Source organism: Colletes latitarsis, chromosome 3, assembly GCF_051014445.1.
Source record: "Colletes latitarsis isolate SP2378_abdomen chromosome 3, iyColLati1, whole genome shotgun sequence".
Lineage (NCBI taxonomy): Eukaryota > Metazoa > Arthropoda > Insecta > Hymenoptera > Colletidae > Colletes > Colletes latitarsis.
Genome location: NC_135136.1, coordinates 37,363,428 through 37,415,704, shown reverse-complemented (window position 1 = coordinate 37,415,704; position 52,277 = coordinate 37,363,428). Strand labels below are relative to the sequence as shown.

General features: G+C 41.7%; 1 protein-coding gene across 1 annotated transcript; it reads left to right on the top strand.

Annotated features, from left to right (window-relative positions):
- Positions 1 to 5,861: 5,861 nt before the first annotated feature.
- On the top strand, positions 5,862 to 27,845 carry Dbx (homeobox protein Dbx). Its single transcript, XM_076762169.1, has 4 exons — positions 5,862 to 6,735; positions 11,072 to 11,281; positions 13,902 to 14,182; positions 27,603 to 27,845. Exons 1-4 carry the CDS (start codon positions 5,862 to 5,864, stop codon positions 27,843 to 27,845), a joined length of 1,608 nt encoding a protein of 535 aa, XP_076618284.1.
- Positions 27,846 to 52,277: the final 24,432 nt, after the last annotated feature.

Below are 52,277 nucleotides of genomic sequence, written 5' to 3'. Positions count from 1 at the left end.
GAAATCCTACGTACTTTCGAGAAAAAAATTCTTTACCGAAAATTTACTATGCAGCTGGAAATGTTTCTATAACTTTTTAACGAAGTCTCAATCAACAAATTAGTATCCTTGATTTTCGTCTTATTTTGGCCTCTAGAATCTCCCATTAAAATTTTTCCCAGGGATGTCCGAACACCCTGTATAATTCTAAGATATGCGATCAATTGTGATTATTACTTAGGATACAAGAGACTTTAAACGATCATCCTTTGGCGAGAAATGCTTTTTCTAGTTGTTTTAAAGGCGTCCGCGAACACGGTACGTTGTAAATAATGCAAAAATCCAATCCCACCGAGAACGTTTTATAAAAGAGTCGGTACCGCGAAAGGTGCACGTTTCGTTCGCGTGGAAGGGGTGATAACTCGCGGGTAGTTGGAAAAAGGTTTCGCAGCAGCGGCGATTCGTACCTTGAATCATGCCCGCGAACGCGCGAATCATTTTTAAGGGGTGCAGCTTTCGAGCAACCGGACGTCAGGCAAAAACGGCGCGAACGTGTCTATGAGCGGAGACGTGCGCCGTTTCGAAGGCCGAGCACGAGCGAGCTGAAAATTGTTTTCTCACCCTTTTGCCCGTCGATTCTTTCGGAACGAGCCAGTAAACGGCGAAACACAGGTCTTTTTCCGTTACATTCGCTTCCGAACGACATACGTGACCGTCGAATACGACAATCCTCCATCGTGGACGTTAAACGTATGTAACAGACGTGCGAGAACCGTGCCAAGGGTTCCTGCGATTTTTAACCCCTTGTGGTCGTATTCACCTGAGATACAATTCCAATCTATCAGTTTTCTAATACGAATTGAAACTAAAATGTAATACATATTTTCGACTGTTATAATAACGCATTTATAATGCCATTGTCTATCGTATCTTCAAAGTTGACGATGTTAAATGGAATCTCAAATCTAGTATTGCCGTATCGAGTCATTAGAACAATAATGGATAAATGGTAAACTGTTAATACACTCGTTTCATTCGCTTTGAAAGGAAACTTTTATTTGATTATATCTTTTTAATCCCGTCCCGTAATAATTCTGCATACGTGTCCCTAGAAAAAACGCAGAGCGAAAGAAGTTGTGAATTCTGTTGAGGATGTGTATAAGAGGGTATATACGATGTATGTACATCGATATAGCGGCGAAGTTCTCATTTCACCGAGATATCGGATTTTCCCCGGCGTCCCCGGTTTCCCTCCACCGCTTTCTTCTTTATTATCCTTCTACACCGACTTCCTCTCCTACCGTTCTTTATCCCAAACAAAGCAATCTCGAGCCCGTAGCGACAGCCCCTACGTGCGACTGCTAGGTGACAATTTATATACCCACCCACCTTTATAACAACTTACTCACTCGATACGTCTTTCTCGCACGAGGCTACAGACGGTTTCACAGTTCTGTGCCTCGTCGTTTGTTACCAAAAACTATCGACTTCGGTACAATTCAGCCGTTGGAAATAGAAGGGAAGTTAAAAGTCGTAGATAGATCATCCGAGACCTAACAATTCGATACACTGCTTTGAACGTAGTGCGTCCAGAATAAAAAATTGATTGCCCACTGTTTTGTTTTTGTCTTTTGTAGTTTCAAAATTATATTTAAAAACTTTTTATCGGGGAATTTATATTTCTGCTTTCGTTTCGCTCCTTATTATTTTAGTCGATAGGCATGACTTGTTACTAAAACTGATCGTGATACAGATAAAGCATAGCAATAACAAGTTATTAGAACGACGCATGGAAGTCGATACGTGTACTTAATGCTCCGTTATTGGGGCGGAATGTATCTAATAAAGCCGATTTCACGGACGATTCTTCGCATCCAATGTGCACAACAATAACGTGACACGCGCGTATGATTGTTGGTTCGACGTGTTGGGAAACGACGATGGAAGATATACACATACGCGCGGGGCGGACTGTTATGGGATAAGAGACGCGAGTCCCTGGCGTCATATGCTTATAACTGCCCCCTATCAGAATAATATTATTACTTAGCCACCCCACGGTTATCCCCCCCCGACTCGAGGCGTTTACTATCCGTCGTGCCCCTTTCTACAATATCCTGGAAAATTGTTGTGTTACGTGAAGAACGTGTCGAATCGAAAGCTATTTTATTCCGTATCTACTTCGGGGCTTTCGTCTTTCCCGCCTCCCTTTTCTCGTTTCAAATAGATTGCCAGCTTCCGTCCCGGGAATATTGGAGTTTCTCCAGTGTACGAGTCAACGGATTATCGCTGGTACTTTACATGTCAAGCGGGAATAATTTGATCTCGGTCGTGCGACTCATCGGTTGTAGAACTTACCGCTTAAATATCAATTTGTAAGAGGCGGTTCCCTTATTAGCATTATCCCGGCGAGGAGTGCAAAGAAGTTTCGGGCACGACTGTAGGAAAGTTCAAAGATGCAAATTAGGGTAATATCGCGGAGACTGTAAGAATAAGAGACCGGTAGTTTCTGTCCCGTTGCCACTCGCCCCTCCCAACTAACTAGTATATTATTCTCGTAGGTTAATCAAGACGCGTTACTTGGGAATTAATAAAAATCATGGAAAGGAAAAGAGAAACAAAAGAGATCGTTCGGGTTTTTTTCTAGGATCGATCGTCGCGCGAATTCATTTAAAATCGGTCTCATAAATGCCTCGGTTACACGCTCAAGAAGCACGAATGAAAGAAATTAACCGGAGGGGGTTAATTAGTTACCCCGGACGAGTCCTGAAAAAGCATTTCGCGCTCGAAAACCTTATTATTCGCCCATTTTGAAACTTTGATATCCCATTCCAGGGCGGTTAGATGAATGAATAATTATCCGGCCGTTGGTACAAAACGAATCTTTTCCCCCGTCGTCGTCCCCCTTCCGGGAGTACGAGCGGAGCACCTTCAGCCCGAATCCGCCCCCAATTTATATAAGCCGAGGCAGCCTCAGCCCCCGGAACTCTTATAATAATTCCACGATTCCCCACCCTTGAAAGCCGCGATGTTCATTTCATTATTTTTTTTCCCTCTCCTCCTTCTCCTTTGGTGCCTTTGGTTCCTCTTCTTCGAGCATCGCCACCGTCTGCCTCCATCCCCTTGGTACGCGGCACTACCACCATCGCCGCGCTGAGAGGGTGATAAGTCGTGACGTCGACGAGGTAGAGGTGATTCCGAAGGGTAGGCGTGGCCGTGGCATCCCACCCTCTGCAAAACGGGGTGCGCGAGGGGTCGAATAGAGAGGAAAGGGTGGCTCGCGGTACGCTCCCGTTGGCTGCACCACCCTCCACCACCACGTGGCGCGGGCAACGTCGCTGGTGGACGCCGCTATAGAGGCTGGAAAATCGTGTAAGAAAAAGTCGGAGAACCACCGTCGATGGATCCATCCTCCCTCCCTCTGTTCTCAACCCTCCTCGCTGCTGGTAGACGATTCTACTTAAGCTCCGAATATGTTCTCGACTACTCTCCCTCCGGTCGTTTTCTTCTTTCTCGCGGCTATTGTTATTTTCCCGTGTTTCGATGACCCGTTACGACCGGGTGGTCTTGCAACGGAGAACATTACCGCGGACTTTCGTCGTGGGTGTCTTCGACACGATCGTTCAAGATTTAGTGCACGATGGTCAACCAGGGAAGCGCGTGTATGTACATAGATGCACCGAGTTCCGGGACCGCGAACGACGGTCGTTAATTTAATTAACCCTACCGACATTTCCGCCGGACGAAACAGTCGATTCGACGCTTTCTGCGTGTCACGTGGTTGGGCGCGTGACCATAGGAGCATCGGATAATCGGATTTCGGAGAACGGCCTTCGAATTTACGAATAAGCATGTTAATTAATTAACATACATCGATACTTGTGGTATTCGTTTCTTTATAAAGTTTTATAGAGTTGTAGCGTGTATTTAAAATGTCAATCGAAACGCGTAGCAGATAAAATATCGTATTAATTTAAAGACGAGTGGTCCGATTGTTCTGTCCATTGTTTCTGGGAACGTATGAGACCGTATAAAATTGATAGAACCCCGATTACCGGCTCGAAGGTTGATCATGGACGATCGCCAAGTACGTTCGTCCCGCGGCTGATTATTAATATTATTATTATTATTATTTTAACGATTATTATCATTTTCGGCGGCGTAATCGTTATAATCGTTATGGCGGCGGTTTAAAGCCGGAGTAAAGTGGCCGGGCGAGCGTTAGCGGTGTAATTATACCTGCAAGAAAATCACATTGCGCGAAACGATCTCGTACGACACGTACGTCGACACACACGCGCGAACACGCACACGTGAGCACACCGGCGTGCCGGCAATAGACGCGCCACGGTACCTAACCACACACACCGATAAAACAATACACGCACGCCGCGCGTAGATGGTAGTGAGAGATAATAATGTTGATAAGGGTGTAGAGAGAACCGCTCGGCAACCCCTACTCGCGACAAGAGAACGAATATAAGAGCGAAAAGGACGTAGCAAGAATGTGGAGGGAAGAGAGGAATAAGGACAGAGAGAGAGAGTGTGAGAACGGGGTAGTAGAAAGAGAGAGAGGGAGAAAACATGCGGTTCAGAGGGGTGAGTAGGCGTGGCCGTGGACTACCCTCCGAAGCAGCCGATTGGACGGTTCGCTGGTCGGTTTCGTCAAATAAAATCCAATCGTTAGGACCAAAGGAATTCGAGTCTCCTAGCTTTTTTCCTCCCTCGATGCTCCGCGAGCCACCCCTTCTACGTTCGAGCTTTTCCGTCCTGCTCTCCTTCTTCGTTCGCCTTCGTCCCTTCCTGCCTCCGTCTCCCTTCCGTTACCTTTAAACGGGGGTGCGCGCAGCGCCGTTTGATGGGAGTATGATTTTATTACGGCATTACCGAGCGAGCCAAACCCCGAATAGCTCGGCTTATAGTCTGTATTATCTCACCTAAGAGGGCGAGGAGGGGGGTGGACGCCCGACTCGAAGGGGTGGAACGCCGTCGAGAGGGGGGAAGGGTACAGAGTAACACACTCCTTCCCCTTCTCTATGTACACATAAGCCGCTGCCTATACGTTGAAAGGGGCTGTTTCGAGAATCCCGGCGAACGGGGAGGGGGCAAGAGAGCTGGCTATATACCTTTGTCGGCTTTCATTCGAGGGTTGCACGCTCTCACGTTGCGCTGCCACACTGAGCACCCCTTCCTCTGTCTCTGTTTCTCTTCCGCGCTCTGTCTGTCTCTCAGTGCTAGCATGCACGTCAGTTGACATTCCGCTGCCGAAATCGCACGTTCCTGCTCGACGTGCCGCTTTGTGATAGTTCCGCAGTAGGTTCTTGCACGCTACGCGAACGATGTCCCGCGTGCCGGACCACTTTGTGACTTGAAGTGATCGGATATTGATCGGGGGATCGATTTTTACCGAATACTCGAGGAAGCGCGTGAACGGAGCAGGGAACACCAGTGAAGTTAACTTAACGTTTCTTGTGACGAAGAAACGCGCGATGTTGGTCTCGAGAGGCATGGAAAGCATCGATGTCGTTTGCAATCGTCGGAACAACGCGGAGAACCTAGCAATTCTCTACGAAGATTGTGTTTCGCTCTTTGTTTCATCGAGTTCGACAGAGAAGAACACGCAACGTGATCTGGTATGAAGCAACTATAGCATAGCAATACGCGTGTAATCGTATCCGTAGACATTGTTAGAAGAATCGAGCTACGATCTCAGTGAACAAGGATAATATCAACAAATGGAAAGATCGATCGGGGCATATTCATCGCTGTATTTTCTTCTACGCTTTCGATAAGTTCCGTCAAGCGTCGGAAGTTCACGCGTACGAAAGAAACAGGGGTCGATCGGGGTCAGCTGAACCGGAAAGAAGCCAACGGACAGTGATATGTTCCCTTCGTCAGCGGCGATGCTGAAGAATCTGCAACAAAGTGCAATGACCTCGCCATTTTTGATGGAGAACCTGCTTCAGAGCAAGGCGTCGCCCGGTGCCGATTTAACCAGCCTGACCTTGAACTGGGCGGCCAGTTTGGTGGCAAGACAACGCGAACGAGAATGCGAGGCGAATCTGAGGATCTCCAGGGAGAAGGTGTCACCGTCGAGCGCGAATCAAGAACAGCTGGATCAGCGGTCCTCCGGAGGTGCACGTGTCACGGATCGACCGAGTCCCATCATCGACTGCAGGGACCATCAGAGACTCTCCGGGAGGATCGATCGTCAGAGCGATCGGATGCAGATTCTGCGTGAGAAGGAGGGCATGGAGAGAGGTCAGATCACGTACGTGGACGTTGACAACGAGAGGATCGACGGGCACGTGATCGTGGATCGTCTATGCGCGATGGAGAGGCTCTGCAACGAGAGGATCGAGAACCGATCGAACTCGGGAATGGATTCGTGCAATTCGAACGCCGACGAGGACCCCGCGGCCATCGAGATGGACGGGGGTCTTCAAGGGGAGAGAGAAAAGGACGACGGGATCCTGAGCGGCGAACGCGTCGCGGCGTTGCAGCAAGACAGGCGATACGACCTTGGATGCAGGAGTGTCATGCACACGTCCGACGAGATGACGATTCAAGGGGAGAGAGAGGTGGCGGTCGAGCGTGTCGTCGACAGGATAGGTGAGAGAACGATCGCCTGTTCCTGCGGCGACGAGCAGTGCTTAGGACCCGCATGCAGGACCATCCAGGAGAAGGAGAAGCCGCAGCTCAAGTTCAGCGTCAACGCTATACTCGGAGGCAATCATGACAGGCGACCGCATTCCGGTAATTGTTCTGACTTGAGGTCCATGTGCGTTTATTTCTCGCGCTCGGTTGTACCGCCGGTTTAAGTAGTCCTATTTTATACCTAATCAGAGATTAGATCCTTCGATGACATATATCGTTCGTTGGAGTGTCATCTTAAGAGGGTGCCGGCGGTTTACTTGTAGAGATTTGGAAGGTAGAATAGAGAGACACAATGATCACAACATTGTAATTTTTCAAACAAATTACTTCAATAGTAGCTATAGAATTTCATCTTTTTAGTGAAGAATTATGAATGAGATAGTACAGACAATTAAAATTTGCTGTATAAATTTTATTCGATGATTCGAATCTATTATGAACGTGCATGGACTTTTCTTTTTAGAATCTTTCTTCCTATTTTAGCTTTCTGTAATTTAAATTACTTTTGACTTTTGGAGAAACTTATACAATGAGACACTGGTAATGGGGTATAAATAGAAATAGAATCTAACTGGCGAATAGATATACAAGCTGCCCACGCTATTATTAGTCAATGAAAAGATGAAAAAGGATAATGTTTTGCATTCTTCTACGATCAATAGGATAGTTTACATTGTTTATTTCTGTAATATTTTTCTAGACCAGAGATCAGAAATGATGAGAATGTTTTGGATATTTTATATCACCGTGTTTATAAAAACTCTTTATTAATAAGGCTACAGAAGACGTTTAATATGGTTTCCTCATTCATGAAAGCACAGAGCAGCTTATGAATTACAATTATTTCGAAAAATATTATAGATATAAAGTATCAAAGTACACTACCATGTTGGTCATAGAAGATTGCAAAATTCTTTTCTCTTCCATTTTTGCCCAACACTTGAACGTGAACACCCTTATATAGGTGTGCAACCTTAGAGCCGCACAGGTTACAGAGGGTAAATCTTTGAATTAACCTTAGGAAAAGCTTGTAATTTTAACCGTTATCGCTACGAGATTAAAAAATAAGATGACTTTGGATTGACGAGCGCATCGGAAGAATCTTAGCCATCCCGTAGCATTTAGAGTGTTGAAACAAAGCTCACCACAAATCAGTGTCGCTAGCAGACTTCTGTCGTCGGTCCCTAAATCTCATCCGCACACCCTCAAGACGAGTCGCAGCGTGCGTGCGGGGTGGAGCAGGACGTCAGCTGGTCCGCCACTTACCTTCACCCCAATATTAAGCCCTTACGATTGGTGCCCATAATATTAGACAAGCGGCAGGATCCAATGATGTATTACCGCGCCTCTTATCGCGTTTCCTTATTCACAGTAATAGCGTCGACGAGGACACGGTACCGGGCGTGCCATCGCCAAACGGTTTGGCATTATAGCCACAATTGAATTAGTCGTGTCGTAAAAAACAGCTTCACCGTACCTATAATCAACGTTATAGTCCAGCGTTTGCTCGACATTTTCATTTTTATTTGCCACGAATGAATCTTCAACGTAACCTCGAGTGGAAAAAGATAAACTCTCCCTCGAGGACGACCCGAACAAAGCTGATCCGGTTCATTCGAAATCTCTTCAACCGCCGGTCACCGTTTTATCAGTTTCCGTGTCGAATAAAACAAAAATCTATCAAAATTCGCTTTTCCTGTGTTCTGTTAAAAAAAAACAAAAAATGCCTCGTATCCGAACCACTTCACTGTACATCAACCGTACAATCTCTTGGCCTCGCATCCCCATCGTTCTTTTTTTCACCGTCCTCTCTCCCTCCCCGCCCAACCCCTCCCACCGTCGTTGTACACCGCTAACGAGTGATTGACACGAGTCGATAAAGTTCATGCACATACGATAAATACATAAACGTAACCCAGACCGCGCGAGAGATGGCGATACAAAGAGAGACGGAAAGCGCGGGAGAGAGCAAACGAGACGGTCCGTCAGGGGATGAAGGTAGATAGGTGGAGAGGCAAATGTTGCATTTAACATTGGTGGATTGCATGCATGCACCGGTAGAAGAGGATGGTAACGGGAGGGCGGGAGAGAGTGGTCGGGGAAATTTGGTGCGCTCGAAATACGTGGGTGGATGAACGTAGAGGGGGGGAGGGAGGAGGAGGTTTCATGCATTTGTCGGATAGCGGATGCATTGACCGTGCCACGTGCATGTGTTACATCCCTTCCCCCCTCCCCCGCCTCTTGTGTGAATCCATCGCCTCCGATAGACCCTCCAGCGTCCATGAGCTGTCCCCTCTCCCCAAACACCCCTCCTCCCCCCGAACCACCCCCTCAACACGCTCACCCCCTCGCACTGTCGTTCGCTCCGGTCGGTTTGTACGTCATGTCGAAATGTTGTGAAATAATTGCGCGAAAAAGTGATTGGCAACAAACTCGAAATTCATCGACGAACGCGAGCGAACGCCGCGGCAACCGGCGGGGGTGGCGCGGCACAGGGCCTGGAGTGGATGGGCGTTTGACGGGAGAGCGACGTTAAATTTCGAATAGCATTTTCGCCAATCGTTGTGCGATTTACCAGGCCCTCGCACTCTTTCTCTTCTTCGCTCTCCTGTATTTCTCCCTCGCTCGCGCTCTCATTCGTCTCCGTTGTTTCTCGTTGTTTGTCGCTATTATTGATATTTTTTTATATCGAGCGCGACACGACGGCGGGACTTGTGTAAATGGATGGCGAAACGCCTGTATCGCGCGTTTATTTTACTTCCCTGGACGTTATTTGTTTGTTTATTCGTTTATTATACGGGAAAATCTAAATGAAGCGAGAACACGCGTGTATACGTGGACAGGAGTGGAAGGATAGACCTGATAGCAAAAGGAAAAGATGGTCCCACGGCTCTGGAGGCCTCAGGCTTGAAAATAGTTAAAAAATCTACTAATCTATAACGATCTTGCTACAGTAGACGGTATCGGAGATTGAACGATCGCGTTTCCCGAGGTCTCGATCGAGTTAGCACGTCAGACGTAATATAAATTGCCACGGAACGTCAGCACCGCCAACCACGCGCTAAGACAAACATCGTCCTCTATCACGAGTACCGCGTCGAGACGCGTCGTTTCCTGCCGTGCATAAATCGTTGAACTCCCCATTCATCGGGAAACCTGCAGCGGTGTCTACTTAATAATGCATCAAATACCCTAATCCCAAAGAATAACCACCGATATGTTGTACCACGACCGCGTTTGGATCCAGCCGGAAAAAAGGGAGGGTCTTTAAGCCCGGGATGAAAAAACGCAGAGCTCTACAACTGTAACAACACGCGGTCTGTGTTCTGGGTATCCACGACAGACTGTAGTTTAATCTTTCGTTTCGATGCTCGTGGGGTAAGAGCGAGACAGAGTGAAAGAGAGTCGCGAAAAGGGAGTCGAAGGAGGTGGAGCAGCTTAAAAAACGATTCCCATTCAGTGTTTCCGTTGGAGGTTAAGCCGTTATTAGTCGGCCAGGGCTCGCGATCCAAGCAGGACGCTCCTCTTATTGGCTGGCTACGAAAACAACGATAAAAGGCGATGAGTATTTTATGGGGTACACCGGCACAATAGGACGTCGTGTATGGGCCATTGTTAGAGCATTGTCTGGCTGAACGCAAGGCAAACCTCTCTTTCTCCTCTTCTCTGTTCGATTCTGGCTTCTTGGTCGTCGGGAAACGGGGACCGTGGCTCTATTATTTTATTATTTTCAAACACGTCACTTTTTTTTTACCGTCGGCCAAGATGGGCGTGGCGGCATGACTGGGGGAAAAAGTATGTTAAAAATTGTCGAACCAACGACCCTCTTGGGTGCTGTTGATGCGTGTGTAAACGATCGTCTGATATGTCCATGACAATGGTTCGAGTTCATGATTTAAGAGAGCGAACGTGACTTGGTCGACATAGCGTGTTCCTATCTGTACAACGGGGTGTTAAAATGAAACGCAACATTTCTGAGGATTCACTTTGTGTCATGCGTATCTATCGTTTGAATCTATGGAGGATTAAATATCACTAAGGTGTTCTCGCTTACCGAATATCCGAGTATTTACTTTGGAGGTGTTGAAGCGTGCGTCAACAAGCGGTCGGGCTCCGCCTGGAGCTGTTGAGGAGGGTTTAGTCGGGGGTGTCAGCTCGAATTATGCATCGCAAGGAATACAACGACTTGAGCGTTCTGTCGTGCGAAAATCCAGAACCTTAGGCGTTTCACGGGGAATTCGTCCGTACAAAACGCGCTGTATTTACTTCCACGCTGTATTAAACGTTTCGTTACATAATCTCGTCCCGTTTGTGTCACGAATTGAAAGTTATATATTTCGCCAAAAATATTGCAAAATTACTTTGAATACTTTGCACCCGAAATTAATGAAACTTTGTTTCTTTCTAACCGATGAAACGTATGATTCTTTTGCAGAGAATTTTCAAGGACTTCCGCCGGAAGCGATACCGGCATTCCTGCAAAATTTACAGAACTCAGCGAACTACAATATAGCGAAACCCATTGCTAGACCAGCTGCTTATCACCCATACCATAGGCCGAGTCATCAACCGCCTCAGCGTCACCTGCCCCCGAATGCGCATCACACGTTGCAACAATTGTTCTACAGAGGACCTTACTTGACTGGTGAGTACGCGAAAATTTTGTCACCTTTACTCAAAGGTCTCGACCCAGTTTAATTTTGTTTTACGACATTTGTTTGTATCTCAAACCGTTTTAAAGATACAGCTTTTCCCAGTTGCGTGAGACACCCTCTACTATATTTAATTCTCTAATTTATATTGCACGCGATCCCGTTGCAACGAAGACACGTTACAGTTGTTCGTATCACGTTGAAGAGTACAATACGAGTGTCAACTGCAAGCAATCGACATTTGTCTATCCACGGAGAAAAATCGTACGTTATTTGGTCGCGAACGGGCGTTAAAATAAATACATTGAAACAGCGGAAAAGGGGGGCCATATTTTTCGTCAGAATTTCGTCATTATTATTTTTGTTCTGGGCCAGAGGGAAAAGTTAATAAACAAGCTGGACGCGACGCGGAAACACGGTCTCGATGAACATTTAAAACCGAAACTTCCGCACATGGCGCCAAAGCGTATAAACGCGGGCACGTGCACGGGCACGGGTTTATCGAATATCTTGTTATAGGTAGGCTCGTATGGGACATGGAGTGCATATGAAGTGCAGTGAAAGCACTACCATATTATGTACATGCACCGCCACAAGCAAAATGCACGCATGCAACAAGTGCGTGCAAATATCATCGGCGCAGATAATACTGTCATGCTCAGCTTGGCAATATTGTACAGATACGATCTAGAGATTCAATTGCCCGTTCGTTATTAGATGACTTTGATTCAATTACTGGCCGCGTCCGGGTCTTTGATGTACGAGCAATAAATTTTGGATATCGGCAGTTTTCCATGTGCTGATAGAGTGGTTGGCCACTATCAAAAAACTGTACGCGATAAATCGCGGTTCTACGTACATACAATTTTTTCACGGACTAATTATACCTACAGGGTGTTCGGACACCCATGGGAAAAATTTTAATGGGAGATTCTAGAGGCCAAAATAAAACGAAAATCATGATCAATCAATTTGTTGATTTTGAGGCTTCGTTATTAAAAAATTAAATTACAGAATTTTAAATCATTTACGGAAAAATTATTTTCGTTTGTGGGAGTCAATTAAAATTATTTTTGGTCAATAGATATACCCCCGAAATCCTACCCACTTTCGAGAAAAAAATTCAAACAGGTGTAAAATTCTTCGGCAAAAAAAAAAAATTTCAAATCGTTATAAAAAAATTATTTTTAGTTACAGGTGTCAATTACAAGCATTTTCGGTGAATACACATACCCCCGAAATCCTACACACTTTCGAGAAAAAAATTACTTACCGAAAATATAATGTCTGACCATCCGTTGATTTATTCCCCTGAAATATCATACGAATCTTTAAAACACCATAACTTCTGAACGGATTGGACGATTTTAATGTTTAAAAAAGCAAACTACGCATATTTTAGTGTAGAATATGTATAAATTCCAAAAATATTCGAGAAGTTGATCCTTGACCCCGCAAAATGAGAAAAACCCCATAGAAATTGTCCAATTTTCAAACAGCCATAACTCCTATAATAGTGAATATATTTGAATGAAACTGTTTTCTGAAGTAGAGCTCATAGGTACCTACAAAAAAGTATTAGACAACTTTTCTGTCGGACGTCAAACAAAATTACTAAAAATGAAAAACTAATTTTTAAGCAAAATCGACAGGGAGTAGGTGCCTAAATTTTTCGCCAAAAAAAAAAATTTCAAATCGTTCTGAAAAAATTATTTTCGGTTGCGGGGGTCAATTACAATCATTTTTGGTGAATAAACATACCCCCGAAATCCTACGTACTTTCGAGAAAAAAATTCTTTACCGAAAATGTACTATGCGGCCGGAAATGTTTCTATAATTTTTTAACAAAGCCTCAATCAACAAATTAGTATCCTTGATTTTCGTTTTATTTTGGTCTCTAGAATCTCCCATTAAAATTTTTCCCAGGGGTGGCCGAACACCCTGTATATTAGGTCAATCCATAAATCGTGTCTTTTTTTACGCTAACTTCAGTCATAAAATAATAATATTACTTTACTCATTCTTCCACTCTAACTTTTCTTTATTTCAGCCTGCGATATTTTATTTGTGCATTTATTATCTTTTGTTTCTTCTCTTTCTTGAACGAATTAAAATATGAATTTACGTTTAGATTTAATAAGTGAAATCTCGTTCTGAACACGTGTCGTGGAATGCAATTAAGAAAAATTTCACACACATGTATTTACGTCTCTGAAGTTCCTTTTTACTTATTATTTAACTAATATTATGATCAATACTGCGGACTGTTGAAACGTAAATACATTTTGTGCAGTTTTTATTGCAGCCAATATCTTTAGATTAATTTTAGATTTTCTATTGGAATTATTTATAAGGAACAATGTTTCTCGGTTATATTACTTCGCCTCTACCCTTTCGTTTTTTTATGTGTACACATTTCTCTGTTATTCTACTTGCTTTCTTTCTCTATACACTGGTTTATATTACGTTTATAATGTTTATTATGTAATTATGTAAATGTAATCTGATTATATTTTGTTGCTACTGTGTAGAGCGTCAGGATTTGGTCAAAACGACTTCGTAGCTATGACACTGACGTGAATTATAAGAACATGAAATGTTTATGATCTGTAGTTGCTAGTTCCGGAACCGGAGGTCATCATCCCGCTGCTCCAGGTGGAGGAACAGCGTTTCCAGGTGCGATTCAAGGCAGTCTGGGTGATTTCGCTGGCACTGGCTTGGTATTTCCGTGGGCGACGAACGCGCGCGGAAAACCGCGCAGAGGGATGATGCGAAGGGCAGTTTTCTCGGACCTTCAAAGGCGTGGTCTCGAGAAAAGGTTTCAAATACAAAAGTACATCAGCAAGCCGGATCGTAAGAAACTCGCCGAGAAGCTGGGCCTCAAAGATTCTCAGGTAAGAAATTCTATGTTACTCCAAAACAACAAACTCAAAAGACTCTTCAAACCTTTACAAAAAACCATTTCTTTTACAAATTTGTTACTCAATCACTATTATATAATACGAAAAGTTAATTTGATCGCAATTTGTGTACAAAACTCGTACGAGTCAACGTATTAGGCGACGCAAATTGAATGCTTCCCAGGTATAATGGTTATACGAGATAATGGCATCGAATAAGCGACATTCGGGCAATCTTGCTCGCATTATAATATGTACTGGCGTGTCATGATCAAGCGATTGCCTCGTAGCTTGCATGAAAAGGCGAGGCGATGCTTAATACCGCGTTTAACGGTCTTAATAGTGGATTAATTTCGAATTTAGCTCGCGAGCGAGTATACTCTTCTTTGCCATCGAGTTTCAAGCTAATCAATTATCAGCAAATTAAAGCGTTAATTTATTCGTAGACGTAGAAACGTCGTGTCTTCAGACTTTCAGAACTGGATTTCGGTGGCCTCGGTAATTAACAGCCAAGAGTGCCCCGATTCGAACGTTTTATTTTCACTTTTCTATTTAATTAACGCCGTGTACGATGTTACTCGATTCACGCTAATAGCCGCGCATAATCGGGGTATTAATACGTACGAGGAGGGAAGGAAGGTTGCCGCAGAATATATGGTGCTTAATGACCTTATTAGGGCACTAATTGTCGCTTTAACGAAGTACGAAACCCTCTGTTCCCAACGGAGCGTTTAATTCAGCGACGGAGCCGTTGCTCTCTCGCTACTCCATTCAGCGAATTGATAGAGACTAATGCTCAGGTCTCAGTGAACCGACACGAGCCAACTTAATAAGTGTAGACCTCCACATATGCGCGTGTACGTGAGATTCAATAGCGTCGACGAGGTGACTGTTGCGAAACATCCACTATCTTAAATAGAGCGTGCAATCAGAAACGAAGAGTCGCTATTAATTTCCCTCGTCATTGTCAGCATAGATAATGCACGTGTAATCGGCTGTTCAATTGGTCTCGAACCCGTCAGATCCGTACTTCTTCATTATCAAGCAGAAATATTTCTACTAACTGTAACTCACTGCTAGAATTAATTCATACGTTACGAGGTCATAACGATTATAACAAATTTCAGTAATTCATTGCTCTGTTTTATTCTTAATCGCTGTTAACGATAGTGGAAATTGATCGTTCCGTCTTGGTAATTGCTCGCAACGATGTTCTCTTAAAAACACCGAACAGCGAGTTTTAAGCGACGAGGATGGACAGGCTCGACCGCGAGAGATATCGTTGTATCACGTGGATGTATATAGGAGAAAGAGCCGCGGCGTAGGTGTACATGAAGTTAGAAGCATATAATACCCCCGGTTTGGGGTTAATCGGGCGATGCCAGTTCATTAGCTGCACACGTGTACTCACACGTTCGTGCGTGTATACACCGACGTTCCGACGCCGTCGCTACCAGACCGGCTCCGCTGTGGCGACGCTAATGAAACTAAACGATGCCCAGAAAATGGCACTGTAAGTTAGTTTCATTTGATTTCATGAGCGTAGTTTGCCGATTCCGCCGAATACGCGGCGAACGGAGTTGCGTGCGAAAATGTTTTTGCGGCTGTTACGGTCGTACCTCCGGACTTGCGTTTTAATTGGCGTCGAAGCAGCCGACGTAGATCGAAAAATAAAAGAACTAAATCGACGTATCTATTTAAATTTTAATAATACTTGAACGATTAATCTTTACGCGACGTATCGTCACACGTTCATTAAAAGATCGATTTCATTGCGACTAATAATCAGTTCGCCATTTTAGTGTACAGTTTCGTTATGAGCAGCGCGATTAAGCTTTTCCATTTGCCGGCGTTTCCAGTAAATACAGTTTATTTCATTGTAATGGTCACTGCATTGGCTTCGAAATTATCCTTTCGAATTTCGTTTGTTGCTTCATTGCGGCGATTCGCCGTAAATGGTACAATCAAGCTCCTTTGTTTCTCGCTATTTCCGGGCAAATGCAATCTCCTGCTTTGCAACAGCGATTCTCTTGATCTCAAAATTGCGTATCCGTTTATCTAAAATGCAGTTTATTGTGTTGCGATTCATCATCGCGGTTCGTTGTTTCGTGAAAATTTATAGTAAACGCTGCACCTAAACTCCTTCCATTCGACTATTCGAATCCAATTATCACGATTCGTTTTTTCACCGCGTGGAACTGCCGTGAATATTACAATTAAGCTCTTCTGTTTCGCGCTGTTCCCGGCGAAAGCAATTTACCCTTTTGCGCCCTTCTCTTAATCAAGAAAACGTGCATTTGTTTTCTCTAAAAGGAAATTTATCCTGTTGCGATCCATCCTCGGTGTTCGTTGTTTTATCCAGTAAATTTCTTATAAATGGTACAATTAAGTTTTGTTTTCCGTTCGCCACTGTTCCCTGCAACGACAGTTGTTTCCAGTCTTGATTTTCTTGGTCCCGAATTTATTCATTAGTTCCCTCTGGGAAGTAATTTACCTTGTTATAGCATATCAGTAGTTTATTCGTTTTCTAAAATCTCGAATTAAGAACTTTGCGTACATTCTTAATTGTTTCCACTTGGTGAGTTTTCTCGTGAAATATTTATGTTCAGTACGATGCAATAGACAATCTATCGAGATTAAAAAATTTCCACGGAGAAGTGCCACGCGATCAGCTGAGAAAATACGTTCTGGTTCGGTCCTTCCAGGAGCAACGTCGTCGAAAAATGCCCCCCTTTGTAGTCCCTGCATACCGACGATACGATGATACATTTTGCATGGCTACGAGCATATGGCCATATGCAAACGAGGCGCAAATAAGGGTAAGAGATAACCATTGGTTAGCAAAGGGCCGAATAGAGGGAGATGAGTCGGGAAACAGAGAAAGAGGGAGCAACCGAGGGGAAAGGAGACAGGGTACGGGAAGGATATATTCTCATGTATAATTCACACCTCGAGCGCCATGCCTCCACTGCCATTGGTTGAGGCCCACTCCGGTCGTGGTTTTACGAGAAAATCCAAGAACCGCGGGTACATACAGACAGGGACATGCACACACGCGTACCAGGGACCAACCGGTACTTTCGACTTCGAGTAAATTGACGGTTCTTGCGTATCCGCCATCCGCATACAAAAGGTTCCCTCTCTTTCTCGGCTGCTTCTTCAGTCTCGTCTCTTCCTCCCTCGATCGCGGGAACAATTGGTAGCACCACCATGGGAGTTCAAGGAGCTCTTCTTCCTTTACGAGTGGCGGATCGCGCATGCCGAACGCGGGTTCACGAGCTGACGTAATAAAACGGTTAAGATGAAATGTCATCAGTCAGCTAGATTTTTTGATGATTCTCCCAACCGCCATCGAATCGTCAAAGAACGTGAGAATACGTTTATCGCTCCACGTATTTTGAAATTAAAAAGAAAAATTAATTTTGTCCTTTCGTTCTGAAATTTCAAATAAGTGCAGCTAGTTTTAGATCAGTACTGTCCAAACTAAGAAAACGCGTAGATAACTTAACGTTTATATTCTCATTAATACTGTAGATGCATATTTTTAAAATTGTAACTTATATTGATCCATACAATTATCAATTAATTATGAATATTCACAATTGCAGTGAACATGCTAGTATCCAGTATACCCCAGATATCGTTTTCGAAGAAGTTTGAAAGTCACTGTTTTGGACAGTAATGTTCCATCGATAGATATTAACTGAGTTCTGAAAAGTATTGGTCACGTTCTAAGCGCATCACCGTTTCGACCCAGACGTGGCGTTAATATTATTTTGTCTGTCCTTCTCGCGTAGAAACGAAAGAGGAAAAAGAACAATTTCCAAGTTGGAGGGTATGTTGAGTGTTGTACGATTTGAGGACCGTGGTTCTTGCGCACTTGGCTGCTATCTAATATCACGGTTCACCACACGAACACCCATAAAAGCGATTATTGTCTGCTGATGGCTTTCTCTTCTCTCCAGAGTTCCTCTCTTCTGTTTCTCTTAATAATACTGAACAGCGAGCGCCAGATGCCAAAATCTCGTGACCTCGTTTCATGTATCTTTGTACGTTGGCGGCGTTTAGAAACAAAAGTAAAAAATTTAACGAAAGGGCGAAGTCATAATGATAGTTTTTTTAAATATCATGTTTCAATACGTAAAATTCGTTTGAGTTATTGATACCTATAAATCGGGGCTTGAAGAAGGGACGAATGTGAACGAGAATAAAATTTCGTAGCATCTTGCGAGTATATTTTTAGATTGATTTTGTATCGTATTCTCTATCGTATTTATAATCATAATGGTTTTATGAATCTTAGCTGAGATTTAATTAAAGACTTGCGGTGTACGGGTGGATGATAATAATAAAGCTTTTCCAGGGGTAGTCTGTACTTTGAGAAGTGGTGTGGGGGCGAAGGGATGGAGGAGAAGGCAAGGTGCCGTTTCACTCAGATTCGAGCCTTCACTACAGTTTATGACGAGGGTGGGTTTAAGAGGAACGTCGAGGGTTAAAGGGGGATGACTAAAGTAATTAGTGATGGTGAGTGAACTCACCCTTCTCCGAGCATGTCCGCGTCTTTGTTTTTCCCGATTCCTTTAACGACACGAAAACGTTGACTTGCCGTGGCAGCACATTTTTACACAGAAATTGGATTAAGAGCCTTTCTCTCTTCTGTATCTCCGTATATAAACTTACACATTTCCTTTCTAATTTCAATGGATGGCGCCATTTTTATCCAATAGTTCCCTGACTCTAGTTTTGAAGATATTAAGGTAATAGTTCCATAGAGATACAATGAATATTATATAAATATTTCGTTTCAAGAATCTCCATATTGCAGAAGTTGTAGGAGTTCAAGTCAAGGCAATTTACGACAAAGTGTTAAGACTGGAAAATGCATCGAATTTCTGTGAACCGTAAATGCAGGGAAAGAGCAGCTAAAATTTGATGGGCAAATAAGTTTCCGTCCTGTCTCTAAGAATGTTGCTAACGTTAAGGGTGCAGAATCATGTCAAAACCGTCCGTGTCGCCTGTGGGCAGGACACATCAACGCGTCGACCTTAAATTACCCGGAATTAAGAGCAGCCGGGCACTTTTGTGCTTAAGACGTTTCCGTGCCGTCGGATGGACGGACGAAAGCGGTGGAAAAAGTAAAGGGAAGGACTGGAGGGCTTGTTATCTTTTTAATAATCAAAAGCGACGGCGCTACGGTTTCCCTTCTTACAACTTGGCAGGCCTGTCAGAGTCACGCCGCCGGTATTAATTGACGATGTAAAGAGCGATTACGCTTTGTACGCGACGAATCGCTTATTAACGAAATCATAATAACGTAGACGCGAAGCTGTCTATCTAAGTATTCGACTAACAGAATATGCGTGTAAAACTGCAGCATTTGATATAATATGATATATATCGCGAATTTATTCTGCGTTAAACGGAACGGAATAAGAAAGCAAACAGTCAAGATGGTGCAACATTTTCAACTCCGATCGGGATACAAGATTGACTGCTGGGTAAATACCGGTGGTCTTTCGACGAAGAACAACGACCGATTGTTCTAGCAAAAGGTTGCCCAAAGTAAACTCGACCCAGGAGCAGCTCTAATGGCTGCAAATTGATTCGACCGGCGGAATCCAGGAAACTCAATATTCTCCTGAAATGCAAGCCTAATGGTCGATCTATCTAAAGTGTCAGTGTCAGTTTCGTGGGAAAGACCAGGCTGCTCGTCCTTCGTTTAGAGATCGAGTCCAGCGTCCAGATCCTCTTTTCAAGCACGCGTATCCCGGAACAAATTTGTCTAAACGCATTAATTGCGAGTCTCTTAATCGTTTCATCGACGCGAGACTTGACTACGAAAAAAAAAGAAAACAAATATTGCCAAATAACGAATCAATACTAATTCATATATTATTAAACGCGCAACTAATGTATTTCAAAATTGCAATCAGCATCGGTTTAGTATTATTTATGGAAAAATAACCAGGGTGAACTAGAACGCGTAAGATGGGTAAACTCAACGACCATTTTGTTCGAACGGCATCGACAACAGGCGGTCGTTTTAATGAAATTTAAAATTGGAGATCAAGGATATACTTGTCGTAATCTCGAAAGGAGCCACCCCTTTTTTCCACACAGGCTAAATAGGCTGTCAGTAGCACCGAACGCGAGCCATTCTTCGCGCGATCTTTATAATTCGCTAAATCTTTAAGACATCTCGATAGGAGGAGTAGCCCGCTCGTTTTGGAGATAAAGAAATGAAAAGATTGAATAAGAGGGGGACCCGTTCGCTTTAATTTAGCGATCTCGGCGATCTTGCAGGAGACATTCCCCTTGTGAGATCTTGAATTAACACGGTATTCTCTAATTTCTTTTTATCGTTATATCAATCCGATATCGAACGTTAAGAATTATTGAATAAACGACTGTTGAACGTATCGTTTCGGCGCTACAACGTTGACCTTCTCTTTCCTCCTTAAAACAGATCAAAGTTGAACAAGAGTCTCGCGGAAGTTGGTCATAACGTTGCCCCTAAACTCCCCGTGTACAGTCTGCGGTGGATATTAAAAACAAAAGCTGCCTCTTACAGGGCATAACATGAATATAACGTCGCGCAATATCTTACGGCTTAAGCTCTTCGGCTTAGCCCGTGGACCTTCATGCATTATGGATTTTACTTTGAGAAAGCGCCGCTACCCCCGAAGCCAGACGAACTAAGAAACCATGAATATACAATACCGCAGTATGCATATAGATTCATCCTTTTGTGAATCAACTTTAATCACTTTCGCGACCGATAAGTAGAAAATCGACCGAATTCGATTTCGATACCCGTTTCATCGTCGCGCCATTCAATCGCGAAATCATTTTTACGAAAACACATTTTCTAAATCCAGTCGATCACATAAGAATCGCATACAATGGAAACGAACGCTTGTTTCATTAGTGATTTTTCAACGAAGGTTAAATCTCCATATTTCTTCGACGACGTCTCCCCCTCAAATAATAAGACAATTTCATCGCGAAGAATCGAATGGTATTTTCAGCCTGACCACTAGGAGCACCCATGAAAACGAGAAGTTCGAAAGATCGTTCTGTTTATCTTCACAGGCCTATCCGATTTTATAGATACTTTGGAGGATATGAAAGAGAAGATATTCCAATACTAACGTCGATCGCGGGAGGTTTTCAGTCGGGGGATGCGAGTTGCGAATTTAGCATTCGTCTGCGTGCCGATGGTATAACGGGCTACAGCTGTGAGTGGCTACGACCTGGCACGAATGGCAAGCGATATTTCCAGGCGAAATGTCGTACCAGCAATACGAATGCATTCGGTCGTGATATGTGAAGATGTCTGAAGGCCGATTTAAAGGATATGTGACAAGCTGAATTGAACGATCGCCTCGGTATTTTCATAATCGTTTCAAAACGGTGAACAGATGTTGCCGGGGTAGCTATCGACCGCTGCGATAACTTTCTTTTATCATTGCAGCCTATTAAAAATTTCTATTGCCGTTTCTCCCGATTTGAAACTCGTAATGACGGTGTTAGAGATCATCCCTTGTTAGACATTCGAATTTAACAGCATGATGCAATGTTTGCCGAATATTCGAATAGTACCAACCCTATTTAACGCGTCAAAACCAATAACAGAGGCGGCGCGCTCGTTAGCCAGGAAAAATAGCTAATTAAGCGCGGCACAGATTCAAAGACTATCGGATTAACACTATCATTTATCAAAGGCCGGCTCAATTAAAACATCACCGATATAAAACGTAGGTCCGCCGATAAATCCGTAGGACCGATCTCCTCCCCTTTATTAAGAGGCTTCCTTTCCATACATCAGGCAACCCTTCGCCCGCAGGATCGCGCCGCGGCAGCATCGTGCCGTATTTTTTTACGCTTCACCCGCCCCACCGTTGACCGCGCCAACCCACCCTCGTTCCCTACCCCCGAAAAAATATCCCTCTCGCACCCTCTTCGTGCTCTCGTCCCTTTTCACCGCCTCTGCGCAACTCTTCGATCTACCCGTTCCTCCGCGGCGAGGGTGACAAAGAGGGTGGCCGACGGGCAAACCGTGCGCCGGAAAAAGAACGAGAGACGCGCAACGGGGGGCGGCGGGGGGTTGTACGCGCGAAGAAGAGAAAAGCGACAGAACCGGAAAGTAGAAACCCCGAACGACGACGAAGAGGGGAATACAGAGAGAGAGAGAGAGAGAGAGACGAAGCAACGGACAGACGAAAGGGAAGAACAACGACGAAGGAGGGGTGGAAGCAGAGAAGGAGAATAGCGAAAGAGGGGTATGAAAGGGGTTGAGGGGCGCGAGGAAGGGTGAGGTAGGATGAGGAAGAGAATCGGCGAGGCTGAGGGGTAGTTCTGAGGCCGACGTCATAATCGATCGTCTTTTATTAAACTGCGCCAGATGGCGCCATCACCGCGCTAGGTATCGCGGCCCGCGAGAGGGCGAAAGAGGGAGCGAGAGGAAGGGAGATGAAGAGGGTGCCAGAAGGGGTGGCGGCCGCGTTTCAAGGGGGGAGGTGGGAGAAAATAGGGGGTGGGCATAGGCGGAAGTAAGGGCGGTAGCGTGCGCCAGGGGAAGGGGGTTAAACGGAGGAGAACCTTCGACCAGGGTTGCTTCTCCAACGTGAGAGAGGGAACGAGAGGGTTAGAGGGTGGCTGGCGAAGGAGTGACCGGGAGGGTGGCTGCAGCCAATCGTTTAACGATTACCCACTCTATATAACGCATTTCGGATGTCGTCGTTATGCCCTGGATCCTTTCGTACGGCGATCCTTAGGACGGGCTGCCGCTCCATGGCACTCGCACGAGACCCGCTTAAACGTTTCGCTTCTTTTTAATACGAGAACTCGAACCGAGGGAGAATTATTCTCCTTATGGATCCTCCAAGTTATTTCTCCCCCTCCTCGACCGTCGGGGTCGCCGAAATGATTTAGAAGAGGGAAAAGAACGCGAACCCCGGGAACGCCGGGGGCGAGAGTTTATGGCGATCCTGACACGATTGATATTGCACTTTTCGAATCGTACGTTCGTGGTATCGACAGGTTTAATTGTGATGCGGGTCATTAAGGATTTAGAGGGTGGCGGATAGAAAGAACGCGCGAAACGTGCGATCGCGGCCAATAAGTTAACGATTTTAACCCGATTCGTTGCGCAACGCTGGACGACTCGACGATGCTCGGATGGATTTTGAGTTTCCGGAAATTACAGAACGACGCGTTCGAAGAAAATCGAGGGACTCGTAGTTCCGATCTCCCCTTGCTCCCGTCTTTCTTCGTCTTTTCGTTTTACGTTTTGCGAGTGGCGACGGTGATTGATTGTCCCGTCAGCGGCAGACAGGACCGGGTACTATATAACAAAAGTAACAAAGCGGCTCCGTTCACCGAGAAAGACGCGATGCTTTTGGGAAAGTTGAATTGTTTGTCTGTTCATGGGTTCCATTTGTTCTTCCGTACATAACATACGGGGATTTCCCAATAAGAGCAATAGAACTTTCGATTGAAATAAAATTCAAACTATAAAAACCATTTAAATAACCACCACGATTGCGTTTGGTGGAGGGAATACGATAAATCCAATTTTCGATAACTCTGACATATAAATCAGTTTGCTTCGAGATCGTCGACAGTTTATGGATCATTAGAATGAACAAGAGACTTAATACGGTTCTACGAGATATAACAGAAACGTTTATCTGTAAAGAGATCGGCAAAGTCGAAGCTGGCATAAGTTTATTTATCGATTTATGCATCGATTTATTTTTACATCTAGAACCATCTTCACGGACGCGATACGATCTGTATATTTACATTTCGAACATCCTTCTTATCGATTTTCAATATTTCCACGATAAACTTTTTATCTGACGGTGAAAATAGGTATCGAAAAATATTAGAATCGAATAAGGAATATTTATATATTTATCAGCAGATTATAATTTAATACTTCAAGAAACTTCGTCCATGACATTCCTATTTTTTCGAACTGTATTCAAAGAGTATCTACGGTGCTTGAAATACGTTTATTTTTATGTATTCACACGGTGAAAGCGATCCCTTCTGGTTTTGATTTTCGAGCATCCTCGGATGGAGTGTTCATCCCCAAAGCGAGCAACGTCTTGGGCTTCATACTACTCTCTAATCTTTATCGCTGGGTAAAAAGATCGAATTTCAATAGATTTTTGCCCTCTGCAAATTCTCCAATCTTTTAATAATTCTTAAGCATTTATTTCGTGCCTTCTTCGATCTCATTAACGCTCGAAGATGTTTCGAATATTATTATAGAATCTGAAGAAATAAATCGTTTAAACGTTATATACCCTTATTCCCTACGAAATACGCCGCAACTAAAACAGTTCGCGCGAAGGTGTCGAGAATGGGATTATACTAGGGTGTGCAATCACGTTTTTGCGACAAAGAACGGTCAGTCGCAGTATTGAGAATCTGGTACGAGTTTACTCCATTACTAAAGAGCATATTAACGCGTCAGATCGTTAGGGTTCTGCATCGTGTCAAGCGCACACGCCCCCGGCAAATGAAAATACGAAAACAATTTGGGCAAATTAATCGCTGGCAGATCCATGTAATTTTCTCGCCTCTGATAAATTCGTTTAATCTGTCATCTCTAATTCTCATTCTGACTTTCATGCAGGTGAAATGAAATACAAAAATCGCGGCTGGTGAGAAACTGTGCAAGTAATATCGAATGTTTAATATCTGTATTCGGGAACAGGAAGAAAACGAAACGCTTCTAGCCGAGTACAAACGAATTGGATCGAGGCAAAGCGTATCTCGTATTTCCGCAATTTAGTATTATTTTTCAGAGAACTAAATTTTAGATTTCGACCGCGACGATTGTATTCTTTTTTTTTATCAATTATTTTTCCCGTGAAATTTTAAACGCGAAAATTCAAATATTCCCGGCTGCGTGTATCTGCGATTGATTTCCAATCCCAGGGGCGATTGACTGTCGACGCACCAGCGGACTATCAGAACGAGCCCGTTACAAGTATGACAATCTATTATTAGTGGAAACTTCAGTCGCGTTCACGTTAAAAAAAGACTGAAAGGCACATTGACGCATCAAATTCGTTCACGTTTCCTCGTGTCAAGTGCACGCTGCTCCGCGTGAACAAGCTCGAACGAGAAGCGTTCCATAAAATGCTCCATAAGATATTAAAGAATAATAAACTTTTTATTAATTTCGCACCCCTCCACAGCTGGGTCGGGCAATATTAATAATGACGCGGACGTCAAGCGCAGACAAGGTTGTTGAACACGTTTCGAAAATTGTTGATAGTCTGTAAAGTGACTCGTTAAATAACGGGACATTATAAATCGTATTTGTGCTCGTATTCCTCGTTTATTTACCTTAAAAACGGATTTCAAGCTATACTTGATATTCTAATAGAAACTCTATTCTCTTCAGGAAACACCTAATATTACGATATTTATATATATTCGTACGTATATTTATGGCGACAGGTATGTAAAATGTCTGTACTGTCTGACTAAATAACGACAATACTACTTGCACAGATCCTTCTCCGTAAGATACATGGAGGTGCAAGTAGAATACTAATAGAGCCAATTTTTAAAAGAATAAAAGAATATTTTATCAAAGAAGTTCACCTATAAAAACTTTCTATTTTTCTCAAATTTCCCGATTGCATCTCGACGTTCTGTTATCGCGAGACGCGCGGGCGGAAAATTAAAGTTTCGAAACATCGAAAGGCTCGACACTTCGCCAACCAGAAAATCGCGTATCGCGTTTTCGCGATCCAACGCCAAGGCGATACCTTTCTGGTCCAGCAGGGTGTCAAGTGCACACACGAACGCACCCGGCGACCAATGAAAATTCGAAAAGCAGTTTAGGTAAATCAATCCGCGGCGAGGTCAATGCTTCGACGTAGCTTAAGGCTACGCTCGTATAATAAAGTGGCGAACAGGGTGGAGAGATTGGGTGCCACGAAGGAGAGACGGGCTATTGGAGAAGGGTGGGCGGGAAACGAGGGGGAAGGAGAACATTTTCAGGAGAGTTCATGTGCGTTTGACGTTGGCCCGTTCAGCGGTTCGGTAATACATGGTCTTTAATATACGAAAATGACGCACCCTTTCTCGTCACCCCATTACTCTCGAGCAAGCGTATTCACGGGGAAGCGAAAGAAGAAATCTCGCGAGTTCTCGGTCAACGATATTGCTCGTTGCCTCTAAGCAACATAAATCTGAGCGAGACAAAGGAAAATATTTTATAAGCGACCAATTTCTGCATCCCCTGGAAATGGAAACTTCGTACAAGAGTTTGAGCGCCACTCGAGGGATTAACACGCGATTTTTCAATAGTTCCCCACCCTTAGTTTAAAGACTAATAGAATTAGGTTGTGCTCGATGGATGACCCGAGGGGAACGCAGGAGAAATCTCTGATACGCCGAACACAGAAAGGGGCCCGTCTGTTTTTCCGGCGTAATCTTTGTTTAATGCACGTTAAACGACGAGGGGGAATTCGCGCAAAGAATCTGTATGCTAGATACGATTGAGACTTTACGCAAATATCTACCTTGAAACCGCGCTCCTGATTTCTTTTTATTCCTCTCTTTGATATATATCACACGCAGTTTCTCCAATGCAAATTTCTCTCTCCCCCTCCGATGTTTTGTATTGCTCGATATTTTTAGATATCTCGCGTCCAAAAATATGAAACGCACGAATGTCGACCACTGTATCGTTTTATATCCCAGGAATGGTTTATCGGGAAATCAAGAAAACTGATACAGTAGTGTTTAGATCATCTGGCACCCGGTTATCCGAATAACTATAATAGAAGGTGGACAAATTTTTCGACGAAATTAAAAAACTTCAAATCATATTAAAAAAATTATTTTTGGTTACAGGGCTCCATTACAATCATTTTTGGTGAATAGACATACCCTCGAAATCCTACCCACTTTCGAGAAAAAAATTCGAGAATGTGTGAAATTTTTCGACAAAATTAAAAAATTTCAAATCGTTCTAAAAAAATTATTTTTAGCTGCGGGGGTCAATTTTAATCATTTTTGGTCAATAGACATATCCTCGAAATCCTACCCAATTTCGAGAAAAAAATTCTTTACCGAAAATACAGTGTCGGACCATACATTGATACATTCCCCTGAAATTTCAGGCGTATGTTTAAAAAATCATAACTCCTGAACGGATTGGAGGATTTTAATGTTTCCAAATGCAAACGACGCGTATTTTGACAAAGAATATGTAGAAATTCTAAGACTGTTCGTAAAGTTTTTTTTTAAACTCGTAAAATAAGAAAAACACCGCGTGAACCACATTAAATACAATTAGTCGACGTGAATTCGAAAGAAAAGAAGTGAGCGTTAATTTTCTAGACTGAAATCTAATTCGTTATCAATTGCTTGGTCGCAGGTGAAGATCTGGTTCCAAAATCGACGAATGAAGTGGAGGAACAGCAAGGAGAGGGAGTTGCTGGCCACTGGCGGTTCGCGGGAGCAAACGTTGCCAAACAAGAACAATCCAAATCCGGATTTAAGCGACGCCGATGGGGATAGACCGAGGATGGACTTGAGCGACGTCAGCCCTCTGACGAGTCCTCAGCGACCGGAAGAGCAAACGGAGAACGAGGAAGACGAGGAGATTAATGTCACGTGATAAAATTTCACGCGACACCCTAACAAGAACGTGTCTGTTCGACGAGACGATTCCCAAAATATGATCAAGGATTCACGAACGGCGAGCAAGGTGGACGAGGAGATCGGTATCGCGTAATTACCTCCCTAAATCCTAAGCAGAAGAACCCAATCTGTCCGTTCGAATGGAAGAACTCGCCAAGAACGATTCTGATATTCGTGGATCGAGAAATTACCCTGTAATCAACGATTTTCGGTCGCTCCGATCGAGAGACAATCTTTGTATTTAGCGATGGTATATTCTGTTTTGTCGCGTGATCTGAGAACGGAAGTCATCTTCGCATAGATGTAACTTTACTCTCTGTGATACTCGATACAGTTTCTTTTCGGTCCGCGTCAGGGAATAGAAAATAATTTGATAGAAACCGAGGGGGAAATCGTGGTAGACCGATAATGGGCATAATATTTCTCGAGAAAAACTATTACCGAAACTGCGAGTTAAGTTCCTAAAAATGTAAGATAATGTTTCGTCGCAAGAAGCTTATTAAGTGAGGCTCGATCAAATAGCAAGGTTCCTTATGGCAAATATTTTTATTTCAGCTTGTATAACTATCAAAGTACATGTTTCAAGTTTTGTTGGCATTGTAAATTCTAAAAAAAGACTAACGACTCAAATTATTATTGAGGGAACCTTACTTTTTGATATTGAAGTCATTTCCTTGAATAACCACGATGATAATATGTGTTTCTAAATTGTGTATTTAATCAGAATGAATCTGAATTTACTCAGAACTAGTCATTATATAAATTCTATGTGAAACGATTTAACAAAATTTGTTACCTATTGTTGTACATTAATTTCCTCCGTTTCACATATTTAAAAAAATGATAATAATTTCTAGTGGGCTGCACGGCTCGAAAGACTACGAACTTAATTTATGAGCGAAGTTTTAGACGAGCATTGTGAGTACACACCTACATACGTATGTTTAATTCGCGATACGTGGCGATGTACACGAAAGTGGATCTCATAAGGCAGTGTTTCCTAACATGTGTGACACATCTATAAATGAATGAAAAATACTTTATTTGCAAAAGAGTTTTCATTATTTGAAGATACTGCTGATAACATTCTTTTGCCACTCGCTACTATCTACTAACATAAATAACCATAGAAGAATGTAAATCATTTTTTAAAATTTCACATCATGAATTGGCAGTAACTATTTCGAGCAATCTTTAATACAGTGCAAATTACTGTGAATTTCTCACGAGAGTCTCCCGATGTAGAAAAGGTTGAGTGGCACTGTCGTACGATTTTTAAACGAAAGCTGCACCGTGAAGAAGTTTGCTTCGTTCTCGCGATATAATGACGGGAATGTTTAATGCGTGGAAAGTGCTTTGAATATCGAGAAATTGATATACAGGGTGTTCGACCACCCCTGGGAAAAATTTTAATGGGAGATTCTAGAAGCCAAAATAAGACGAAAATCAAGAATACCAATTTATTGATGGAGGCTTCGTTAAAAAGTTATTATCCTTTGAAGTTATGCCAGTATTGAATTTTTTTCTCGAAAATGCGCAGGATTCCGGGGGTATGTCTATTCACAAAAAATTATTGTAATCAACCCCCACAACTGAAAATAATTTTTTTAGAACGATTTGAAAATTTTTTTTTTGTCGAAAAAATTAGGCACCAACCACCTGTCGATTTTTCTTAAAAATTCGTTTTTCATTTTTAATAATTTTGTTTGACGCCCTACGGAAAAGTTGTCTAATACTTTTTTGTAGGTACCCATGAGCTCTACTTCAGAAAAAAGTTTCATTGAAATATATTCACAATTGTAGGAATTATGGCTGTTTGAATATTGGACCATTTTTATGGGGTTTTTCTTATTTTTGGCGGTCAAGGACCAACTTTTCGAATATATTTGGAATTTCTACATATTCTCCACCAAAATACGCGTAGTTTGCTTTTTTAAACATTAAAATCGTCCAATCCGTTCAGAAGTTATGACGTTTTAAAGATTCGCATGAAAATTCGGGCAGTCATTTCTAGCCAGAAATGATATTTTCGGTAAGGAATTTTTTTCTCGAAACTGAGTAGGATTTCGGGGGTATGTCTATTGACCAAAAATGATTGTAATTGACCCCTAACCAAAAATAATTTTTTCAGAATGGTTTGGAATTTTTTAATAACTTTTTAACAAAGCCTCAGGCAAGAAATTGATATTCTTGATTTTCGTCTTATTTTAGCCTCTAAAATCTCCTATTAAAAATTTTCCCATGGTTGTCTAAACACCCTGTATAACCATTGTTTACTCCACTGGCGGCCACAGTGATTTTCTAATGACACCGAGGATGATAACGAGTATAAAAAGAATGAATGGTCAGAAATATTTGCTCGAGCATGTATAAATACATTGAATTCAGATTAGTTTCCTTTCGAAACTGATGGAAATTTTTGTCCTGTGCATCGCGTGTTTCAATTTCGGGACGATGATTTTTATTCGTCTACCGCGAAAGCTTTGGCCAAATGGAGTTTCAACTAAATCGACAAATGTACTATATTGTAATTAGAGATGGATGTAAGTTCGCGAAGTTTTCTGTAAGGTATATTGTATAAGGTTGTACTAGACGTAATGTTGCAAAATTCCTAAGATATGTACATGTAATGCCGTTTGGCATCGGGAAACCAAATGTAATTATTCATTGTGATGCATTATAATCTGTGTAATATATTGCAATAAAACTGTCTATGCCAATCATTTCAGATTTTCTGTCATCGATGAATCTATGTATTTTATAGGTAACTGTAACCTAATTGTTTGTTTCGCTTCTTTACATTTCACCGACGATCATAAATTGGTGTCGTAAAAACAATTGATTTCTGCCTGAATCATTTTTTACATAGCGGTAAGTCAACAAGTAGTTTGCATTTATAGGTTAAAATTCGTCGCATGCATAACGAAATATCTGTATCACATATAGATATTTATATTCGTTATTTCAGCTAATATTTTTATAAAAATACCGTAGCGATATGAGTGAAACTCGAACGCTTCTCAAATTAAATAATAAATAAGTAAAGATATATACACTGTAGCACATGCGAATCATGGAATAGATGTTTCATTACAAACGAGGTGTAGAGGTTAGATATAATGCTTTCTTGTGTCAGACAGATTAAGGACTTGCCTGAGCTTACGATTACAATAAAAAAGAATGCATTGCGCCGCCATCTACGGCGGAATGTCCAAGTTTGTCGAGAAATAGTCCGTTATTTTCGGTGCTAGATGACGTCACAGATATACATTTTCGAAATATTTTTTTAATTTATTTTTATTAACACTTACCGCACGCCAATTAATCCAATCCACAAGAACTATGACTTTCGTGGCTCGAACTGACTGTCGTGCCTACCTAAAATTGAAAATTCTATAATTCATTAAAGGATCCAAATATCAAAGCCACCAAAACCTTATGTCCAATCCCCGTACTTTATACGATATGAATCTGTACACCTTTAAAACGATTTACATGCAAGATATCTTTAGCTTGCTGTCTTACCGCCTTTTGGTATATGTATGTGCATACTTATTTAGGCGGGAACAGTATTTAATATACCAATCAAAAATTTATAGCACATAACATATACCTGAACTATATTTTACCATTACATAACCTTAATACATGGTATCTATGAATTTACGAAGGTCCAAGATTCTTAATTAATAAAGAAAAGAGAATAATTCGTCAAAATTGCCCGATCTAACTTTAACATTATGAAAGTGAAGCACATCATATTTCAGATACGAAATGTACCTTTCAACAGTATAATTACGCGGGAAAAGAAGTATCGTCTACTTACAATGACTTTAAAGCAACTCGTAAGTGGAACACTTTTCACATCGCAACACTAATTTATAAGATACAAAATGAAAAATCACCCGAGAGGTACAAACTGTATGCGATTCAGACCATTAGTCTGTACAAGCATAGACGAAGAATGGAATAGAGATCACTAGTAATACTTTTTTCGTAACACACGGGTTAAGTAAGGGTTAGGTACTTTTCATCAGTAAAAACACGGATTAAGGACTCGTCTGAGCTTACGATTACAATAAAAAAGAATGCATTACGCCGCCATCTACAGCAGAATGTCAAAGTTTGTCGAGAAATAGTCCGTTGTTTTCGGTGCTAGATGACGTCACATATGCATTTTCGAAATATTTTTTAATTTATTTTTATTAATACTTACCACACGCCAATTAATCCTTGAACAGGCTATACAAGCAGATCTTACACCACACAAAAACTATCCAACTATTTCGTAGCCCGAGCTGACTGTCGTGCCGACCTAAAATCGAAAGATGATTTCAGCGTCCTCTTCTCGCGAATGGTCGTCATTTGAGAAAATTATATAATTCATTAAAGAATCCAAATATCAAAGCCCTCAAAACCTTGCGTTCAATCCCTGTACTTTATACGATGTGAATTTGTACACCCTCAAAACGATTTACATACAAGATATCTTTAGCTTGCTGTCTTACCGCCTTTTGGTATACGTATGTGCACACTTATTTAGGCGGGAACAGTATTTAATATTCCAATCAAAAATTTATAGCACATAACATATACCTGAACTATATTTTACCATTACATAACCTTAATACATAGTATCTATGAACCTACAAATGTCCAAGATTCTTAATTAATAAAGAAAAGAGAATAATTCGTCAAAATTGCCCGATCTAACTTTAACATTATGAAAGTGAAGCACATCATTTTTCAGATACGAAATGTACCTTTTAATAGTATAATTACGCGGAAAAAGAAGTATCGTCTACTTACAATGACTTCAAAGCAACTCGTAAGTGGAACACTTTTCACATCGCAACACTAATTAATAAAATACAAAATGAAAAATCACCCGAGAAATACAAACTGTTCACCGATTCGGACCATTAGTTTGTGCAGGCATAGACAAAGTGTGGAATAGAGGTCACTAGTAATTTTTCTTTTCGTAACGTACGGGTTAAGGGCACAAACAATGCACATTGTAGACGTGGAAAGTGATATGTAGTTTTTCGTGTCACTAGAACAAGGAATATGTAAGTCGAGCTTCAAGGTGAAGGCGGGAGTCCGGCGAGCGAGAATATAAACAGAAGCTAACCGAGCGTCAAAACATAAAAAGCTTATCAGATCACAGATTCTGGCTTACGAATGCCAGCAATGGTAAAAATAAAATTACTTTTACAAAATATTCTAAATTATACAAAAGAATAATAGATTAAACAGTCAGACTTCCACAGCGGGAGTCCTTTTCCTACGTCGTAAAGTACAAACATTGTGAAAAATCAATCATTTTTGTGTTTTACATATATATTTCTCGTCTATTATTGTTGCATTCAAAAAATCTACATGTAACGAATTGATTCAATTTTGATTATAAATTAATATATTTACATATTATTAATTATATCGATATTTCATCTTTAAGAGACACTATCGATTCTGTCGAATATATCGAAAGACGGAAGTTACGTATTATGACGTCACAGAAGTATATCGATAATAAATCAATAATTAATCAATCAGTAATTAATTGTTTATCTGATATATTTCTGTATTTATTTTACAGCTGCTGATCTTACACGTTTCATTAATCTTATTCGAGATATAAGGTTTAACCTTTCTTTCGGAAACAAACATCGAGAATCGAGATGTTGGACCACCTGACCATCTCTCCCCACCACTCCGACCTGCTTCCGTTAACGGTTACTTCGCTTCCTTTCCCTCTTTCGCTCGGTAGCAACTGACGTGGTAAGTGCGTTAACAGCGTCGCAGCTAATTAGATACGAATTTGTTATTTCGAAACGTTTTTAATCGCTATTATTACGCTTCGTTACTTTCCATCGGTGCTTTCCTACAATATTATTGCAAATTTTTGCCAAATTCGTGATTTATTTGTGTTATAGACCATGTTTGAAATTCAAGCACGAGGGACGCTACCGGCATACGACGCCATTAATGCTTCGAAATCTTCAACAAGCATCGTGAGTATTCATGTATATGAATTCGTTGTCTTTTTATCTAGTCCAATGGGTGCTTAATTAATCGTTTTATTGTTTTAGACATTTTGATGACCGTGTGCAATGCGGTCTGTAGAATCAGTGTTTGTTTCGTAGAGTAATTCGTCATTTTTCGAGGCAAAGTTGCTTCAAGTAGAGTTGCGTTTACAGTTCAGGCATACGCGAAGGTCGAGTCAGTGTCTATTGCGTATTTATAAATTCTTTCCAGAGCATCGTGGGCTCTTTGCTTTCTGAATCGCGACCATAGAGTCTCTTTTTCGCCGACCTTGAATTTCGGTCGTATTAGTTTATCATTTTCTTGAATATTTTTTTCAATTATTCCTTTGAAAATTAGAATTATTCGAACGGTATTAGAATCAGTGGATCGCTGAAGAGAAGTTTTGAACTGTGCTTTACGAGCAAAAAATGTAAGTATTATTACATTTTATTATATTACATTTAGAAAAAAATTTATATCTTCAAATTTTATCTTTATTAACAATTTTCAATATTATTAAGAAGCTTTACTGAGTTTTGACTATGTAGAGTCTTTTACATTAGATTAAGAATCTATATAATTTTAACAATATATTATAATTGGTTTATTCTTTACAGTTTCTAGATTTCTACATCATGGAAGCCAATAGGACCACACCGATGACTTCACCGATGACTTCTACTGGACAACAGCGCCCTCACAGACTCGTCCAATCGGTAGTACTTCGTCGTAGTCAGCATTTGGTGAGTCACATGTTTTTTTGTTCCTCTGGTCCCCAATCATGTTGTAGGGCAAAAAGTCTGAATCAACACGGGTGACCAGTTGTATACTTAGTATTTTTGACGAATATAGTGACCGCGGGTATTTTTTATACCCGCGAGTAGGAACACAATTTGTTTTATTGTTTAGTTTAGGTTAGGGTTTTTTTGTACCCCGCGTTTTTTAACATGATAAATGCTGCATATTCGATGAATATGAGCACATAATTCAGTAACGTTCAAATATAAGCATTAATTACAATAAAATTACACACAATTGTTTTTATAGTATGAATGTTTTCATTTTTTATTAAATTTATTATACAATGATGATTCTCTTGATAATATCATTCATATATTAAATATTGGTCTCTTTTTATATTTTTCTCATTTCATATTGAAATATAAATTGATAATTATAATATACATTGATGATTATGGAACATATTATAGACTTTCATTACTCGTTCAAGAAATTTCGTTTTTTTAATATATTAAATATTCATTTTATATTCATTTAATATTATTTTATATTCATTAAATATTCATTTCATAAAATATTCATTTCATAAAATGAATATTTTCATTAACCTGTTAACCACAGGAAGACAACTTTTTGAATATTAATCATTTCCTTAATTATTACAACGTATGATGTATAATATATCAGGTACAAAAAAACATTTCGCGATGAGTCGATTTTCGAGTAAAAGTAACAAGCATTGAAAAATTTACTTTGACAACAGAATCGATCGAGGGTAGTTAATATTTGCATTAATAATTTAATAAATTTATTTAAACAACTTACCTAAAATTTTTAAAGTACACTATTTTATTGTAAAATCTTGATTAATGTTTATCTTTTTAAATAATTAAATTGCAATTTAAATAATTTTTTTAAAAAATAACATTTTTCAGTATAAACGTATTTTGCTCTTGATATACCATTTCGTTATACTCTGTTATTTATTAACCACTTTCTAGTACAGGATTTTCAGGACACTTTTCCGTGTTCATTGCCTAAACTCATGCACGTGCCCAGGTGTTACTTGCATAAGCGAAGGCAATGGGCATGATGATTTAGTTTGTAAGAATAATAATATACTTCAGCGGCTGACACTGCGTTAGTGAACTGTGCACGACGTAGTTTCCATATGTGTGTGTGTGGTTAGGATGTGGAAATGCGTCGTTCTAAAATTCCTTATAATTTACAAATAATATTGTACTTTGTAACAGTACATGTTTAAGAAATTCAGTAAGAATATCAAACTTTTATTTGTTAGTTTTATAATGATTCTTGAATACTTAATAATATTAGTTTTTGAATTTGACACAAGTAAATTAAGAAAGTCAATAACAATAATTGTTAAAATAGTAGAGAAGCAACAAATACATAAATATAATAAAATACATGAATATATAAAATATATTTTATCTAATTGAATTAAAAAGTTATATGTAAACGTTTATGTATATAGTATAAAAACGCAATAGTCACTAACCTTTATCAGCTGATTTCAGGATTGGTACGTACCCTTAGAGTATGAATGTTGTATGCAATGTTCGGGTGTCGGAGGAACCCCGGGGATTCCTCTCTAGTGTAGGCTTTTGCGCCCGGACATTATGTGTGAGAACCGTGGAGCGTATGTTTGCGAGAATGAGTTTTGCAATTTTTTAAATATAGCGTTAGGTAGGTAGGTAACTTTACTTTCTGGTATGCGTGTTAGATGTAAGTAGGTAGGGTCAGGGGAGGGCTGTTACAGGCCCTGTACCTGTAGTTCGATTTGAAGAATCGAAACGTTAGCCGATCCAAACGGTTTCTAGCGTTTGTTTCGGTTTTATTTTTGATTCTTGAAATCGCGCGGCTTTACAGTCGCTCTTCGCGGTCGCGTTCGTTCGCGGTAGGTTCCCCGAAACGCTCGTCCCGCTCGAGTTTCTCCACACCTGGTCCGATAACGATTCCTAAAATCGTTGGAGGACTGTGTATTGCACGGAGTCTTGAGTCTAGTATTAAGTTTCAGGCTTTGGCAGGACCGCCGAAGAAAGAAGAGACTCTACGGAGTTGAAGAGGCCCTGACAAATTGTCTCAAGAGTGGGCTACAACAAATGGCTCTGCATCTTCATCTTCGGATGGGGATGGAGAGTCATTCATGGTTCCTACTGAGTCACTATATTCGTCTGTAGTTGTAGTATTTGTAGCTTTTCAGATGGTACTTTCTCCAGCATCACGAAGCAGCCTGTAACGGCTGCACTCATTAGTAAAATTAGCGTAGCGCATTATTGAATACGCGATTTTATTAGTGTCGCGAAATTAATCGCGTTTGCTTCTAGGATAGCGTTGCGATTAATATAAATATATCATGATAACTGTTAGAGTTGCGAACGATGAATATTCTTCGTGGTTTCTTTCAGAGTAGTGTCGCGAATAAGAATCGATAGCGGTTTGCCATTAGCGTTGCGAAGTACGAATTATCCGCGTTTGTTTATCTAGTTAAAGTTGCAAATAATTTGCATCAATTGCATAGTTCAATTTAGAGTTGCGAACGATAAGAATTTTTCGCGTTTACTTTTTCAGGTTAGAGTTGCGTGTGAATATTACTCTCGGTTTGCAGTAGCGTTGCGAATACTAATCGCGTTGCTAATTGCAAGTAATATGAATTTAATCGCGATTATTTTTAGCGTTGCGATTGTTTTTTCGCGTTTGCCTTTCAGATTAGTGTCCAGGAATCACGAGATAACTGCATCAGCTGATGTTCTCTGTATCCTGCATCCACGACTGCTCTTATTCAAGTAATTTCATTTCCTACCACCATAAGCGTTCTGATCGCTTTCCATAGCCTGATGGTAATGTTGCATTTACCTTTCAGGTTAGTCTCCAGAAATCATGAAACAGCCGAAGTAACTGTATCAGCTGATGTTCTTTGCATCCTGCATCCTGCATCCTGCATCCACGGCTGCTCTTATTCAGGTAATTTCATTTCCTACCACCATAAGCGTTCTGATCGCTTTCCATAGCCTGTTTCATGTTTTATGGTAAAGAAGAATTAACTGCTTTATCGAAAATTGCATCGGCGCCATCTACTGCAGGACGTTCAGATTTGTCGATATTACTACATTGTATGCAACGCTAAGTGGCGCCATAAGCATGTTTGATCGAACAGTACTTGCAGTGGCGGTGATTTCATTCAGACTTCTCAACAGACGTGTGATTTAGGGCAAAATTATATTTCTAATTAACATTTACATGATACCTATTATTAAGTAACTTTCAATACTTTTATTTCATGTGCCAAATAAAAAGCAGCACTTATATAATAACGTTTTAATAATAGGTAAAAGTGTATGGTATGATGTAAATGAATTTTAGATTTATCGTTAGTTAATGGATTGGTTTTTAATTAGGAACAGAAATTCTCTGCTCGTACATCCAAAAATCCTAATCGTCAACCGAAGGTACGATTACAATGCACGATCAGTACACGTAGGGGCGACATATTATGCACACAAACACGTTAAAACATGCACAGACAGAAACCTGCACGGTGAACACGATTATACGCCTATAACAGACAATTAGACGGTACGTAGCGACACGGGTAATATCGATTTGCATATCAACGCGAGCACGTGCGCTAGCCGATGTTGCAGGATTCGTTCGGTGTTTTCCGAGAACTTGTACGGAACACGATCGCAGGGAAAAATAACGATTTGCATCAAGGATTAGCAGATTAATTAAATCTCGTTTAATTAAAAATACATGAAATTCGATCAATCTAAAATTAAAAAAAAAATTAACAAAATACAAAAACTTTGTTCAACTCGAAATTTCATCGCTTTTATCGAGAAACCTTACAGTTAACCATAGCGTAGTAAAAATATTTAATTGAAAAAAATGAAGCAACGTATTTTTCAAATGTAAAAAAAATCTAGGATGGGGAAAAGTTTAAGATTAATCGCGGAACTTCACTATGTAGCGTAGATCCTGGGTTCCCCTTTACTGTTAATCCTCACGCACAATTATACGTTTATACGACGAGCACAATGGCAGGATACGAAGCGCGTTCACAATAGAACGGTAAATACGCATTAATTACAACGTTATGGCACTCTGTGATCGGAATTAGTGGCGGGCGTCTGTTTCGATTCGCAGCTTTTCGCGCTTTGCTATCGCCGCTTATGGCGGTGTCGTCGCTGCGAGGTCAGTGGAACGCCGACGATATAAATCGAGCTCTCATTAAAACGTGACTTACGGCACTTTCACGAGCGAACGAAGTTAGCGGCGTGCTTGCAGCATTCTCCACCATCCCCTCTTCGTTCAATTCTTGCGCCGTGCACTGTCCTCTCGTTCCCTCTACCGGCAATTTCACGTAGTTCATTCGTGTTTCCTGCGTAGCGACAGAATCACAAACGTGATACGAGTGGTAGCGACACCTTCTCATACGGACCTTACTATAAGCCAGTGTTTCTCAAACTTCGACCTCTCACGAATCTCCTTATTGATAGAACAGCATGTCATATGCTATTGATATTCATTATTAGGCAATTTAATTTTTCCAAATTGTAATTGCGTGGGTCTCTTTTCCAATCGGAAAATAGAACGGGCGGATAAAAATGTAAGGAGCGTTCTCGAGCGCCTCTGAGCGATAAACTCACCCCTACAAATCGCGTACCCCTTTTCGAAAGCATTGCCCCAAGTAAAGTTCGACTTTATGCATTTAATTAGATAATTTATCATCAGTTTTTACTCGTTCACGACTTCAGTCGTCGCAACACTCCTCTGTAAAGGCAAAGCTTTGACGATTCATGACATTTTTCGGGATTTCGAAGATCAGGTTCATCTCTTGCATTGAATTTGTGCATCGAATTATTGGTAATTTAACTTTGTGCTTGATTTTGAACGCGATAACGAATACGTTTATGTCGTTAATACTGATTTTTCCCGCATCGATAGAGGTATTATACCGTAGATATAAGGATTCGCTTTAGAATCCAAATTGCTGAATCCTGAACGAACCAGCGCAATATTCTATTATGTAAGACAGCAATAGAGCTCTCGATGGTCGAGAGCCCGATGATCCCAGGTTGCTCTATTAATAGACTGACCTTCCTTGCGCGCTGCAAGTAGGTGTGTTAGTAAGATAGCGTACATTGCGGTCGTCGATGAGACACGTTTTCTTTTAGGAGAGGAAATAGTTAAGTAACAGAAAAGGGCTAAGGAACTCCCTGTCGCATACGGCGAAAGAAACTTCATCAGTGTTTCTCAAACTGGAGTCTGCAGACTCCTAGTGATCTCCTGGTATAATTATTTATTTTACAAATCTTTGGAGAATTCAAGGAACATCGAAACGCACAGCTAAATTAATTCCCTCTTACTATTCGTGTACTTATATCGTATGCGTGACGACTGTTGGCTCGATCACGTTTACAGGGTTCGTTAATGCATCTTCGAACGAAAGTGAAGAAAGTTTCGATTATCGTGTGAACGAACTGGCGCATTTGTCGTTTCCATTCGCTTCGTGTATCCCCCGGGAGCGAAACACAATACTCGAGAAGGAGGAAGTAGCGTAAGGACTAGTGGAGGGGGGGTATGGTGGTGGAGAAGAAGGAGGCGGAGGTGGAGGACGAGGAGTGGGAACAAGAAGGGAAATTGTGTAATTTATTCAGCTGAGCAAGGGGCCACGATAGTTCGGTGTGCACGCGTAGGTGAATCGGATGATGTAAGAGAAGGGTGGCGCCAACGTTTATATCGCGAATAAAACTTTGCGTGCTTTCGAAAATTGCACCAAGAGCGACGGCGAAATAACAAAACCGGATGCAATCGCCGTTCGCAATCCCGACAGTTTACGGCGCACGGGAGAACCGTGAAATTGAGGTTTTTCAATTTTTACGCGGACGAACGTAGCTTCCGATCCACTTATGTAATTGAATTTCAATGAATGATTGTCGCTTCGATCACGATCGCGTAAAAAAGTTGACTTCAATTGCTCGATCTAGGACTTCCATTTAGTAAGATTTCATTTAGTAATCTCGGCACAGTATGAAAAACTATCAACATAGGTTGTGATCGATTCTTGCTACACCTCCTCCTCTTCCTCCTCTAATATTTATTATTAATACCACCGGTAGAGTCGTAATCCAACGATATTAAAGGGTTAAATAATCGATAATATCCTACATTTTTACCACCATTAGATTTTTGAATAATACAGTATTTTACAGCATTTCGATTTACCGTAGTTAACATGTAGCAAATTATTCGAACAGTCTGAGTTTTGGCAACGCGGATATTGGCCCGCGTATCAAAATAAGTTCGATGCGGTCGCTTTGAACCGTAGTAGCGTGGCTTCTTACCGATGAAGGAAAATCGATCGTTCGTGAAAGAAGCATAAAACGCGAACTCGATTCCGCCGAGTTTACCCTTTGGTCTGTACTGTACAGCAGATCGTCGTTGTTGTTAATCTACGATAGTTGGAACGTTCTTTGTTATCGACGCGTCGTCCCGGTGCAAACGATATCCGCTAAAGAATCGAGTTACGAGACCGCAAAGTAGCGAGACGAGTACCACTTCTGATACGAAGTACATACTCGGATCCCTCTGTGTCTCGTTCCTTCTTTTTCTCCTTGCTCTTTCTCCCGACGTAGCGAGCAGAGTCGATCGGTCGGTCGGTCGGTCACTGAACCGCCCGCGCCGCCTTGTAACTCCGTGCCATTCCATCCCATCCTGCCACGATCGAGCGGGGGTACCGTTAGAATCTTGTCCCAGTCTACCTGGAAACTAATTCGACGACTCCGACTAAGCGGACTCGTCGTCGGGTTCGTTCTTGACGCCTGGGGAGCCAACGTACCGGCCCCAGACAAAAGAAAGAGCTTCATCTGTCCTATTACAAGGCAGACAACCTTGAAATTGCGGCAACGAAAGTTTCCGTAGTTCTAGCTGCGCCCGATACTCGAACGCGTGGTTCTCTTCCACCGGTAGAATACGCTTTTTTGTTATTTATTAACCTTCGACCGATCGTAAAAATTCTTATCGTTACGAGATAATCGATCGACGTTCAAAAACTGGCCAGAGAGAACGTAATACCGTATTTCGAAACAGAGGTTCGTACCATTTATTACGTGATTTTAACGTATCGCAGTATTTGTTAAATATCAACGCTTTCCCCTGTGCATTTGAAAATAGCAGTGGATCGTAAACATCTTTTGAACGCTTTAAATTTACATAGACTCGCGTCAATTAGTTCTGACTTGCTTTCTCTTTTGCGATTTGACACTGTACAATTTTAATATCCCAAGTCGTATTTTTGAAGGGAAATGGTAGAAATAGTTTACTTCGAAGGTAATCAACGCTTCAATAACAAATTCGCTTCCCGATTCTGGAATTAAATTTCGCTCGTCGCCGTTACGTTCGCAATTATGTGTCGAAAGTTCCGTGTAAACTTTCTTGCTCACATCCCCCTCTCTCTCTCTCTCTGTCTCCCTTTTTGTTTCCTGCAGTCAACTTATTATTAACTCGGCTCGGTCGGTTCGGCTTTACTCGCGGCTGATACAAAGTTTGAGGAAATCTCTTGAAAATTCTAATCCCGGGAAACCGGCGAGACCGCGTCGCGTCGAAATTCTTCGTTTGATATCAAAACGTACAATAGCACGGTCTGCGCTCAAGTTCGAACGGTGATCTAAATTAACCTCGTTCGGCGGTTACTATGTCTCGCTGTTGTATCGATCAACGGGTCGAGTACGTGCAAGTCTCACGTTTTACTCGTGACACGTGAAACTTGGCATAAGAGTTAGTTTCGTTCAAGTAAAATCATCGATTGAAATTTTTAAACGGACATCCGGACGATCGAAGCTACGAACAAAAGCTAAAATTAGTTTCCTCGACTCTGGTTAGAAAATCGTCGTTAATAATTGGCGGGAAAACGGGTCTCCGAAACCTCTTTTCAAATAATTCGAACCGAACTAGTAAAACGTTACGAAGACATCGGATCGACGAGCACGAATTGCTTGAAGTCTACGACAGATACCTTGCAATGCACCGGAAGTAGATGTCGACGAGAAAGGAGAACGAATAATTGATCGCGGAGCAATCGATATCGTAAATTGATACAGGCCGATCGTCGGGTGATATCGCAAGGACGAGGTAGGATGAAAAATGGAAAAGATAGTCGAAGAACGGTAGGGGTGGAAAACACGAGGGCAGGGGATGGACATTGGTGGTGGTGGCGTTGCTGATGGCGGTAGTGTGGGCGTCGGCAGAGCAAGGGGTGGAAAATGGGCTGGAGGATTGTACGAGGCAAGTACGAAGAGGGGGATGGACGCGGTCACCATGGCAACCATGGCTGGGTTTCAGGGCCCCGGCCGATGGTTTGGGTAATGTTCCGCGCCTTGGAATGGATTTCTCTCGCTTCGCTACCAAATGGGGTTAGTCAGTGCTAAGCACATGCCTGTTCTCCCCCTTTCCCCTTTTCTGTATTCTTTCTTATTCCCTCCTTTGTACTTCTCTTTTTCCGCCCTTCTGTGCATTGTCGCGCTCGTAATCGTCGTTATTAATTACACTGCGTTCCGTGTCGCTCGTTATTTATTTATTTATTCATTTATTCGACGGGATGTACCCCCCCCCCCCCCCCCCCAGTACGGAGATTAAAAGACGTTAGAAAACGGAAAATTCTTGTTTGGTTCGAGCAACGTTTCATGCTCTTCGTTATATTTGAGCCGCAGGTTCGGTTGTTGATCAACACATTCCAACGCGACAACCGTATTACGATTCCACGACGTTCTCGAGAATTAGGCATTCCTCGGACTTCTGTGTGGCGAATTCTGCGTAAAGACTTGGGTCTTCGTTCTCGCGAGATCCAATTAACTTAAGAATCGAAACCAGCTGACCATCGTGTACGGGTCGCGAAGAAATAAAAAGAATCGTCTATTGCTTTGTTTAAGTAACTACTTCCTCGAATTAAAATACTATTAAATGTAACGTCTCTATTAATTTTTATTATCGATACAACGTGTAGGCGCGTTTCCCGCGTAAAATGGTATAATTTATCTTTTCGTCGATTAGCGCTCGCGTCTCGGATTATTCGTGAAAAATGGCGCGCTTTATGTTCGGCATCGATAACGATAAGGTCAAGATTACCAGGCGTCAAAGGTTGTTGATTAATTTCCACGGATACGCGTTAAAGCGTTCTTTGAGTAGGCGACAAAAGTAGGCTCTGTGCGAGACCCCTTAACGACCCCGTGGAGCGAAGGAAAGCCGTAAAGAGCCGTGAATGCAGAAACGGTCTGTTTATTTTTCCGAGAGTTTCAGACCTTACACATAGACGATCGATGTCGTTGACGCCGTGTCGCTTCTGTTTAAGCTCCTTACGCTCGAGAGCAAATATACAATTTCCTGTAATTACTTTAACGGCTCTTTGTTTTTAACGGAGCGACGACGAGTAAATTCGTTGCAATTCTTACGGCGTAATTGGTAACGATAACGAGTTGTCAACTATCGGGAGCAGTTTATCTCGCTGGCCTTTTCGTCGCGCGAATAACAATCTTCAGAGAGAGCTCGTTTAAGAGAGAGACACATTTATGGCGTTGATTTGACATGGTTTTGAAATAACCGTTCTATTATCATCTCGCATCTAATACTTCTATTTTTGGTACATAGCGGAGAGTCGTCAAATGCGTACCAGTCGAAATTTTACCTCTCTAATTCCATTATTAGAACTTGTACCTTTCGTTTAGCAAGAAATACGTAGAAATTATATTATTCTATACATATTGTCGCGTCAGTCCGATCTTGAGTCAGTGACATTTTGAAAGAATTTATTTCCATGAGAATTTCCTGTTGTAAAGCCCATCTGGACGTTTCATTGGATAATTATTCACGACTAATAACAATAAGACGCTAAAGTGTGGACCATTGAGGCGCTTTCCTCGAGAGGAGTCGTATTGTTAATTCAGTACGGAGGATTGCGGTAGCAAGTTGTAGCGGCATAACGAAATCAGCCGGAGGTGCTGTACGGCTGATATACCGGTGTAGTCATGTACTTGATGGGCTTTCCGCTAACGAGAGTTAATTGCAGCATAAATATGCCCGTTATGAACGGGCGAAGTGATTACGATAAGCCAGAGAATCGTAACACCGCTGCAACGAAGGAAACGCTCGTAAAATCATGGAGGTAAATAATGAAAACCGATACGGGGCGTCGATGCGCTTCGAAAATCTATAAAGTGACAAAACGATTTATTTGTTTTCTATCGAGTTCACACGATCGTTCGTTATTCTCCTCGATTGTCGTTATTCAACAGCGAACGCGGCTGTAAAGCATCCATATGCTTTTATCTCTAATTTCTTCGATAAATAACATGGAAAATACTGGTTGAAATCTCCATTGGCTCCATGTAAATGTTTTTAAATTCTATGTAAATTAACGCGAGATATCAAACGTAGTGCATCCGTGAGCAATTCAAACGTCGACGGTCTATAAAGATTATGAAAAAGCGAACGTGGAAATTTATTCGCAGTAATTGGTGATCGAATCAGTTACTTTAAACGTTATTTAATTCGTGAAAGTTTTGAATTTATAGTTTTTTATTTTCGATCGACCGTTCCTTCCGCGCCTTGACACTTTAACGGTTTTGTAATGCCTCGAGAAATGTTGAAAAATCATTATTCATGATTTATAACATTTGCACGAACCTGTATTCGTTGGACATCGGCTATCGGAGACACTGATAAGTAAACGTGATCGAAATACTTGCTCACTTTGCCAGGCATTCGACCTGGATACCTACACTCCGTTTTCAGTTTATCCTCTCTCTCCCTCTCTCTTTCTCTGAGCCAATGCCTCTTTTACTTTCCTTGTCCCCGTCTTTTCTCCGCCTTTTCGTATGCAGTAGCTCGTACACCCAGGGAGCTTCTAAGCACTTTACATAAATAACACGGCTCATTTACGTGCCGTATGAAATGTTAACGGCAGGCTTCGAGTCAGGTATCTTGAAAAAAAACGTCCCGCTTCGATTTACACAGATAATGAGTTCATAATCTTGTCTCGACGAGATTCAGAAAATTTGCGATAACACGCAGGTATTGTCCTACACAACATACAATATTGTACCGGTTATAATTTAGTCTGAAGATAAAAAATATGTGACCGCGCACCAAGAACCGTATACAGTTATACTCCGTCTCTGAAATTAATTACCATACTTTTTTACATCCAATATTTATACCAGTATTCGTTTCTTAGGCTTCAGAATTAAGCAAAAAAGTAGAATCCTTCCTTAAGCGTTTCGAGTAAATCGCAATTGTAAAATTGTTTGAAGATCTAATTTTTTCGACATCGGGTACACGTGATTTGTTAGGGAACGGTTTCACTTTCATGCATTGTAATAGCGGCCGATGAATCGCGCCACAGCTAAGTAAACTAGTCGATCATCGAAGCGAGTAACCTTTCATCATCATTCCATCCACGATACAAATAAGTATACGATGACGTCTGCGCGTACGTAACAGCTACTGGAACATAATAAGAACGCGATCCGCGCGTGAAACATTTTCTTTTGTCAGGAAGTTCTTCACAATGCAAGGGCCGAGTTTGCTAAAAGACTACGGATCGGCGAAAATATTTCAAAGTCTCGACTTTCTTTCAACTCTCGATATTCAAATGTGTTTGTACGTCTGAAACCACGACCGTTTCTCATTCGGGACAGCCGCGGGGAAGAGCAACATAGTCTCCGTTAATATCTATCTTTCAACGAACGTTTCGTTTTACTTGAATTCAAATTCATTTTCGTGCTCGTAACAATTTTATACTAACGTTATCCATTTTACTCTCCTTTTCATTATTATGATGCGATTTTAATCAAAAGTTGCATTATTACGATAGTAAACCATATATTACACCGTAGAGTTTCAAAACAAAATTAAGGTTTTAAATCGAGGAATTCAACCCAATATAAATAATCTAAGACGGGTCAGCACCGACCCATCTTCGCCGGAGGGGTTGTTAAAGAGGGAACGCATGGAAAACAGAGAATGGTGCAATAAAAGCGACAGATGTGCCTGAATAATCCATATTCTCTATTACGATAAAGTCACGGTCGTGCACGTGGTTCAAGGCCACGTGTTCTCAACGGCCTCCACGACTCGATCCGACCTCCTCGACGGATTGCAGTCGCGATCAGAGTGTCGGGTTTAGACGTGACTTGACCCGCCTTGACCAGGACTCGCTTGACTCGCGTTGACGCCAGCTGCGATCACGTTCACTACCTCTTCCTTTTTGGTTTCAATGTCTTCGCGGAGCGTCACATTACGCTCGAAGCGGTGTAGTTGAATTCTCATCGCCCGATGTTATCTAACGCGATCTAACGTCCACAGTCGGTCGACTTCTGTTTGAACAATTCGTTCCAGTCGGTGGAGAAAAGCCGAAAGTTTCAGCGAGTCCCAGAGACGGGGGTCTAAAATATTCTGGTCGCGTGGATAGCGTGCAAGGACGATTCTATAATTTTCGCCAGCTCCGGGAGAATTTAAAGTCGGACTCGTGCTTTACGGTGTGACGAACGGTACTCCACGTTCGAGTAGGAACGTGAGATACGCCTTCGCGCGACATAGGCGACCTTCTCTTAAAGGGAACGAGTATCGCGTAAGGCTGCGTTTACACGGCTGCAACATTTTCTTGCGCAGCAGAATCGCTTGGTCGAAATGGCAAAATCATCACTATCTGGGTTCCATAGTTTTAGGTTCGGGTCTTCAACAGTTTAGTATTGAGTACATTGAGACCTGTAAGTCCAAAACTGTCTCTATACAGTTTTCATAGTTTTGATATCGACTTTATTGATCTTCGTCAGGTCAAAATCGACTGTAGCAAGACCCATTGTTCGAAGATTAATTCTCATCAGTTTAGTGTAGATTGGGCCCGAAATCTCTATCCAGTTTTCATAACTCTGTAGATTAGCTTTTACCAGTTCAGAATCATGTAGTAAGTTCTAACAATTTGAGATCGATTGCTTCCCACTTGTTTGAAGTAGACACGATTATGTGGCGCAGTTTGTCGCAGAAGTTTGCACGGACCTTAGTAAATGACCTCTGATGCACTTTCGTGCTGCAATACCTGAACCTGCATAGGCAAAAGAGCGATTGCCTTTCGAGAATCTCTTCCGCTAAATGCGTTTTCTCGAAGATTCACGTTCCTACTTGAGCGCGATGAAATATTGCAGTCGTGTACAACCCGAAATTGCAAGGCGAACATTATCATAGAGCTATTTCATTAGAGAAGAAGTCAGCCATCGATCTTTGCTCGATAATTAGATAATAGTTAATTAACTGAAATATATTTTTTCATCCATAAAAAATTATTCAAATTTCGTTTTGATGTTCGTTGGGTGATCAGTCGTCTTTTACTCTTTAAACGATGTATAAGAATATGTACATTTTTACGAAACACGACTGTCCCGACTACTTTGGCAGTCGTCGATGCGTAAATCGAGGCCAACCAAAGGTTAACGCGACTGAAAATAACCAGTGATAACTTCTTCGATGCCGTGCTATTCGCTCGAAAAGTAAACAAATATTCGCGCGTACGTAAGACGCGATATCTTATCAGCGAGTCTTTCGTTCGAGAATTTTAGCACCTGGTCAATTTACTTGTCAAGTGTATCGAACAGCGCTGTGTAAGGTTGTCAGACTTTATTTCCAAAACAGAGAATGCTTTGGCGTTTATTGAAAAAAATTAAATTGTTGCTATCAAATGACCCGCCAATCGTTTTAGTTTTGCATCGTCGCGATATTGATGAAAATTTTAATATTTTGTTTAGGATTCTGGTGCTCTTCGTAGCTTAAATGAAGAGAACTATGTTTTCTCATTAACTGTATTCAATTTAAATAATATTTAAAATACGATTAAGAGATAGTGAGGTCAAATCAATAACAATTCCCCTTTTCCACTAGAAGAAGACCAATCGAATGACTCGTAGGTACATGCTGAATCGTATACACACGATGGTAATACATTCAACATCACGTGACTCTTTACGTCACCTCTGGGATATAACTCTCCCCTTCTCGTATCATAGTACTTACCAGTTTCCAGTGATATCGTTCGATCGTCTACTGCAATTTTCGTATCTTTGGTCCTACATACGTTTGTCTTATACATGCTTCACGTATAATATTAATATACACTTCAATTATCCAGACACGTGCTTCCTATAAAAAATGCCGTGATTCCCACGAATCATTCATCTTTCTGTTAAAGTTGAGCACAATTCGTGAATGTAGCCTCTGTAGCCACCCCCTCCCACATGTATCCGCCACTGTAAAATATTTGCAACGATTCGATCCAGTTGTAACTGTAAAGCACGATACGGGATACGGTGGAGGAAGAATAGCTAAGCGAGGAAAACAAATCGAGATACACCGTTACGAAAGTTATTAGAGTGACACGTATATTTAGCACGGTTGACTGCCGCAACCGTGGACCTCGACAGTGGACTCGAACTGGCATTTAGCCACTATTCCCACGCACGGTCACATCGTGAAACCACATTATCCAATATATCCCTTCATACGCACAATTTATTTTATCGCTGTATCTCGATTTACATACCTTTAACGTGCCCGATGAAAGATCGTCGCGTTCGTTGTGTAGATTGTTCCTAAACGGTTCGGAGAATAAGCAAATCTTTCGACATTCTGCCTAAAAATATCAACTTTATCTTATCAATGCTTCGACATTACGATAACTATTAGACTAAAGTATTCGAGACACCACTGTGTTTTGTACAGAGAAATTACGAGCTTTTCAGCCGAGTTAGATTAACAAAATATTAGTAAATAAACGATAAACAAATCTGAAAACGTGCAAAAGAGGGTTCAAAGGTATACTTTCCCCCCTAAGGAACCATTCTGGAACCACTGCTTCTCTGCACACTGTGCTTCCAAGCTTGAAGTAGAATCAGTGAGTGCAATTTGATAGAACGGAGAAATTAAAGCGCCGTTCCGGCGTTGTTAGGTACGTAACGAGGAGTATTCCCGAACGGGACCGATCAGAGCGGAAACACGTGTCTCCGGGAGTTTTTCGAACGAGGCCAGAGGAAATTTCTGCCGACAGCCTTGAGAATGCACTTGATTCGCGAGCGCGTGCCTCGTAAGCGGAAGGTAACACGCGAGTAAGCTCTCGTCGTCGATGCGCTCAGAGACGTTTCGACGGCCGCGCGGCTCGGTCGGTCGCTCTATTCGATCTCTCGACATCGTATTCACGCACACGTGCACGCATATATATACACACACACCCAACACACACACAACAAACGTATATAGCAGCAGCAACGATCCACGCGTGCACGTTAACCGTGCATCGGACAGCTGCAACGTTGCCTCCCGTGCAACGAGTGCACCGTTGCACCGTACGCGTTGTTGCCAAATCAACGGATTACGGGGCATTCCCATAGAACCGCGCGCACTCTCCAGCCTTCGAACTTCGCGACCACGCGAATCGACGAATCACGCTCCGAGTTTTCCTGCTCGTTACACCGTTCGTTTCTTTTTACCTGATACGCGCTGGTAGTTCGTTGTCAGCGATGGGAATGATACCGTATCGATACTCCGGAGTCATTTATCGTTTGGTACCCGTTAGATACCAGAATCGGGCAAAGTGTAATCTAATTGCGTTCGTCACGATACGACTGCGCGTAGCCACACGGTAATTACCGTCCAAGTGCGTTGTAATTATAATTGCAAATCTTTAAAACGCGTAAAAACTATCTAATTATCGTGTAATTATAGTGTGATTACGTTTTGCTCGACTCTATTAGAAACTGCAGGGCCCGGTTGGGGGTCTTTGGCGGGACCCCCAAGATAACAGTCGACGTATGTTTTAATTCAATTGCAGAAACTTTCGTACAAGTACAGTTTTACTCGACAAGGATAGAATAGATTACGTTAACGTGGGGCGCAATTGGCTTAGAGACACGTTTACACACCTTAGAGCTATGTTTCTTAACTTGGGATTTACTCACCTTGATCCTGAAGTCAACAATGCTTTCCATAAATTCTTTATGGTGAGAGGAAGGAAGATTTTGAGACAAAAAACTTGTAAACAAAGTAGCAAAAATGGGGAATCCTTCCCAGCCATATATGTAGCGAGCTAGAACGTTGGAATCGAGGAGTAATGTGGTCGAATTTACGAGAACAGTAAGAATAACGAAGCCACGCATTTTGGATAGAACCAACAAGCGTGGAAAGTCAAGAAGAAAGACAGGGACCATAAACCACATCGTGATAGTAAAACAAGAAAGCCACTAAGGATTGAGAAAGTGTGAGTTTAGAGTGGGTTGACAAAACACGACAAGAAGGATATAAAAGATGTAAACGGAAAAAGGCAGAACAGCGTGGAAACACGACGATCAAAACACCAAGATGAATCATATGTGTGGCCAAGGTTCATGTAGCATAAGAAAAGAATACTCAAGATAACCAAAACATATGTCGATTAATTGATATAAGCTTTTGCAGCTTTTGTTTTTGCTATTTAAGGCTAAAGATCATTTCATTTTCGTGTCTTCTTTCACAAATAGTTCAGAAACGTTGTCTTTTTTGCAGCCTACATAGTAGTTTAACCTTTTAAGAGAGTACGGCTGAGAATCCTATTCGAAGGCAACTTGCATAGTAAGGGGAGCTGAATCGAGTCGGACTCTAACAGTATGTATCGAGAGGATATGATAACATTTTACCGTTTATGCAATCTAATGGAACGAAACAGTGCCGCCGATAAGAAACTCTGCGTGTAAGAAGCTTCGTGCTATTGCAAGGATATGAACAACGTTTTATGCGGCACATGAAGTATCTACGCTTAAGCCCCAGACAAGGAACATACGTAATGCATGTCTGCGGCTTCGTGGTTTTATTTGAAGCTCGCTCGAGATTCAATTGGAGAAAACGAGGAAAGCTCACGGTGAAACAGAGTATTCGCTCGAGCGGGGGCTTTCGAAACGCTTTGGGCACTTTCATGCATTGCGAAAGATTCAAACGGAGGCCAGAGGAGAATGATTTGGGTCGTGACCTAGATTTGGCATTCTGTACGTTCTTTCTCTGTCTTTTCCTCCGTTTTTGCACCGTCTTCATCCACGTACGCTGTTCGGTCGCGTTGCTACATCGTCGAACGCCGTAATTGGCGCCGGTTGATCGCCGCCATTTATAGGAATTACCGACAATCTTGTAATTTCGCGAATGTGGACGCGACGTATCCTTGAATCGATCCTACACGAACTCGTAGTAAATTAATTGTAATACAATTTTAAGGAAAATAATTCGAGACCTCGTGATCCTGAAAGTTCGAAAAATGTACGAAGTTACAACAATTTCAAAGTGGGTGTGTCGAATCGCTCCGTTTGTTTGTCGCATTTTTATTGACGACTATCTCTGCATTATCGCGTCACTTTCTCGAGGCCTGGAATATAAAAGTACAAGTATGGAAACCTTATCTGCGAGCGTAGTCTTAACTGTCAATGGTAAGCCTTGAACGAATCAACCAAGTTTACGATTCATAGCATTACTTTTCGAAATCAATCGCGAGTTTAGAATTATCCGTCTACGTTGTTACAAATATTTTTAACAATCTCTTTCTTCCTCTCTCTTTAAA

Bases quoted from the DNA above. Each gene is read 5' to 3' on its own strand.
- Dbx (XM_076762169.1), top strand. From the start codon at position 5,862: ATGTTCCCTTCGTCAGCGGCGATGCTGAAGAATCTGCAACAAAGTGCA. The intron at 6,736-11,071 runs GTAATTGTTCTG...ATTCTTTTGCAG, and splicing joins TGACAGGCGACCGCATTCCG to AGAATTTTCAAGGACTTCCG. The intron at 11,282-13,901 runs GTGAGTACGCGA...TATGATCTGTAG, and splicing joins CAGAGGACCTTACTTGACTG to TTGCTAGTTCCGGAACCGGA.